We start from the raw sequence: 65,252 nt of genomic DNA, 5'->3' as shown, positions 1-65,252 counted from the left end.
TAAAGCCCTTCACGACTTGACCTCTCCAGTCTTTTACACATTGTATGATCCTGCAACAGCAACCTTGTTCCTATTACAGTATAACCCTTGTCTCTCAGCTTGATTTCTTTGCACTGATTCTTCTTGCTTCCTGGGCTGCTCTCCCTCAACAGCTGCCTCTTGGATTCCTAAGAGGTCCTTTCCTATCTATCCCTCCCTCCTCCCGTGTTAATGCCTTCTCTCTGACTGCTCCCGGCTTGTACATACCAAGTCATTTGCATATTGATCTGTTATGACCTCCCTATAGCAAGGGCCTTTTCCCCCACGGCCTTGCGCCTGGCACAAAGAAAGCACTTGAATGCACTGACTCACTGGCAATTCCAGAGCTTACTGGTTTGGCTTCTCGAGAGCATGGGTTTGAGGGCACAGGAACTGCAGAACAACATGGAAGATAGTTGGGGGTGAAGCATGATAGAAAGTCTGGGGGCACCTCTGGAGAATATCTGGGGATGGGACTGGCTCCAGAAACGGCTTGTCCCGTTGCGTCCCTGCCCCAATGGGAACCTTATTAATGTGCTTAGATAAGAGGTCTGGGAACTGGTTCTCTGCTGCTGCCACTAAAGAACTCCACCAGGTGGCACCCTTTCACTCCCCTATAGTTATATTTCCTGGTCACCGTTCCTACTTATTAACCAAAAAACAAAAACAAACAACAACAAAAAAAAAACCAGATAGCAGCAACATGTTTTCTAATTTGTTTTACCTCCTGTTCCAAACCCACTAGATCCACAGACAAGGACATCAGAAGGACTCTAGGCCAAACCTGGCCATGAATAATCCCTTAGTGCCACATAACATAAAACGGTTGATTACAAGTTCGTTCTTATAGAACTAAGACAGAAAATGAAGTAGGAAGATTTGTTCTTAGGCTAGTGAGAAACCAGGGTTACTAGGAAGATGGTAGAAATGTGTTGCTTTGCTATCATTCCCAGTTAGCCCTCTCCTTCTGTCCTAGGCTTCACAAGGTAAACCCCTTTCCCCTTCATCTCAAGTCACCATAGCTTCCCATCCTGTGTCCATTGACATCTGGGCAGCAAGGCCAAATCTGTCACCCACTTAACCAACTTGTGAGAACCAAAGGGGGGCATCCTATCCTGTTAAATTTATGTTGAGTTAAATCAGTTAGGTAATATCAGAAATAATAATGGCCTCTGATTACATGAGAAAAAACTTTCAGACTAGTTGGCTTATGCAGTATGCTGTGCTTATTTATGGAATATACCTTCTCTGCTTTGCACAAATTTTTGCTATCATTGCATTAGTAATATGGTGTCCCTCCCCTACAAGAAGCTTTGTTTGGTTTAAGTCCTGCTCTGGCATGATCATTGATTGGCATTGAAAAAAACCATTCAGAAATAATATAGAGCCACCTGCAATATTTGCTCATAGTTCAGATGAGGCAGACCTTTCTTTCAGTAAGCTGCATCTTTTGCTATTTCTCTCAGGGGTAAGGGAACCCTCTCAAATCACTGGAGGTGATGAGCTTTCATATTACTAAGACAACCAGCAACTGCTTTTGGAGCTAGAAGAGATATATACTTGTCCCATTACTATCCCAGGGTTTGGATCTAAAAGGATCTCTAAAGCAACCTAGTGACACAAGAAATATAGTTCATCTTAGAGCTGGAGGGTACCTTAGGAAGTCAGTAGAAACCCTTAATTTTATAAATAAGGAAACTAGGTTGGACTAGGTCCTTTCAGCTCTAGACTTATGAGTCTATTGTATTAAGAGAAATACGTCTATGATACTTCTTGAATCAGTGTCATTCATTTGAAAGAAGCTATGTGAAGCCTCAAGCACGAGTCAGTAGGCCTTCAAATGCTCATGCAACTTGGCTGAGGAGAGAGGTCACAGGTTTTGAAAAAGCTCAACTCTTCTTAAAGGTTTTGAGAGAATATATATTTGTGTTGGGTCATTTCCCAAGGAATGGAAGCAGGCCTATTGCAAATAAGTATATCATCTGTTGAAGCCAGAACAAAAATGCCAGTTTGCATGTAATTTGCATGTTCATGTTAAAATAGACCCATCCTCAGCCCTTTGCCTTTCCTGGCCAAATCTTTGCCCATTCCCTATCTTGGGCACCAGCGTAGAAGAAATGGGAGAGAAGAACAGCAAAGAAATGAGATTTTGAGTTGGAAAGGACCTTGGAGGGCCAGTCAGTTGCTAATCTTGCTCTTTCTACCTGACAGTATCTCTGTCAGCTCTCCATATGACATTTTAGGCACCTCGTTTCTAGTTTGGGCCACTGTAAAATGATCACCTTGCTTCAAATGATTTCTTCTCTATCCATCTTCCACATAACTGCCAAAGTGATTCTCCAAGACACAAACAGGGATTAAGCATATCATAATTTTTTTGTCTAGGGCTCTCTGTTACTTCCAGGATCAAACATTTGAAACTCTTTCCAATTTGGTTCCAATCTCCCATATATTCTTTTCCAACTCTGGTTAAAGCAGACTGGTCTTGTTTCTCACATACAACATCATTCTTTTTCTCACATCCAACTGTCCTTCGTGCCTAGAATATATTCCTTTCTCACCTGTCTCTGAGAATCCCAGGTTTACATCAATACTCAAATGGAACCTCCCACATCAAGCCATTTTTTGACTCTCCCAGCTGTTGATGAATGATTATAGCATTTTGAAGCATTTACTTTTTTTTTAACCAAAACACTATGATAAGTACTGGCGATACAAAAGTTATAAAAGCCCTTTTCGAATAGAACTTACAACCTATTAGGATATAAAACACACACAGGAAACTTAAGCCAAGTAGAATAATCCCGAGATTCTCAAAATGCATCAGCAAAGCCTGTTTCTTAAAAATGTCATTCTGATAATACCATATCATTTTCTAATGCTGAACCACTGGATGGGGCTATGGATTTTGGTGATAAGCACTTTTATTTTCAGTGTCTTCAGTAGCTCTGATTATAGCATCTGCAGAAATGGCTGTCAGGCTGCATCTCTCCAGGAGTTTCATACAGGTAAAAAGCATGATTCCCATGGCTTTTAGGTTCAGGCCCTTACATAGTGTTTTTAAAGCAAGCTGCATAGAATAGAGATCTGTGGTTTCATATATAATCTTTTGTGTTCAACTACATCGACGGACATGCTCTTTAGGGGTTAAGTTCAGAATTGTAAAAAACTGAATCTAGGCTTCCGAAGGACAGGAACTTTCAAGTTTTGGCTTTTACATTGTCAATATACCTAAGAAAATCATTTCACTTCCTTTTTGTTGCTGCATATTTGCTTGCATAGTTTTACCTTTCTGCTTCTTGTCTACCAGTGTAGGATGCTTACCTAGCTTTAATCACTGAATGGGGAATTGCATCAGTCAAACTGAAACCCTTTAAAGACTTGAGCTTCAAAAGGTCATGGTTTCCCACTACCTCTAGGGTCATCTGGGTCATCCTGGTATATTTTTTAATAATAGCTTTTTGTTTTTCAAAATATATGCAAAAATAGTTTTCAGCATTCATCTTTGCTAAATCTTGTGTTCGAAATTTTTCTCCATCCTTTCCCTCCTGTTCCCTCTCCTAGACAATGAGTAATCCAATATGGGTTAAACATGCAATTCTTCTACACATATTTCCACATTTATCATGCTGCACAAGAAAAACCAGCTAATCTCTATCTTTTCACTGGACCCAGATGACTCCAAAAGAGAAAGTGAGGCTGGTGACGGGGCTTAGGCGTCTCACTTAAATCCATAATTAACTTACAGGTCTTGACTTCCCTAATAGTGGTGGTCCTCTTCCAGAAAGAACAAACAATAATATCAACCACCTCCCCATTAGGATGGCAGGGCCAGACCTGGGCTTGCGTCGGAAAAGGGAACACCCCTTATTGATCCACAATGCCTCCAGATGGGCTTTTACCTTTTAGGGGATTGGGATACGGGCTGGGCGGGTCATTTCCTTAGTATGGAGCACTCTCTGGAGAGAAAACACTTATTTAAACCTTAAAGATAAGTAGAAGACGCTGGAGTCTAAAAGAGGGCTTCCCAAGGTCCTAGAGCTGGGGGGAGGCGGCATCTAATCCAGTCCTTCCCAGTCTGCAGAAGACAAAGGGGAAAGAACCACTTTTCTATGGAGGCGCCATGCTGCCTCTATGGCCGCACCGAGGTGACACTTTATAATAAACGCTCGTTGGCATCCTGGCTGGCATGGCGCCCTTACTTTATTAACCAAGAAGGAAGCCAAGGTGGGATGTAGAGAAGGAGGCCTCCGAACTCGGGTCCGAAATCCATTGGGATGCTCTTCCCACCGCCCTCATGCCGTGGGGCTCCAAGCTGCTCGGGAGCTCGGGAAAATGAGTCCATAATTGTACCCTGCCACTAGGTGCTGGAGTGCGTGGAGTGCTGGGCCCGGAGTCACCGAGTCTCCTCAGGCATTTACCAGCTGTGTGACTCCGGGAAAGGCACATCCTGTTTGCCTTAGTTTCCTCATCTGTAAAGTGAAGGAAAAGGCAAACCACGCCAGTTTCTTTGCCATAAGAATCTAAAATGGGATTATGCAAAGTCGAACATGACAGAAAAGCCGCTGACCAACTAGAGCCATCTGACCCTGCGACATGTTGCTGGCAGCCCAGGCTAGGCTGAGAAGCCCGAAAGGCTGCCTCTCTCAAAATGGCTGTTTCCGCTCTCCGCCACACTCATTATGGCAGAAGTGAGGGGGCGCGGATGAGGTCAAATCTCGCGAGAGAAGCTGGCCGACGGCCGTGCGAGAATTGGGCTGGGGCTGCAGGAGCCAAGATGGAGCCGGGAGGCGGTGGGCCAGGCCCTCTGATCGTGAACAACAAACAGCCGCAGCCGCCCCCGCCCCCGCCCCCCGCGTCCCCGCAGCCCCAGACCGTGGCCCCGCGGGCCGTCGGCAGCGGCGGGGGTAGCGGGGGCGTCCTGCCTGGGGGCAAAGGGCGGGAGTTCAACCGCAACCAACGCAAGGACTCGGAGGTCAGGGGGTCCGAGGGCGAGGCTGGGCCGGGGTGGGCGTGTGCGGGCCCTGGCGGGGCGGAGCTTGAGGGCGGCCGCTGACCTGGAGCTGTCACTGCGGCCGCAGCGGGAGCGGGAAGCGGTCAGAAGAGCCGGGCTAGCCTCTGCGGACGGACGGCGCGGGCCGGCCCCGGGCTCTGGGGGCTCGGAGTCGCGGGCTGGACCCTCTCGTCCGCCCGTCTGCCCCACTGCTGCGGGCACCGGCGACCCCAGCCTACTCCTGGCTCAGGAACGGGGTGGGGGTCGCCCTCCGAGAGTGACCAGAGGTCATTGTCAGCCGTGGTGCTCTTGTTCCCGAGCGAGTCACCCTAAGGGAGACACGCCTCCTATTCTTGATCTTCTTCCTCTTCCTCCTTCCCATCTTTGCCCTTCTCTCCCTCCTCCTTGTCCATTGCACCATTCATTGGCAGGGTCACCCCCTAACACCCCCTAACTTCTTGACATATATATGAAAAAGGCGGCATTGATCACGTACTAGCATTGCCTTTTGCCTTGCTCCCTTCCGTGTGTCATCCTAGTTCCTCCGGAGTCATTCACCTTCTGCTGGAGTAATTCCACCCACTAGCCTCCCATTGCCAGTTTCATGAATGAAAATACACATTTTGGTTTCTTTCTTTTCTCTTTTTAAAAATCAGGTTACATTAATCAGCATATTCTCCAACACTTTGATGTTCCTTTCTGAAAGAACTTTACCTACAGAAATAGTTACTGTAGAGATGAGAGGGAAGCTGAAGCAAAAGTGAATTTCTTATTCACCAGCAATTTTTTTACATCAGCTGAGGGAGGCCCCGGTCTTTTAATAACCCTGTGTTTAATCTTTGCACACAGTGGGCTTTTAGTAAATGCCACATTTTGAATGGTTTTGTCTTTAAGTTAGCCTCTATGGCAAGCCAAATAAAAAAATTGGCTGATAGTAAAAGTAGGCTTACAGTTGGTTAGAAGATGTTGATGTGGTCTACTAGAGAAAAGGCAGAAGGGCTGACTTCTCCCAAGAGCTAGGGGGGAAGAAGAGATCTTGCTGGTGAGTTCTTATAAATATGGCTGAGATGTTTATTTAGCAAAAATTTATTGACTGTTCACCTCATCAGTTCAGAGCACTGCAGTATGCTGTGAGGATTATAAAGATGAGTAAGACAATGGGGCCTGACTTCTTCTCTAGCTTAGAGAGCAAAAAAAGATGGTCTATCTCTGCCATGTAGTTACAGCTAAGAGTCATTTTAAAAGAAGTACAGGGCACCATGAGAATTCAGAAGAGAAAGAACACTTCTAGCCGGGTGTTCAGGGAAGACAACGTGAAGTGGATATTTGGTCTAAGCCTTGATTTTAGCAGGTGCAGTTCTGAGAAGGGCATTGCAGGCAAAAAGAATAGTGTGTAAGCAGAAGAAGGAGACGACGGGGAGTAGTAATTAAGTTGAGCAAAAACATCAATTATAGAAAATCAAAAAAGGTCAGAGCCAAATTATGGAGGCCTTTGAATGGTAGGTAGGTGAAAGGGTTTGGAGTTTATCTAGTGAGGAATCACTGAAAATGATCAGAATTGTTTGTGGGTTAGGACAATTAATTGCACAGTGGTATGTTGAATGGACTAAAAAGGGAGAAAAGTGAGAACTGTGGAAGGAGCACTGGCTTGAATTTGGACTCTGCTACTTGTCACCTGTGTGTCCTTGAGGAGTCATTGCAATTGACCAAACTGACTGCCTTGACCAAATGAGTGACTTGAAGATGGATGATTTCTCTGGTGGCTTTTAGTTTTAAATAGGAGATTCTGTGACAAATTGGGAGATAATTATAGTAGTCTAGAAAGGCCTGAACTAGTTGGTAATGATAGAATGGAGAAACCTTATGGAAGAAGAATCCACAGAAACTGGTGATTGCCTGGTTGTGGAAGGGAGAGATTTAAGCCAATTCCCTGATTTTTGAACTTTGAATAGCTAGGAGATTTATATGTCCATTAGAATAGAGAAGTAAGAGGAGGAACTTATATTCTTGAGAGGAGAGAAAAAAAAAGTGAGTCTTTTCAGATACATTGAGTTTGAAGTGCTAAGAGTACATTGATTTAGAGATGTCAAGAGGAGGAGAGAAAAAAAAAAAAACTGTATTTTCAGATACATTGTTTGAGGTGCTGATGTTATGGGCCAGAACTCTGAACTTGAAACAAAGGATTCTTACAAGGTTTTAAGTCAGTGTAATTGATAGAGACAATAATTGTCTAATTTAATATGGTTCAGTATGATTGATTTAATCCTACAAGGAATTGTTGTGGGCCAGAACTTGAAACAAGGTACTAAGTGGAATTGAGGAGACAGTGGTTAAATCCAGTTTAGCATTGATTTAATTCTACATCAAATAATGGTTTCCTAGTAATATATTAATTGGTTTGTACTCAGTGTGGAGCATATAAGCAAGAAGCTTCCAGGGCCAAAGAGAACAAGTGCACTAGAAGCTCTCGGAGGCTGAGACAGATTCATTCCATCTTTCACTTTTGTTTTGGCTGGAGACTGAAGCACAAACTCTTGAAAATCGGGAACATTCACAAGCCAGAGAAGGCAGGCAGGAGCTCAAGATCTCAAAACCAAAGCCAGACTGGGCTCTCCAGAAAGCTGCACAGCCCCAGGAAGGATATAATAAAGGATCTGGACAATAAGAAAGCTAACTGGGCCACAGGAAAGGAGACAAGACTTGGAAAGAGATAATAAAGGATTTGGACTTTAATTCCTGGCTACACTTATGATGATTACTGAACTGAAACAAAGGCTGCTCCCAGAGAACCTCAAGAAAACCCCAACAAGAGAATATTACATTTTAGAGAGAATATTATATGCTAAGAAGACATTGATTTAGAGATGTCAAGAAGAGAGCTGAAAACTGGTCCAAGATTTCTTTAACTAAAAAGAGATTTTGAATTATCCCATAAAGGTGATAGCTAAAGTCAAAGGAGTAGATAAGTATGTAGAAATGAAGATCCTTGGGGGAGACACCGAAGAGGCAATTTGGGAAAAATCCAAGTTCAAGGACCTAAGTTTGCAAGCCATTTCTACTACTCAAGCTAATATGAGCTTACTCAGATTAAGTCTTTTCATTTCTCTTGGCCCTGGTTTCCTCATTTTAAAAGGGGGGTTAAATTTAATCATCTCTAAAGGTACTCTCCAGCTCGGATTCCTGTGACCTCACGTTTACCCAAGTGGAGGAGAAAGCTGTGCCAATGCAGAAAGTAAAATCCTCTGAGAAGTAGTGTAGAAAGAGAATTTGAGGTCATAGAAAGTCTCCTTCAGGAAGGAGAAGACGAGTTCTGTCTCTACAAAATTCAGAAAGAACTCAGCCTGAGAAGAGGTTGTTGGAATGAGCTTTATAATAGTAGATTAGATGTCATCATAATTCAGAAGCAAGATCCTATCTCCCTAGTTAGACGGAAGTGTTTATCAAAGCTTGCTCTATGTGCCTCAGTTTTTTTTTTTTTTACTAAAATTCAGTAGAGAGAAGCTTGGACAATTGGGAGACAAATATTGTTGCTCTTATTTGTCCTTCATTTCAAAGAGGTGTCACCATGGGGTGATGTCTTGATTCATGGATGAATTGGATTTAAATGAGGCAGAATTACACAAATTTGTCAGCAAAGTCTGGACACATATATCTAAAAGTAGTAAAGATATCTAAACTAGATAGATACCTTTTCTCATTTACTAATAGTTTCCATCTTTTTCAGATTTGTTTGAAAGTTATTAGAGTTTGAACTCCAAAAGCTGCTCCTGAATACAGGGCCATTCTCCCATTCACTCTCATTCACAGTCCTGGCATTAACCTCAGATTCTCTCTCTTGTACCTCACAGATCTGTTAACTTGCTAAATCTTCGTTTCTGTGGCTACAACATAAATCTCATCTGATCTCCTTCCTCTACTCATGGAATCTTTCTAGTTCAGACCCTCATCCATTACCTCTGGCCTAGATTATTGCAGTGGGCCAGTTAGTCTTCCTATTCTCAAGTCTCCATACTTCAGACAGTTGCCAGTGATTTTCTTAAAGGAGAAGTCTTAGCATGTCACTCAGTAACCTCCAACACCTTTCTGTTGTCTTTAGGATCAACTACAAATTCCTCTATTTGGTATTTAAAGCCCTTCACAACCTGATCCCAACCTATTTGCCCATTCTTCTTTTTATAGCTCCTTTTCAACTCTTCAATCCAGCCAGACTTCACCTTTCTTTCCCATCTTCCTTCTCCCTACCTTTGTCCCCAAAAGCACTCCATGCATAGAATGCATCAACTTCTCTTTGCTTTTCTGAATTCCTCATTTCCATCAAAACTCAGAGTCCAAATTCAGTCTTCTGACAGAAAGTCTGATTTGCCCAGTTGCTAGTTAATTTATTTTGTATGTACTTATATATGTGCATAGTCTCCCTTTCCCCCAAACATAAACTCTTGAGATCAGGAACTATTTATTTTGTCTTTATATTCCTAATACCAAACATATTGCCTGGGACTGTAGTTAGTAGGCATTTAATTAAACACTTGGCAACATAGTAGAATCTCTGTAGCTCTGTTGGAGACATAAGTATTGATTATAACATGTTAATATAATTAATATAGTGCTTTACAGTTTCTTTTCTTACAAAAACTTGTGAGGAGTTAGTGAAAAATACTGATTTTTCTATCTCACAGATAAGGAAACTAAGTCTCATTAATATATCAGACTTAGCATGTATGGTTGTTCAAATGAGATAATATATGTAAAATATTTGCAAACTTTAAAGCACTGTATAAATGTTAACTATGTTTGGACTTACTATATAAATAGGTAATTAATAAGTAGGTAACTTCTGCTTGTTATTTATAATTTAACATTTGCCTTGTCATTTCTCCTATGTGTTTTATCTCCAACTAGACTAAAAGTGAGTGTGGGAAGCTTGTTTCTTTTCATCCCCCTCTAGCTTCCCACATAAGATGCTCAGTCCACATCTGTCAGCTAGCTTAACTCTCTGCAGTCTATTGACATTTTTTTCTTCTGTACTTTGAATATTGAGTTCTATCCAGCAGTCTTTCTGTGTGATTGCTGCTGTGTTTCTATCAATCAGATCTCAGGAGCACATGAGATTAAAATACTTCATTATATGTTTCCCTGCTGAATAAGGTAGAAAAAAGCTTTCTAAAATTTCAGGGCCTGTGGCAGAAATAATTCTGTACACATGTGAGTTTTGTTAGAGGTTTTGTGATAAGCATTAGGTGTATCTATAAACCACAAGAGATTGTGTAACTATATCACTTGAGTGACTTTTAGGAAGATTTATGTTTTTCCATTTTAAATGTACTTAGAATATAGAAATGCCCTTTAAGTTAAAATATCTATTTCTCTCCACAGGGCTATTCTGAGTCCCCAGACCTAGAATTTGAATATGCTGATACAGATAAGTGGGCTGCAGAGCTCTCAGGTAAAGGATAACTTTTCTTATTTGTTGGAAACTTTCTCCTGACTTTAAATACTTAGTGATGTGAGCATAGACTTGACATGAATAAATGCTTGAATAAATGTTTTTAATGTTTTGGGACAATATTTAGTTATTTGAGTCAGACACTAAGTATGTCATGGCTCCCAGTTAACATGAATATTAATTATTGCTTTACTCTTCTTAAGATCTGTGGGTATTTAAGCCAGCTAGACCTTGCCATTGAAACCAGCAGACTATATCCCTCAAGTCAGTCAACAGGTTATTAAATAGCACTTTCTCTGGATCAAGCATTGTGCTAAATGTTTACCAGGGATACAAAGAAAAACAAAAATAGCCTGTGACATGAAGGAGCTTACAATCTAATGGGGGAGATATCATACAAACAACAGTGTACATAGAACATTAATAAAGGATAAATTTGGAGGTCTCCCCAGAGGAAAGGAACTGTTAGGTGGGGAAGGGTGGGAGTGAGAGGAGCAGGGTGTACAGGGGAGATGGAAAGGGTTGGTATAGAAGATGATATTTTAACTGAGACTGAAGGAAGTGGGGATAGGATCAGCATGGGGAGAAGCCATTGAAAATGCAGAGATGGACTGAAGTGTTTGAGGAAAAGCAAAGCCAGTGCCATGAGATCAGAAAAGACATGGAGGGCAGAAGAATGTAAGCAGACTGAAAAGATAACAAGGAGCCAGATTATGAAGGATCTAAAAGCCAAACAGCATCTTTTCTTTGATTCTGGAGATAATAAGGAGCTACTTGGGTTATTGAGGGGGGTAGGCATGACATGGTTAGATATCTGCTCTTTACAAAAATAACTTTGGCAGCTGAGTAGGGGAGAGAATGGAGGTGGGGAGAGAAGGGACCAGTGTCAGAGGGAAGGAGAGGCCTCATACCAGAGATACGTGAAGATGGCATTGACAGGACAGCATGATTGGACCTGGGGATGGGAAGGAGATTAGGCTGGGAGCCTGGCTGACTGGGAAGATGGAGCTGCCATTAGCAGTAATAAGTTTGCATATCTGGGGAGCTAAATGAATAAAGAAGAAAATGACTACTTGAATTAAAATCTGGCCTCAGACGCTTAACCAGTTGTGTGATCCTGGGCAAGTCCTGTAACTACTGTTTGCCTCTGATTTCCTCCTCTGTAAATGAGGATAACAATAGCACCTACTTTGCAGAGGTGTTATGAAGATAAATTGAGACATTATTTGTAAAATGCTTTGTAAACCTTAAAGTGCTGTAAAAATGCTCAATAAAAGTGGAAGAGGGGTAGTCTTGAGGAAAAGATAATGAGTTCACTTTTGGAAATGTTGAGTTTAAGATGTTTATTGGATATTCAGTTCAGAAGGTTCAGTAAGCCTCTCTGGAGATGTGAGACTAGTGATCAGGACTGGATGAATAGATCTGAGAATCATCTGTGTTAAGATGACATTTGAATCCACAAGAGCTGATGATCACAATAATCAGCCTGCTTAGAGATGAGTGTGTCATATCTCAAGCTAGGAGTCTTGAATCAGTCAAAGGCATCTACACTGCTAGAAAAACAACTCTACTGTAATGAATCATATATGTGAAGGATGGCCTGTGACACTTAGCAATCACTAATAATGCATTGAACATAGAAGAAATTGCTTTTACCTTGAAGAGACTAATTCCAAACCTGCTATTAGCCTCTGACGAGGCTAGTTGGAAGTGAGGATGTGAAAAGCTTAATTTAGTATAGTATCAGCATCTGATGATACTTAAACTTTTCAAATCAAATTTGAGGCAAATCTATGCTGTCTCCCTCCATTTTTCAAATGAGGAAAACTAAAAGTACCCAATACTAAGTGGCCTAGTTCAATTTGCATTATTAAAAAAAAAAAAAAGGATCACAACATGAACCTGTGTTGTTTCTCTTTTCTCTTGAATTGTTGAAACAGAGCTGTAGCTAATAATTTTTGTTTCTGACAGAACTTTATAGTTATACTGAAGGACCTGAATTTCTCATGAACCGAAAATGCTTTGAAGAAGACTTCAGGATCCATGGTGAGATGATTTTTCTCCCTCCTTATCCTTGTTTTCCATTCAGCCTGTTTCCTAAGGGCTGTAGTAAATTATGTTTTCTATAATCATCTCTAGCTTCAGGCCTCAGAATACATAACCTCCCAAGTTACCTACCAGTCAGTGACTGAGCTGGGCCTTATTTAATTTACTGCTCTGATACACTTTGGGAGGGACTTTAAAAGATTAGCATAAGCAAGATAACTGCATAAATATGTATGCATATATTGGATTTAATATATATTTTAACATATTTAACATGTATAGGACTACCTGCCATCTAGGGGAGGAGTGGGGGGAAGAAGGGGAAAATTTGCAACAAAAGATTTTGTAAGGGTCAATGTTGAAAAATTACCCATGCCTATGTTTTGTAAATAAAAAGCTTTAATTAAAAAAAAAAGTTAGCATATTGTAAAAATACATTTTAAAATTTCTGTTTATATTCAATTGTTTCAATTGTGTCTGGCTCTTCATGGTCCCATTTGAGATTTTCTTGGCAAAGGTATGGAGTGATTTTGCCATTTCCTTTTGCAGTTCATTTCACATGAAGAAACTGAGACAAATAGGTTAAGTGAATTCCCCAGGTTACATAGGTAGTATGTGTCTGAGGCCATATTTGAACTTAAGTCTTCCTGACTCTGGGCCCCGTGTTATAGGCACTGTTCCACCTACCTGCTGTTTTGTATCCATTTTGCTCATGGTGAAAAAAATCAGCCTTTCTCCGCTTGGACGTTTATATAACTTTAGGCTAGCCATACTGAGCTTCTTCTCTACACAGGGAATAACTTCTCCTTATGTTCTTTGTCACTTCTGGTCTTGTCGGTCATCCTGACATACCATGTTGAAGATACACACTCCAAAGAACTTGGCTTTTCAGCCTTTAGGCTAACTAGGAATTTTTCTTGACAGTGGCAGATAAAAAGTGGACCGAACTTGATATTAACCAGCATCGTACCCATGCCATGAGGCTCCTGGATGGCTTAGAAGTCACTGCCCGGGAGAAGAGACTCAAAGTGGCCCGAGCAATCCTCTATGTCGCCCAAGGTCAGTGAGGTACCCTCAGCGGGCATGTGCCTTCTTTACATTATAGTAATCCAGTGGAGGCAGCTTGGAGTCAGAGATAACCTGTGTCCTGTATATGTGCACCTAGGTACCTTTGGCGAATGCACCTCTGAATCTGAAGTTCAGTCGTGGTCGAGGTACAATGTATTCCTGCTCCTAGAAGTGGGCACGTTCAATGCTTTGGTGGAGCTCCTGAACATGGAGATAGAGTAAGCACTTTTATCTGGGATTTAAATAAAGGAAGAGCATGTAAAAGAACCCTCATTGGCTCGTTGACTTGGAAAACCACATATTAACACAATCTGTGTTCTGTTGTGTTTTTGTTATAACTATTTCCCAATGACATTTTCCCCTGGTTCTGGAGCATTGAGAACCCCGATGAGCTGTGACTTGGGTTTAGACTATCAGTCTCAAAGAATGACTTCAATCTAGCCTTTACTCATTCCTGTGAAACACCAGAAGGAAAATCCTGATTCAGATCTTCAGAACTTGTAGAATGCCTGATGTTATATTTGCTCAATAATTTCCCCCATAAAAAAAAGAAAAGAGGCAAATACCTACCATATAACCTGAAATGGGCTTGCCTCTAGCCTCTGTGACTACATTTGCTTTGCCAGATTCAGGAATTTGAGTCTAACTTGGCTGATACATGACTAAAATAATAAAATTAATAATTAAAGCTAACTTGGCCCATATGGTAATCTAACTGATTAACACCCTAAAAGTTGCCATTATTTGAATTCTGTAACTTCAGCAACTAGGGGAGTACCACCCTTAGGAATCTGACTCTCTCTTGTTTTAGCAACAGTGCAGCTTGTAGCAATGCTGTGAGGAAGCCTGCCATCTCCCTCGCTGATAGCACTGACCTGAGGTGAGCTTTCCTGCCTGTTCTTTTTGATGAGGGTTTGGCAAGCCTGAGGCTAATGCAGTTTTAGCTTGGGTTGGGAAATTAACCACAATGGGAGTCAGAGGAAATGTTTTTTCTTTCCATTTCTTCCATTTATATTTCTCCCATGTACATGTATCTTCAGGGTATGATAGGACTCTGGGTAAGCAATTAAGGAATGGTGAGAGCTACATGTGAAGTTAATGTAAATGTACTTTGTCAGACTATCTTGTAAAGCAAATTCTTGTTCCCAGAGAGGGAACCTTTAGGAGTAGATGTGCTGAAAAAAAGTTTCCAAATGCCAGATAAAGGGAGATGTTAGGTGAACACTCTTGAATTTTTCAGTGTACAGTGTTCCAATAGGAAGAGCAGTGACATATGTTCTGAATTTGCTTGGGCCAGACATAATGTTCTGGACTTTTGAATGCTGTATAAGTAATTGTTGACGAAAGGTCCATGGATCGTTTTGAATTTGGGAGGGTTAAGAAGCGTAGGTCAGATCTTTTTCAGAATTAAAAAAAAAAATGCTCCAACATTAATTTTAAATAGTTCTTCTCACTGTTGTTTAAACTCCAGAAGCCACCCTATTCTTGTTATTCTTCCTGTTGTCAGTGTCTTTCTCTGCTCCACATTGTCATCTCCCACTCAATCCTGGCCTGTTTCTGCCCTCTCTCCATCCAGTCCTTAGTTCAGCTTCCACTGTTTCCCCTTCCTTTGACTCAGTCCCTTTGGGCATTACCCCCAACAGAAAAACTTGTTCTCCTAAAATGCTTTCATAATTGAGGTTGAAGAAGCTGAGACATCGAGCAGGAGAAATCTCTGGCAGTTTGTTTTTTATCTTGCGTGAATCTAATTTTGATCCTTCATGTATCAGTACATGTATTTCTGCAGATTTTAGAAGTACATTTTTTTTACAAGTGTGTGATAAAGTAACCCTTATTTCCCACATCCTGTTCTGTTTGTAAACTGGCTTTTGTCCTTAGGGTCCTGCTCAATATTATGTACCTGATTGTAGAGACCGTTCACCAAGAATGTGAGGGTGATAAAGCCGATTGGAAGACCATGAGACAGACTTTCCGAGCAGAGCTAGGTAAGAACGGCTGGAGGCCAAGGACCCTGGCAAAGCTTTTCGCTCAGAAGGACTGCTCTGACTTTATCTTTATCTTATCTGACTTTATCTTGCCTCTAGGCTCTCCCCTGTACAATAATGAGCCATTCTCCATCATGCTGTTTGGGATGGTGACCAAGTTTTGCAGTGGACATGCCCCTCACTTTCCCATGAAGAAAGTTCTTTTGCTTCTTTGGAAGACAGTATTGGTAAGAATCCTGCCTGGAACTAGTCAGAGAATTTGCCACATCTGGCTAATGTGACCCTGAAGATCTGGTCTCCAGATCAGAATGTAAATTAGGAAAAACTAGGAGAATAGGCAGGAGATTGTATGTTCTCATACACAGCTATTTTTTAGAGAAGTAGTTCTTGGACCTATAGCTTGTTTGGGGGCAAAAGTGATTGAGATTAAAGTTAATAGAAATATGTCCTCTGATTAAATATCACCTAAGGGGACTGAGAATTAATCATCCTACAGCCTCCTCAATCTGAAGAGTGAAACCTGACCTGTTTCTAGAGAGAGGAATGAATGGTGCCAGGGAAGAGGGCCAACCAGTCCTCAAAAGGTTGGAGCTCTCATTAGTAATCAAAGATAGGGCCAAGCTTGGAGCCTTTCCATCACCAGAGAAGTAGCTGGGTGAAAGGATGGGGCGAGGGTTTACTCTATTGCCTTAACACCCAAGATATTACCCTTTTCTAGTTAGATAGAACCAACTCTTCACAAAGTTGGTGAGCAGCTCAGTAAGTGTGGGAAGAGCTTTATCAAAAGCAGCAGCAAGCATTCCTAGGTGATCTTACACACTTCAGTTTACTTATCTCATCTTTTTCATTCATGCCATTGGTTTCCTTCTTGTGATTCACTCCAACCATACAGACAAATGGAATCACCCCCAAATAGTGAAACCACTCAGATCTTAAAGAGTTCTTGAGGATCAGCCCAAACCTGTCAGGCCTGTGGATTTGACTTCTCTGGGAAAGGGTTAGATTCAATTTCACATGTTGTTTCACTTAGGAAGAATTATGAAATATTGTGTTTGCGTCAGATTTTATTTAGCCTTTTCTTCAAAGATCTAAAGTTGGAATTAATTTATGATTCTGTAAAACTATGCTGATATATCACATACATTTTAAACATAAATTAAAAGGACTTTAAAATATCATAAGATAAAATTAGAATAATGTCTTAAATGGGTTTAAAATTGTTTATTAAGGATACAAGTCTTTTGCTTAGTAATTTGTTATTATTAATGAGAGCAAAAAGGTTTGTGTATCTTCGTTGTGTTCTTAATAATATTTTATATAACAGTAACAATAATTTAATAAGAGTAGTGTGATGGCATGTGTTTTATAGTTTTTTTAAATCTTGGTTTAATATATATATTTAGTTCTTGCTTTTAATGTTTGCTGTCACTGAAAAAAGTTCTTTACAGTGATCTCCAGAGTTAAATGAAAGAAACACATGGCTGAACTGAATTCACTACTTCATTATTCCTATTTTTCAACCTCACCTCTTAGTTAATGTGCTTTTGTTTGAAACTGGCCTTGTAAGCATACTTAAAGTCTCCTCCCTGCTATCTTAAGGACATACTTAAAGTCTCCTCCCTGCTATCCCCCTAACGGCATACTTAAGTTCCCTTCTTGTTATCCTCCCTATTTCAGCCAAATATGGGCACCTATGTCCTTATTGGTCAAGTTCAATTTCTTGAATAGTTCCCGAGTTTAGAATGTAAGATCCTCAGCCAATAAGGATCAGTGGTGGGAGGGGAATTTGCATTAGGGATTAAAAGCATCGACCCTACTCCCTGCGATGCCTCCTCCCTTCGATTGGGTGCTCAATAGGTGGGACAGGTGGGACGCCGGTTCTCGAGAATGTATAATAAACTTTGCTTCTTAAAAAAAAAAAAGAAAAGAAATTGGACTTGTAAGTTTTCCAAATCAATCAGCTTTCCTTCACATGATTGGAAAATGTGGTTTTATATTTTAACAAATGCATTTAAAAATCATTAAAACCATTTGAAAGATCTTTAAACATATTACAGAATTCTACTTCCAAGCTTTTGAAAGTGTGCATATATAAACATGTTTATGGTTGACATCATTTTTAGCAACAGAACTAAAATGTCTTCCTAATCATGAGATTTCACACCATCATAGATACTGTACTGTACAGGCTTCATTTATGATAATAATAGATGAATATCCACATTTCAAATGGTCTTTTTGATAATTTGACTCACTTCTTGTCAGTTCTGATTAGATTTTCATTGTCTATTTTGCAGTATGATTGAGGGAGCTTTGCTCTTTAGTAGAAATGTTAGCTCCACAATTTTCTTATTATTTATTCACTTGTGCCTATGTCACTTGATGAGCTTCAATCTGAGAAGCCTTTGTAGGAATCTTTTGAAGCTACTTGCTCATTTTGTGAAGATTATTTTAGTTAAAACTCATTAATGTGATTTGTAAATCCACTTAATTGGGCATATCCAAACTCCAGCATATTATATACTGAAAACAAATTAGAGGCAGTGCCACTGTTAACTTCCTCCATGCTTGTAACCCCATTCTTCTCTGAGTGTCCTCTGTAGGCCACATCTGACATACTATGTGACGATGCCAGTTTCAGCCCATCTCTTAACCATTTGCTAAAGTAAATTTCTCATTTTGTTAGACTAAAAGGGAGCTATCAGTAAAATTTTAAACTTTTCTACCTGTATCTCCATTAATTATCTTGTATCCTCACTTTGAGAGACCACTATTGTGGGATTGCTTGCTCTCCTATTTAAGCTCGGCAGGCTGACTTTGCGAAATTTCCCAGCCTCTTTTTTCTCCTTTAGCTGCTCATCATTTCACTTGTCCCAATGACGTGGTGTCTTCATTCACCATTGGTGCCACTGGGCTAGCTTTGAGTGGATTCATACTCTTCTTCAGAGACTGTGGGACTGCATACAGATGAAGGTTAAATAGGTGCTCTGAACCTTTTAATGGAAATCAGGCGAGCATGTGTTGCACTGGTGCCATTAGAATAGAAGAGCCTGACCCCACTCCCAGACCCTGATCCAGCTCTGCAGAGGCTCACGGCACCCACTCTTTGTTGTAGTGCACACTTGGAGGCTTTGAGGAGCTCCAGAGCATGAAGGCAGAAAAGCGTGAGATCTTAGGCCTCCCCCCTCTGCCTGAAGACAGCATCAAAGTGATTCGCAACATGAGGGCGGCCTCCCCTCCCGCTTCTGCCTCTGACCTCATCGAACAGCAGCAGAAACGGGGGCGTCGAGAACACAAGGTTAGCAGTGGGTGGGGGTGCTGGGAATGCCTCTGGCACCACAGAAAGTGGTCGCTCAGAGAAATCGGCAGACACAGGACAACCCCTGGCGGCTTCTCAGATTTTGTGTGCTCAGGGCAGCAATATTCTTAGCGTTTCACCCATTCTGATCTTTGCTTTTTGTCCAAGAATGTCACTCATTCTTGGATCTCTTCTCTCTTCCTCTTCTGTTTTGCTCCTGTTATCAGGCTCTCATAAAACAAGACAACCTCGATGCATTCAACGAGAGGGATCCATATAAGGCCGATGACTCCCGAGAGGAGGAGGAGGAGAACGATGACGACAACAGCCTAGAGGGAGAGACATTTCCCCTTGAGCGGGATGAGGTGATGCCTCCCCCTGTGCAGCATCCTCAAACAGACCGACTTACCTGCCCAAAGGGGCTGCCTTGGGCCCCCAAGGTTCGGTGAGTCTTGAATCCCTGACCCAAGAGGAGCTTCCTGTTGTGATTGCTCTCTTCGCGGGAAACGATGTTCCTATCGACTGTTTACAAGGCCACTATGTGTCAGAGTCCTTAGGGGGTTTATTGGGATAGAGAGGACCAAAGTACAAAGGCAGACTTAATCAGTAGAGTTTGAGATTAGGTTCTAGGCAGAACCTAGCTTCTAGGCAGCGAGGATCCTTGCAAGAAGCCCTTCTCACACCTGGAGAAAAAGATACTGTCCCGACTCTCTTCAGGGGCTCAGTGTGTAGTATGAATTAAAAATGAATTATGAGTTTCTTTAGAATGACGGATAAAATGTTTAAGATAAAGCCTTCACAGACATACACACACACAATAACAGAAGTTATTATATTTTTGAAAATACACAAAACAAAGGAAAAGAGGTTTCCCAATCAAGACAAACTTTTCAGTTTTCAGAAGTTTATAAAAATTTTAAAAAGAAAGCATCAGAAGATGCTTCTTCTCTGCTGCTTTTCCAAAACAGTATCTGAAGTGTAGGAAACACTGTTACCAGAAGAAAAAACTTTGTTGCTATAATGCATATGATTTCTTTTCTTGAGATTTTTCCATATATTTAAGTTGATGGAAGCAGAGCTGGATTCCTCAGAGTTCAGTAGTTTGTAGCTTTATTTGTACTTTAAGTCATAGTAAAGCCATCAATAATTTTGTAATTTGTTGTCCAGATGATTTTTTTTTATCATATCCAATATAATTTTAAGAACAAAACAAGTTTTAAGTAAAATATTTTGTGATCCTAAACAGTTTCTTTAGATCTGGTTCTAAAATAAATCTATAACAAAAATAATTATATTCCCCTCACCACTCCCATTTTTTTTTTTTCAGAAAGAGAAAAACAAGGAAGAAGTTAATCCCAACACCCACCTACTTTACCCACCACACACACACACACACACACACACACACACACACACACTCATCCAGAAAATATACATCTTAACCTCTCCAGTAATGTATTTCTTCTTTCTGTCTATGGCAGAGAAAAAGACATTGAGATGTTCCTAGAATCCAGCCGAAGCAAATTCATTGGCTACACCCTTGGCAGGTAAGTGTTGGCAACATTCGTTATTGCTTTAGCAGTGTATGGAAGGTGTTGGTGGGTCATTTCCCCCACCCCTTGCCCCACACACTAGAATCCTTTTGAGTCCTGCTCTTCAGACCTAAGTTCTTTTGAAAGTTAGATTAACTAGATCTCGTTTTCTTAAACTGTGGGTCCCAACCCCATATGGGTTTTTATAACTGAATGCAGAGGTTGTGAAATTATGATTGATTATCAGTAAATGTTTGATTTGTATATCTGTTTTATATACTTGTATACCTGGAGTCATTTAAGATTTCTTAGGCAAAAAGGGGTCTCAAATGGAAAAAGTTTAAGAAGCCCTGGACTAGATTATAGACTTAGGGATAGGTGATAGTTTGCTTTGTTTTTTCCTCCCCTCCAGTGACACAAACACAGTGGTGGGGCTGCCCAGGCCAATTCATGAGAGCATCAGGACTCTGAAGCTGGTGAGTATCTGTCTGATCTAGACAGGGAGACAAAGAATAGGAACCAAGGAAGACACACTTTTCAGACTATTTTACAACCATCCTTCAGGTTTTGGAGAATACAAGGAAATTCAGCCTCTCCAACCCAAGGCTCATGCATTCTCATATCCCAGACTTGACATTTTAGCTGCTTTGTGGGCAATTTTCTCCAGTAGTACTGTGTCCTTCTTGACCTTCTTAAACAGAATGCCTCGATGGGAACTCATCTTTGTACTTCAGGGTCATCATTTTGCCCACAGTTCAGGGGCTTGTTGAAGGGCCAAGGATCCCTTGCTGCTCCACTACTCTCCATGACTCTACCCTTTTGTAGTTTTCCCTTCTTGCCCTTCTGTGTCAGGCTCTCAGCTGTCCCTCCTTGCCTGCTTTCAGTAGGATTACTTTTCATGGTCCCCACAAATCAGGTCATGAAAGGGAGGTGAGAAATATCCTTTGGGACCAGGTTCTTACAGAGGCTTCATTCCTTCTTAAAGAATTGTATTTCAAAACAAAATTTTGAGAAAACCAGCTTCTTTGTGGTGTCCTTTTCCTGCTCAGAGCACAGTGCACAGTGGAGGGCTCTCCGGAGAATGACCCAACAACACATGAATACATTCATCTTTTCCTTTCTTCACAATAGCACAAGTACACTTCAATTGCAGAAGTCCAAGCCCAGATGGAGGAGGAGTACCTTCGCTCTCCTCTCTCAGGGGTAAGTGGAAAGCAGGCAGACAGACAGTCTTTATTAAGTACCTGCTGTGTGCCACACATTGGATAAGTGCTGGGAATGCAAGGAAAGGTAAAAAGCAGAATCTGCTTCCAAGATGCTCATAGTCTAATGTGGAAAATAATACACAGAGTTGTGTACCCATCGAAGTACATACAGGCCCAGTCAGAGCTGGTCAGCAGAGGGGAACAAGGCACTAGAATTAAGAGGGATCAAAAAAGGCTCATTTCTAGAGAGTGAGATTTTAGCTGAGACTTGAGGGAAGCCAGGAGTAGAGATGAGTAGGGAGAACATTGCAGGCATGGGACACAGCCAGAGACAATGCCAACACCTGGGAAATGGAGTCCCTTGTTTTGGGGACAGAAAGGAGGCCCAGTGTCGTCGAGTCACAGAGCACATAGAGGAGTGACAGATGAAGGTAAAGGGGGCCAGACTATGGAAGGCTTCGAAAACCACCTAGATTTTGTATTTGATCCTGAAGGTGACAAGGAGTCCCTGGAATCGATTGAGCAGCTAGAGGAAAATCACTTTTGTGGCTGAGTGGAAGTTAGATTGGAATGAGTAGAGATTGTGGCAGGCAGGCCCCCCAGCAGCTCTGGCAGTGGTCCAGGTGTGAGCTGATGAGGTTCTGCACCAGGGTAGGGCAGTGCCAGAGGAGAGGCATGGACATATCTGAGGGTTGTACAAGGTCTTCAGCTTGCGCATGGTGAGGTGTGAGAAGCAGGAGTCCAGGGTAACTCCAGATTGTGAGCCTGAGAGGGGGACAGTTTAGGGGGAAAAGGTATGAGCTGAGTTTGGGACATATTGAAGATATCTATGGGATATCCAATATGAAATATCCAGTTGGCAGAAGTAGCTTCCAAAACTGCTATAGAGCTCCTCTGCTATTATAGGAGGCAACTGGTTAATTAGAGGGAGTCTTTCCACCTTCCTACCAATCTTCATAAAATACCAGCTAGGCAAACAGCAAACTGAGCTTGCCCAGGATTGATCAGACCTTTTATCTTGAAAGGGAGAAGAGGAAGTGGAACAAGTTCCTGCTGAAACCTTGTACCAAGGTCTCCTCCCTAGTTTGCCTCAGTACATGGTGAGTGATTTTTTTTTTTTCACCAAGGATGTTCAATATGTGCCCCCTGAAGTGATAGTGAAGTGAAAAGTATCTGTTCTCTCTTGTTCAGTGAACTTACATAGCTTACTGAGTGGATATAGAAAGCATTAGACCTTAGAATTTTGTCTTTTGACCCCAGATCATTTCGTGCTTTCTTTTCTAAATATTTGGTTCCCATTCCAGATTGCCCTGCTGAAAATCTTGCTGGCTGCTGCTCCCACTTCCAAAGCCAAAACAGATTCCATTAACATCCTGGCTGATGTCCTACCTGAGGAAATGCCGTAGGTATCATTCCTGCGAATGTAATAGGGGAGGGAAGATGACTGGGAGATTTTCAGGATCAGCTTCTCAATGCTTGGGGGTCCCTGGATAGAATTTAAGACATTGACTGGTCAGAGGAGACAGACAACATGACAGCAGAGCTTTGGACTATGGTTCTGGAGAGCTGGATTTCAGTCCCACTTTAACCGTGGATTAGCTGGGGAAGCACATACAAGATGTTGGCTTTCTGGGTTTCCATTTTATGATCTGGAAAATGAAGTGAAGGCAGGGCATGGGAGCATATGATCTCTAAGATTCCTTCCAGCTTCATGATGCTGTGGCATCCTCAGGGCTCAAGCAGCCGGCAAACTCAGGTGGGGAAGCAATTTTTTTTTTTTTTTGCTGAGGCGATTGAGGTTAAATGACTTACCCAGGGTCACACAGCTAGGCTGTGTTAAGTGTCTGAGGCCAGATTTGAACTCAGGTCCTCCTGACTTCAGGGCTGGTGCTCTATCCACTGTGCCACCTAGCTGCCCCAGGTTGTCTCCTTTTAGTCAGTAGTCTTGTAAGTAAGGACTTATAAGTTTTGATTAAAGTTATAAAGGTCACTGGAGGGGAGTGATCTCTCACCTGACTGTGCTAAGAATGCTTCTTTTCAAATTAGAGATCTTGTGTGGGATTGAGGCAGGACAAGGAACAAGGTGGGGAGGGCCGTTAGAGGGTAAGGATAGGTGGTGAGCAGCAGGATGGAAGGAGAGAAAATCAATATTCTAAAAACAACTCAATCTTGTCAATACTAGTAGCTCAGGTTTGTAAAGCTCTTTACATATGAAAAAAGATACTTTGTTTTTTGTTTTGAATTTGTACCTTGGCACATAGTGCTTTCGTAATAAATGTTAATTGATTGATTATTTCATCCTCATAGTATCCCTATGAGGGAAATACTGATAGAGTTATCTTCATTTTACAAATGAGAATATCTATTATTAGTCCTCAGGAAGGTTAATTCTTTCAGTTTCAGTGAATAATAACTCACATTTATATAGTACTCTCAACAATTCCTTGTAGTGGGGACTTCGAGTATTTTCACCAACATTTTATAAATGGGGAAATTAAATCTCAGGGAAGTTAATTGACTGACCCATGATCAAAGAGCCAGGAAACATCTGAGGTAGAGTCCAGTGCTCTGTCCACTGTGTGTGGATGGAGTAAAATAGGGATAGCTGGCATTTATCAAGGGCTTTCATGTTCTCCTTTATTTTAAATCAGTTGCTTGAGTGTCAGGCACTTGCTCTGAGCTAGACAGTTGTGTTCATCACGGGATGACAAGTGAAAGGAGGGAAACAGGCCCTTCTTGAGAGGCCTTGTCATTAGGAGGGGAGTGAACACAAATACATTTGCAGAAATGTACAGCATGAATAGAAAATGAATCTATACTCTTTGTAAAGCAGATAAATACATGAGGTTATAGGGGAAGAAATACTAGCAGTTGGTGGATATAAGGAGAAGTTCTGTGTGAAAAGAAAAGAGCGTCTTAGTGAGACCAAGGGAAAGAGGGGCATTCATTCCAGATGTGGGACAGCCAGTGTGGAGGCCCACAGATGGGCCTGTATGGGGAACAGAAGGAAGGCCAATGTGGTTCACAGTGTGGGAAGTTGAGTGATAATTCAATGAAGCTTCAGAGATAATTTGGGCTTTGAGGCTGTGAGGGCTTTACAAGTTTAACAGAAAAGCTTATTTCTCATCCTAGAGGCAGGAAAAAGCCACTGGAGATGATTTGAGCTAGGAAATGACATGGTTAGTTCATTGCTTAAGGAACATTATTTTGGCAGCAGTGGGTAGAATGGACTGATGCAGTGAGTTTTGAGATAGGAAGACTGTTCATGATGCAGTTGGAGTAACATAGGCAAGAGGAGATACGGGCCTGAACTTAGGCACTTGTTGAATGGAGAGAGGGATTTGAATGCAAGAGGTATGAAAAATTCCTTGATTCTTCTAGTCCTGTGAGGGAGGGGTGCCATTGAGGTTATAATCCTCACTCACAGAGGCCCCAAAGGGTGAGTTGGCTTGCCCTTTGTCAAGGGGACTCAGCCCTAAGTCTGTCCTGAGAGAAGTCCTGAGAGAAAAAAACAGCATTTGGCAGGGAACAGTGGGGGAAAGGGGGGACTGCCACCAAACCTCCAGAGGAGTCTTCTGACCAAATGAGATTCCATCCAAGAGCCCAGGCATTATCCAGAGATAGTAAGGGGGATAGTGTGAGAGTGTCTAAAACCACTGCTCCTTCCACAGACTCCGGGCTAAGTAGTTTGCTTTGTGTTTTCAGAACCACTGTGCTACAGAGCATGAAGTTGGGGGTGGATGTGAACCGCCATAAAGAAATCATCGTCAAGGCCATTTCTGCAGTATTGCTGCTGCTGCTCAAGCACTTCAAGCTGAACCATGTCTACCAGGTACCTTGGATGCCCTCCAGCCTCACTCCCAAATTGTGGCCCTGCCATTCTTGTAAACCTGAGCCGAGGGCTCTGCCCAGTGAATGATCTCTTGGTGACATGAAAGTCTGGAGTGCAGAGGCTTCCCTCACTATCTTCCTCTGGTTTCAGTTTGAGTACATGGCCCAACATCTTGTGTTTGCCAACTGCATCCCTTTGATTCTGAAGTTCTTCAATCAAACCATCATGTCATACATCACTGCCAAAAACAGGTAACAAGGGCCAGGGAAGGGCATCCCACTTGGATAGCGATTTTGCTCAAGAACCAATTACTGGTCTTCTGGTGGATAAACCCCATGGCACTGGGTTCCAGCAGCCCAGAGAGCCCTTTAAATACTCGCCTTCCACAAACTACTTGTGAAATTGAATCCTTGAACCCTTAGGGCACCACTTACTAGGACTTAGAATGTGGTCTCCACTTAAATAAAGCAAAGTCTGCTAGACATGAGATGATTTAAATGTTGATGCCTCTGAAAGAACATAGGAATTGATGAGAATATTTTGTTTCAGACATTGTCTCTAACTGGGAAATTGAGGGATGGAGAAGGTAAAAAAAAAAAAAAAAAAACTTTTCTTTCCTACAGCATATTAAAAAACAGAGCCAGATGGGCTAAGTGCTAAAGATACAAAGAAAGTCAAAAACAGATCTCTGTCCTCAAGGAAAGCCTATTTTAATAAGGGAGACAACACTGCAAATAATTATGTACATAATGTACACTATGTACACAAAGAAATATATAATGTAAGTAAAGATAATCATGGAAGAAAAGGAGGTCAGAGCCAAAAGCCTTTCTTTAGCAGAAAGTGGGGTTTGAGCTGAGCTTTGCATTAGTCCAGGGGAGCTCTGTGGAAAGGGTGAAAAGGGAGAGCCTTCCAGGCGTGCTCTTCAGTCAGCACAAAATCATAGAATGGGGAGATGGCATATTGTGGGAGGAGCTACAGTAGCCAGTGTAACTAACAGTAGATAGGGCAGCTGAGTGATGGGAGAGACCATTCAGGTTTAGGTTGCTGTGGTAGCTAGGGGATGCTGCAATGGAAGGGAAAAAAGGGACGTGTGCACAGATGTAGAGAGAGAACAAGATCTGACAACCCATGGAACGTGTGGGATGAGCAAAAGTGGGGAGCTGGAGTGACACTCAATATGGAGCCCGGATGATTGGGAGGCTGTCAGTACTCCTGACAATAAGGGGAAAGTCGGGGCAGGAATAGGGGACAGTGTTGGAGAGGATGAGTTCCTCTTTTAGGTAGGTAGAGTCTGAGATTCCTACAGGATGCCCAGGCCTGTTAGTGACGTGATGCTCAAACTCGAGAGGGATTCGTAGATCTATGCGTAGAGGTGATAATTGAACCCATAAGAACTGATGATATCCCCAAAGGAGGTAGCTGGGATTTGTGGAGTATTTTTTGGTTGCTAAGAAGTAGCTACTGTTATCCCCATTTTATTTAAGAGAAAACTGAGGCCAACAGTGAAGTGCTTTGCCCAGAGTTACACAGCTAGAGGATATCTGAAGCTGGATTTGAACTCGAGTCTTCAGGACTCCAGGCCCAGCACGCTATAAAGGGGAAAATGAAGAGAAGCCAAGACAGCCTGGCAGGACAAACAGTACTCTCCCAAAAGGCCCCTGGCTTCCCTTATGCAGGGGGCTCTTTTCTGCTCTTGACTCCCACAGCATTTCTGTTCTGGATTACCCTTACTGTGTGGTTCATGAACTGCCAGAGCTGACAGCAGAGAGTTTGGTGAGTGAATTTGTTTATTTCTCTGAGGAACAAAGAGGAGGGCAGTGCACTGAATTGGCCCCTGGCAACTTGGAGCCAACTAGTAGAGATCACTCTCCTTATCCTAAGGATGGAGCCGTCATCCAACAAGACAAGGCCCTTCTGTGGAGCTAGAAGAATGAGAAATGAGGGCCTTGGGTTCATAGTAGCACTTGGCCATCTTTCTCACTTTGACCAATACAACCCTGTGAGATTCTCCCCATTTTACATACAAGGAATCTGAGAGTCAAAGAAGGCAGAGTGGTGTACCCGCTGATGCTCAACTCATAAATCTAGTGAGATTCCCTGGGTGTTTGAGAATACCAAGCTAGAAATCTCAAGTCAGCCCACTAAGGTGGCTTGTGTTCCCGCTATTGTGTAACTCTAGGGCCTCGGTGACCAGGAGAGCTCCTCCCTAGTGTGAACTCACCTCCAGAAAGCCCCACCACCTGTGCTCCTCTAATGGGGAGGAGATGCTCCATGCAGCCTTCTGGTCTCATCACTAATGGCCTTGTCTTGGGTTTGTCCCATAGGAAGCTGGAGATAATAACCAGTTTTGTTGGCGGAACCTCTTCTCCTGCATTAATTTGCTTCGGATCTTGAACAAGCTAACAAAATGGAAGCATTCCAGGACCATGGTGAGTGGGGAGTGAACCTGAGAGCTAGAAGTTGTCTCATGTACCCCCACATGAGCAGCAAATCCCTCAGGCCAGGTTAGGTCACTAGAGCCTGGCCAGCGAGCTAAACTCTGGAGATTTCCTATATCTACCTTATTTGTATTTAAGGGATCTCCAGATTCTGAAGGATGGACCTCTCCATCAGCTAGGGGTAGGGACAGAAGCTAAGCTTGTCATTCCATTAGTGTCAGGAACTTGCGGGTAAGAGAACTCCTGCTAAAGCAGGTCCACATGTATGTGGTTTATGGTCTTGGAACCCACAGAGGCCGGCTCATTGCCCTACTCAAGTCAGAAGTAGAATTTGAATGCAGGTGTCCCTGGCCACAAGGCTGGCTCTCTACCAGCTGCCACTTAGATTGGACTGGATAAGTTAAGATCATTAACCTCCATGTTTATTGGTGCCCTTGGACTGGACTAGATGCTGGTGGTCTTCAAGTCGGCTCCCATCCTGAAACGGGCCTTGAAGGTGAAGCAAGCCATGATGCAGCTTTATGTGCTCAAGCTGCTCAAGGTGCAGACCAAGTATCTGGGGCGCCAGTGGCGGAAGAGCAACATGAAGACCATGTCGGCCATCTACCAGAAAGTTCGGCACCGGCTGAATGACGACTGGGCCTATGGAAATGGTGAGACTGTTGGGGAAGGGGAGGGCAGAGGCTGCCTCCCGGTGGGCTCCATTCTTGGGGGACCCTGCAGGTCTGTCTCGCTCTAGCTCCTCCCATTTACAGGCTTGGGATCTTAGCACAAAACAGAGACTAGAGAGATCATCGTCTCCACTTTTTGTTGTTTCTGTGCAAAGATGGCAACAAAACCCTCTTGGATGGATAAGCAAATTAAAAATCTTCAGGGACATGGGGGATTATAGTTTTCAGTTAGAAGCTACCATGGAGAGCACGTAGCTGGCCCCAGAGTTTCCTTTGTTTTGTTGTTTTTTGTTTAGACCTTTGGGGTTAAGTGACTTGTGTGGTGTCACACAGCTAGGAAGTGCTAAGTGTCAGGCCGGATTTGAACGCAGGCCCTCCAGACTCCAGGGCCCGAGCTCTGTCCACTGTACCACCTAGCTGCCCCTGCCCTTGAGACTTAGGTTAGTTGCCCGAGTCACCCAGCAGCAGGGAGCAGAATTGGGTTTGGCTGCCACCTCCAGTGCCTGGCAGCCGCCAGGCTGGTGGCCTCCCCTGGCCCCAGGCTCCTCTTCGGCCAGGCGGTGGCACAGCACTGTGGGCGGGGCTGAGGACCGAAGGCGCCTCCTAATTCTGCCTTCCCCTCCCCCCCAGATCTGGACGCCCGGCCCTGGGACTTCCAGGCGGAGGAGTGCGCGCTGCGCGCCAACATTGAGCGCTTCAACTCTCGGCGGTACGACCGCACCCATAACAACCCCGACTTCCTCCCCGTGGATAACTGCCTGCAGAGCGTCCTGGGCCAGCGGGTGGACCTCCCGGAGGACTTCCAGATGAACTATGATCTCTGGCTGGAAAGGGAGGTTTTCTCCAAGCCCATCTCCTGGGAAGAGCTGCTGCAGTGAGGCTCCGCCCCGCCGCCTTCTGCCTGCGCCTTCCTGCCTGGCTTGGGCCACGTTTGCTGCAGAGCGGCTCCTCTCCTCCAGGTGGCGCTGCGGCGTTGGGCGCCGTCTTCTCAAAGTCCTTATTGCAGAACTCCCCGACGGAAGGGAGGGCCTGGCGTCTTCTCTGGTGGTGGTTTCCCAGTGTCCTGCCCAGGAGCAGCGCTCTGCAGGTCGGGAGGCTGCGCAGCCCCGGCTGGCCGTGACTCTGCCCGAGCGGCCCCAGGCTCCTCCGAGCCCTCCCCCCGGCATCCTCCGTTTCAGGGGTGGCCCCCAGTTCTGCCAAAACACTACGTGGGGCCGCCTGCCTCGGAGAGGGCCGGAGGTCAGCCGGGAAAGCACTGTCGGGGCTCGCAGCCCAGGGAGCGGCTGCAGGGGCCTGCGCTGCTGCCTTAGCACGTCTGCCTGGGGCTGGGCGAGAGCGGAGAACCACGCGCCCTCAGCCAGGGGCACCGGCTTCCCCTTCCATTTGCAATGTCCTGTACATATCTATATACCTATCTATATATATATAAAATACATGTGCGGTCTGTTGTGTATCTCTGGGGTTTTCAGTGTATTTGTGTGTGTTATTTACATTAAAAAGCAAAAAAACCCAAATGACCGTTTCTTTAACTTTGGGGAAATTATGAGACCCGGGCCAAGTCCGGGCACCCACAGCCAGAACTCTGATCTCAGATCTCAAATGGATGCTTGCTTCCCGAGCTTCCCCACCTCCGACGCAGAACTGACTTTCTGCGAGCCTTTGAGGCCGGCCGGTGCCAATTTTGTGGCCTCTGCAGTATGGCCTGTATAAAACATAACCCGTTGTGATTGGGTGGCCATTTGCCCGAAAATGAAATTTGCTTAGGAAAAGGGAAATTGATGTTGCTAGTTCGCATGATGGAATTTCTGCTGCTCCCTGCCAGGGTGAGCAAGGAGGGCCTTGGGTTTCACTTGTGGGTAGCTGGGAGCCTCTGGTTTCTGCTCTGCCTGTGTCCTTGAGCCCATCTGGCCCCCTCGTTTCCTGCTTCCTTGTGCCCGTCCACCTCAGTTTTCCCCTTGCCTGCCCTGACAGACAATAAGAGTCCTAAAATATTAAAATGGAAGAACCAAACGTCGTAGATGAGGTGACAGGTCCTGTGATAAGGCTAGTTCATGGCAGTGCTAGGGTCCACATCCAAGTTTCCAGATTTCCAGTCCTGGGCTCTGCAGTGTACGCTGTCGCCATGTCCACAGCCAGAGATCTGGGGTGTCCCCTGCCACTAATGAGCTACCCGCCTGGCAAACAGCAGCCCGAGCTTTCTGGGGCTCCAGGGTAACTCGACCCACTTGCACTGGGGCATAGAAGCCCGCGGGGGTTTCCAGGGTTGGGTCCCTTACTCCTTTCTGAAAATGAGCCCTCTGGGGGCGCTAGCCTGTTCTGGAACGACTCACCATTGGGGAACTCGTTGAGTCCTCCCTAGAGCACATCAAGGAGACCTCGGAAGCCCAGTCTCCCAACCAGTCCTTTAGGGACTTTAGGGACCAGGAGTCCACCCAAAGCCTTTGTTCCTTATCAGTGTCAGGCCTTTGCCCGTGGCCCCCGGGGTGGGCTGGGGGCTGCAGAAAGTCTAGTCTTTAGGACTCTAATTCAGGTTGATGTGTAAATGGGTAGGGATGAGGAGAGGGGATTAAATGTCTCTAACAAGAAGCAGTTCCTACTGTAGGTCTAAGTCAGGAAGGACTTGACCTGTAACTTCTAATGGTTCCTGAGATTTCATTCCCCTGAGACTGAGATTCAGACGCCTAAGAAATAAAGAGAGGGAGGACTTGAGAACCGAAGCCGTGGGACTGTGAGCTGGGCAATGGGACTCATGCCCACCTCTTGTTTCCAAAGGGGGGGTTAGGGGGATGAGGCACTTTTTTCTTTTCCCACTTTCTCTCCCTTTCCCTAAGTCCCCTTCCTGGCTCCAGTACTTCCCTCAAGGGAGATCCAGGGGACTGTGTATTCCTGAGGGCACGTCTGGAGGAGGGGGGAGATGGGTGGGGTCCTTGGTGGGAGCGTATTATTACGCTGGACATGTCATATATTGTGCTGAGATCCAAATTCTTACACATGCTGAACTCAGACCTTTTACCTCAGTTCAGGACATCCTCTACCACCTAATCCAGAGGCAAGACAGACAGAGGTGTTATTCAATCCTTTCTCATCATCATTATAGAAAAACATCAGAAAAGAGGGAAGAGAGGGAAAGAAAAAGGGAGGGAGGAAAGAAAAGAGGGAGGGAAGAAGAAGGAAAGAAGAGAGGGAGGAATGAAGGAAAAAAGGAAGGAAGGAAGGAGAGGAAGAAAGGAGGGGAGAGAGGAAGGAAGGAAAAAAGGAAAGGAAGAAGGGAGAAGGGAAGGAGGAAGAAAGAAGGAAAAGAAAGGAGGGAGGAAGAAAGGAAAAGGGAAAGAAAAAAAGGAGAGAGGAAGGAAGGGAGGAAGAAAGGAAAATAGGAAAGAAGGAAAAGGGGAAAAGAAGGAAGAAGGGAGAGAGGAAGGGAGGGAGGAAGAAAAGAAAATAGGGAGGAAAGAAGGAAAAAAGGAAAGGAAGGAAGAAGGGAGAGAGGAAGGAAGGAAAGGAAGGAGAAAGGAAGAAAGGAAAGAAAGGAGGGAGGAAGAAAGGAAAAGAGAAAGAAAAAAGGAAAGAAAGAAGGGGGAGAGGAAGGGAGGGAAGAAGAAAGGAAAATAGGGAGGAAAGAAGAAAGGAGGAAAAAAAGGAAGGAAGAAAGGAAGAGAAGGAAAACTGGCATTTACCAAGCACTTACCATGTGCCAGCCACCATGCTAAGTGCTTTACATACTTAATTTCATCCTGGAATTAGGTATTATTATCCTCATTTTACCATTTTGAGGAAACTGAGGCAGAAGCCAAGTGATTTGCAAGCCACATATCTCAATTTTAAGTGTCTGAGGCTGGCTTTGAATTCAAGTCTTCCTGATTCCAGGTTAAAAGAGTGACGTGTGAGGTCAAGACGCTCCTTGCTTTGCTCCTCTGAGAGCCATCGGCTACATGCTCACCATCATCTCCTTCCTCTCTCTCCTGGGGTCTGGTTGGAAAGTGGGTTCTTCTGGCAGACACTGGGGCCGGCAGCTTGGCGAGTGGGACTCCAGCAGCCGTTGAGCTCTCCTGGGTCCAGACAGATAAGTCTGGGGGAGCAGAGGGGAGAGCAGTCTGGGAAATCAAGCCAAGGGCTAATGGAAAGCAGGTGGAAGGCCCTTCAGCCCCACCCCTGGCCTGTGAGGATGGTCGGGCTCCTGGCTTGGAGATGACCTGAGGAGGGGGAGACCTGTCAATTCAGAGATAAGCCTGAGAAACTAGCTCTGGGGATGCCCATTCATATTCATTATGTGTGAAGTGGGTGATTGTAAAGTTAGCTTTCCCTTCATTGAGCTGTCACCCGACAAAGAAATATGAGCTGTGGGCAGATCTCCCCTGGATTGGAGCCAGTAGCTAGTTCCTGGCCTCCCTGCCCTCCCCAGATTTCCATCTTTCTCTCTCTAGACCTGTCACTCTTTCTGTCTCCCTGACACTTGGGACCCTCTCCCATCCTCTCCCCTTCTGCTTCTTTTCTAGCTCTTTGTTCCCGCCCCCCTCCCCTCTCTCAGATATTGTCTTTTGAAAGCCATATACTCTGCTGTGTCTGTGTTTGTCTGTCCCCTTCTCTACCTTTCTCTCACCTGTTAGGGAGCGCCAGGCCCCCGGGCCCACCACTATTGGCCCTTTCCTGAATGGGGAGATTCTAACAAGTCCCTGGGGATTCCCATCATTCACACTTTGTTCCCACTAAAAATGGCTCTTTCCATTAAAGCACAGATACTTGCGATTTAGGTGGAAATGAAATAAATGTTGTATTGAATCCGGTTGATCGGGCCTACAAGTCTCCTGGACTCATTGAAATCCTTGGCAGGGGGGAGGGGGGTCCCAGGAACGAAGCCCCTAAGGGTAGATGGGATTGACACATTGAGAGACTGCAGGACTGGAGAGGAGCTCTGTCTCATCCTGGCCAGGGCTTGCTGCTCTAGCAGCTTTCTATCTCAATTCATTTCTAATTACAGAGACCTCGAGAGAAGGGAAAATCTCCCCAACAGATTCCAAGACCTCTTAACCCTCCCCCACAGGCAGATTGTTGTGGAAGGTCTTTGTCCCCGGCTTCCACTGTCACCTCTCTCCACATTAAAGCCTGGAGGGGAATGGGAGCTGAGGGGAGCAGCCCGGCCAGAAGCAGCTGATTTCAATCCACCGAATCAAGTCGCTGGGACTTTGCCCAAGGGCCCTGAAGCCCATTCTGGTGTTTTGTGTTCTGTCCACAATTCCTCAGAATGAAGTTCCCAAGCAAGATGTGGAAGGTTTTTTTAATTAACTCTGAAAACTCATGTTCTGTAGGTCATACAATGCATTTCCCAAGTGGGTCCGGAGACCCTAACTCGAACCTAAGCCATCAGCCCCTCACCCACATCCCCGGTCCAGCTCCCATTCATCGGGATCCAGGAGGCATTCATTCCCGTCTTGAATCCTGGCACTCTGATTTCTGGAATCAGAAGAAGAAAGGGGGGAAATGCCTGTTTCTTGCAGAGATCAAGGCTGGGGATGCCTGAGTCCTGTTATTGTCTCCCTGGCGGGAAGGTCTTGGGCGGGAAATCTGATCTGGCTCCCAAAATGCCCCCATTTCTCTCCAGGACCTGACAGGGGATAAAAATCGGACCGTGTGGCTTTGTGCCATTGGGTTTCTCCGGGCTTGAAAGATGAGGAGCTAGGGAGGGAGTGTCGAGCTGAGCTTTTCTGGGCAATGTGCTTGTGTTTACCGCAGGGGTGCAGGGCCCGGGAGCTGCTTTTCCCTTGCCTGGGGAGATAAGGCAGAGGACTGAATGGTTAATACCCTGAAACCACAAGAAAGAGCCCTGGCTTTTGTCGATGCCCCGGAGCTCTCGAGGCTTGGAGGAGGCTCAGACAGGCTGAGACTTAGGGTGTCTGGGAGCAGGAAACAACCAACTATTCTCCCATCCCACGCATGGCAGGAAACCCTAAATACCACTTACCCCCCAACACACACACACACAGACACGTACACACCTTCCTTCCCAATACGGTTCTCAAAGTCTGGTCCAGAGCAGCCTGGGAATCTCTGAAGTCCTTTCAGAGTCTACAAATTCGTAATTAGTTCTTATTTTCAATGCGATCAATATCTATAACTATAACCCACATAAACAAAAACTCTTTGGACAGATCCTCAATCGTTTTTAATAGGATAAAGATATTGAGAACAAAGGTTTGCCTTGGATCAGAGACCTGGGCTTTGTCTGAATTCTGGCTCTCCTTATGATGTTGTTCATTCTCTCTAACCCTCAGTTTCCTTATCTGTAAAGAGAGAGAGTTAGACTGAATGACATTCCCTTCCATCCTCCAAAGGAGGAGGAAACACTCCCTAGGGGGGAGCCTCATTCTACTTGGGGACGGCCCGGCTTGCTAGGAAGTGTTTCCTAAGTCTGTCTGGGATTTCTATTCAGCGCTTGCAGTTCTGAGGGCTAGGGCCAAACAGAACAAATTATTACTTCTTCCCTAGGAAAGTCCTTTTAATACTTGAGGCCATACTATTAGCTCTGCTCCGCCATCGATAGCTAAAGGCACAGATGGACACTCCCCCTAGTGACAATTCTGTGCTTAGACAGCTCTGGTTCATCAACAAGAATTCTTATTGTCTATTGTCAATAGACAATTCTTATTGATCAAGCAGTTTAGGGCCTCCACTTCCAACCTTCCCCTTCTGGTTTTTTTAGGCCAGAATTCCTTAAATTTTTTCCACTTGCAATTCCCTTTCACCCCCAAAATGATTATGGGACCTTGGGTATGTAGGTATGTAAAATAGGTATATAAATCAAATATTTACTGATAATAAATCATAAGTCAGTTATACAACCCCCTATCAGGCATTCACCCACAGTTTGAGAAGATTTGACCATGGAAAATAGACCAGCAAGGTCAGGAACCAGAGGATCATAGATTTAGAACTGAAAAGGACCTTAGGTGCCAGTGAGTCCAGCATCCTCAGTTTATAGATGAAAAAAACCAAGGCACTTATCTTAGATCATCCTGCTAATACATGTCCGAGGCAGAATTTGAACCCAGATGTGAGGCAGCTAGGTGGTGCACTGGATAGAGCACCAGGTCTGAAGTCAGGAAAACCTGAATTCAAATCTGGCCTCAGATACTTCCTACCTGGGTGACCCTAGACAGGTCACTTCACCCTTTTTGCCTCAGTTTCCTCATCTGTAAAATGGAGAAGAAAATGGCAAATACTACAGTATCTTTGCCAAGAAAACTCCCAATGGGGTCACAAATGGGGAATAAGATCATGACTAAAGTGAATGAATGACAATTTCCCAATTCCAAGTCTGGCACTTGATCCAAAACTTCCCAGTCCTTCCATTAGCTCTTCCTTCTCTTAGGATTAGGAGTGGAATTTGGGTCTCTCTTTAGAGCAAGACATTGGGGCCTGGTCCAGGAGTCCCTGAAGGAAGAATTGAGAAATATGTATGTGTCTGGGGAAAAGACTATCAGAAAATGATTAGGGACTTGTCAGGAAGCCTTGACTCTATTTCCAGGTCCAATATCTATTAGCTATGGGACTTGGAGGAAGAGGCCCAGATTTTATCATCTCTTTAAGTTTCAATAGCCTACAACTCTGGCTTCATGGTCTCACTGTGGGAGGGGATACAGATGGCATTCTGCATGGGAAAGAGGGACAAGCAATGGCTACTTCCCACATGAATGTGTCTTGACATCCCATACTAGATTGCAAACAACCAAGGACTTAGCCTAAGGCATCAGAAATCAGTCCTCTCTTTAAAAAAAAAAAAGGATAAAAAGAAAGCCCTTTATTGTTTATGACAATGACAAAAACTTTGCGGATGTAGTTTTTACAAAATAGGGTGGTTAGAATATCACGGGGTCAACATTTATTTGGTGTCCCCTGATGGGGAGACTACGGAGGAATTGGGTCATAGCTCTTCTTTACTGAGGAGCCAACCAATGGTTCCAGGGTTTGGGAGGAGGGGGTTTGGGAACCATTGGTGTTTCCATGACAATAGCCTGGCACAGCTCTGTGATGGCTCTGGACCTACACCATGGGAAGGCTCACCAAAATTGCCATATTTGGTGATTTGCTTTGGAATTTCAGTTCCTTAGGGAACCAGGGGATGACTCCATAGACTAATGGGAAAAGGGGGTTCAAGAATGAGGGAGGTGTAGGGTCCAGAGGAAAAGCCTCCCCAAATAACACATCTATTCCTCTGGGAGGGAGCAGGGTTCAAGGGCTTTGAGAGTGGGGATAAGGAAAACCCAACACCATGAAATTCTCTTCATCCTTGAAGATTTTCATGCTGTGGTGGACTGGGACATCATGCCATTGAGCCCTGTCAGTCATCTCAGCTGCCTTCCCACTCCCATCCCATCCCATCCCATTTAACAGGTTCCTCCTTACTCCCTCTTCTCCTGCTGTTGGCTGGGAATAAGGATAAGAAACATTTTGAAGTGGAAAATGGTTAAAATCTCCTTCAACAGAATAGTAGAATTAAAAGCCCCAAAGAAGGCCTGGATTCAAATCCCAGCTCTGTCTCTTATTAACTCTTCATCTGTAGAACCAAGGATTGTCCAAAGGACTTCCACTATGGTCCCTGCCACCAAGAGAAAACATGGAACAGATCGACCTGACCTCCTCTCGTTGGCACCCTTCTTACTGGGTAATGAGAGTATGAGAATCACTCAGGAGGAGATATGGGAAAGCACTTAGAAAAGGGCATCAGTTCTCAGTATCATTGCCATTGTCACTGGCACAGTTGGGGCCACTTTGGCTGGCTGCCTATTGTTGTCTCCTTAATGCTGTCCCCCAATGGAAGCTTCATGGTGTTCTGTAGCATTCACCAATCCAGCTCTTACCTCATCTACCTGAGGCCCCATCACTACCACGAACGGGGACTCCCTGAATCTGGGAGTCTGCAGATTGAATGAGAAAGAGCCTCAAGGGAGGAAGAGCAGCTGTTTCCCAAATCTCCCCAACCCCAAGGATGGGGAGCAGATTAGAAAAAGGGCTAAGATGTCCAGGTGGCTATTGAAGTGCCCAGGCAGGTGGAAAATTCCTATCATCTCTGCAGAGCTACTGGGAAGGAAAGAAAAAAAAGAAGAAAGGAAGGGAGGAAAAAAAGAAGGGTGGGAGGGAGAGAGGAAGGAAGGAAGAAGAAGAAGGGAAGAGGGAAGAAAAAGGAAGGAAGGGAGAGGAATGGAAGGAAAAAAGGAAAGATAAGAGGAAAAAGGAAAGGAAGAAAAGAAGGAAGGAAAGGAGGGAGGAGGGGAAAAAGGAATGAAGGAAGATGAATGGAAGGAGAAAAAAGAAGGGAGGATAAGAGGAAAAGGAAAGGAAGGAAGGAAGACAATTCCAGTCCATTGTTGGACTTGGGGTAGACACAGCTGCTTTGGACCTCTCTGTGTGAGGGGTAGGGTGGGTGAGAGTGGCAGATGAGGGGTAGAGGATGTGCCCTCTCTGGTGTCTAAAAATTAATAGAGGCAGAAATGATCCCTCTCCTGTATATGGGACTTGGGGGGGGGTAGATTAAGAATAAGGACTGGAAAAAAAAAGAATAAGGACTGGCTGCATCTGATGAGGAAGATCTGTAGGGCAGTCCAGGAGGAGGCAGTCCAGAATTGGGGTGACCCAATCACGTGGTCCAGTTGAGGAGGGTTGGTGGCTCTTTGGGCTTCATCCTCAGAGAGACCAGGCTGGGAGACTTGTAGTCACCATCAGGGGCTGTCTCAAAGCTGTGGCCCCCCAGAGCCGGGGAGAATCCATGGATGGAATAGATGCCCGGAGGAGGTCCCGGGGAAGCTGGCACGCCCATAAAACCAGCCACATTGCTGTGGGAATGGGAGTACGGTGACGTGCACGGGGATGGAATCCCCTCTGGGGGCATCAGACAGGGGCCTCCGGGGCTCCCGGAGCCTGGACTGGGCCACAGGTTGCTCTGCAGCTGCAATGAGAGGTGGGCAGTACGTTAGCAAGTCAAAGCCCGAGTATTTAGCACATAGTAAGGCATTGGTTGATTCTTTTAAGTACCCGACATTATAGGCTAGGCTCTGGAGGGGGACAAAACCGCAGCTAGCCCCTCCTCTCCCCCCAAATCCAAGGTCTTCCCAAACAGAGCTCAGTCCTTTCCACCACTCACTACCCACCACCTGTGAGGTTACGTGCTAATTAATGTAGCAGAGTCCCTGGGCAGCTGAGTCACAAAGTGGACAGAGTTCAGGCCTGGAGTCTGGAAGGACTGAATTCAAATCTGGATTCAGATAGTTACTAGCTGGGTGACCGTGGGTAAACCACTTAACCACTGCTTGCCTCAGTTTCCCCATCTGTAAAATGGGGATGCTAATAGCAAAGTTATTGTAAGGATCAAATGAGACAACAATTATAAAGTGCTTAGCACAGAGTAGACACTATATGAATGTTAGCTATTATTAGTGACAGCTGCAGAGCAAAAACAAGCCATTCATCAGTTTCAAAAGTTAATGTCTGGGTTTAACCTTTATCAGATTGCTGTATTGGCAGTGGGTTGGGGGGGAGGCAGTGAGGAACAGACAGAATAAAATTTGAAATATAAAGGCTTACAAAAAAGAATGTTGGAAACTATCTCTATGTGTATTTGGAAAAATAAAATACTATTGAAGAAATTTTTTCAAAAGAAGAAAAAAAATTGGTAATAGATTTTGCAGGATTAAACATGTATAACCTAGATCAAATTGCTTACCATCTCTGGAAGTGGGAAGGAAAAGAAGTGAGAGAAAATTTGAAATGCAAAAAAAAATGTTTAAATTAATGTTTGGGGGTTCAGATCCAGCCTCTGACACTTTACTAGCTGTGTGAACCTGCCTAAGTCACTTTACTTTGTTTGTCTCAGTTTCCTCATTTGTAAAATGAGCTGGAGAAGAAAATGGCAAACCACCCCAATGGGGTCATAAATGGAGTTGGACCAGACTGAAAATAACTGAACAACCACCACATTGTACAACTGAGGCAGAGAGTGGTTCAGTGCCCAGTCACACAGAGTATAGCCATCTGAGTCAGGATTCGAACTCAGAGAAGTAAGGATCTCATCCACTTGGCTACTCCCTCCATATCTAGTGTCCTCTCCTCCACCCCCCAAAAACAATCCGGCTCTTTAGGGAGAAATAAAACTGGGCTCCAGGACAAGGATGGTCAAAGAATAAAGTGGGTTAGCCCCCAAACTGTGGGGAAGCAGCTTGACAAGAGCCTTGGGAAGAAGAGGAGGGTTCCAGGTGAGCATCTGAATGGACTCTTCGATATCACTCCCACATCCTGACCTCCTAAGAGATGGGGGTGGAGTAGAGTGGGGAGGCAGGAAGGGGAAAAGTGAAGTCATAATGTCCTCACCCCACCTCCACCTTGGTCCCTAGGCCACTCGAGAGCCTAGGAAAAGGGACAAGAGGACCAAGGCTATCTCTTGCCTTCCCTGAATTTCCGTTTCCTCATTTGTAAGTAGGGTTAACAAGGTATACTTTACCAACCTCTCAGGGCTGTTGGGTAGAAAACACTTAAAACAAAATGTGAGTCCTATTATAATTGTTGTCAGCACCCAGCTCCTGGCCAAAAGTGTGGTGAATTTATTATTCAATTTAACAAACGTTTATTTTTGGGGGGGAGGGGAGTACTAACAATTAGGGAAATCAAGGAAGACTTGACATCGAAGGAGACCCTTGGCTCTGATTGTCAATAGGCTAAGAGGACTGAGTATTCCTCTGAAAGGATTTATTCTTATTTTTCCATGAAAGGTGATTTTAAAAAAATGCCTTGGCCCCTGCGAGAATTAGGAAGAGGAATTGGTGGAAAGTGAGAGGGGGAAAGTTTTTATATAATCTTCTGGGTTGTTGTACTGAATTGTCATAATGATCTTTATTTAAGGATTTAATTTTAAAGCTTCTATGTCCTCTGTCTGATTCTTTCAGGTGATTCTATAGGAAGTAAAATATGAAAATAGCAAGTTATTGGCTAGGAGTCAGGAAGGAATAATAGAATTGATGAATGGGTTTTTCTATGGCCTCCATATCAGCTGGGGGAAAAAAGGGGAAAGAGGGGATGATGGAAGGTGTTCTAAGGCACTCTCTCTATCTTTACTCTGCCATCTTGGCTCTGCTTCCCCACTCTCTCTTTCAGGAACTACAAAAGAAATATTCTCTTCTTTCCCTTCCTCACACTCCCCACGTTATAGGACCCTGGAGAATGCCAGGATTCCCTAGAACTTACTTAAGAAACCTTGACTGTTCCTTAATCTAGGAATGAAAATTGAATTTAAAATTATATGTATGCGCATCTCATGACCTTACCCTGATGTGATATTTATGAATTCACATATTATTTTCTATTTCACTGTAAATCTAGTCTAGGAAATACAATGTTCTGTAGAATATGCAAACAGAGAAAGGCGGATGGGAGCTGGAACTGCACTAGAGGGAAGTAGATGCAATAAAAATAAATGCTCAAAAATCATGAAATCTTAGAGTAAGAAAGGACCATGGACAAATTTCTTAATCACTTTGAACCTTAATCACTTTTCTGTAAAAAGGTGGTTGTATGTATCCAACAAGGAAAAAAAAATCCCTTTTACCACATATTTGACAAGTAGTCACTTAGCTTCTTCCCGCAAAAGTCCATAAAGCAGAGCTGGTTGGGGGTGGAGAGTAGGAAGGAGGACCCATCTGGAATCTCCTAAACTGCCCATTCCACTTTCAGAAAGGAAGTTCTACCCCATATCTATCTCTCCATCTTCCACAAGTTGCTGGTGGTTCTCCCTCTGGAGCCAAGCAGAGTGTACAAGATAGTTCTAATACTTGAAGGCAGCTATCACGACCAGTTTCTCCCTCCCCACCCCCCCATCCCTGATCTTCTCTTTTCTGGCTTTAAGCATCTTTACTTCCTTCAACCAAAAAAGCTACAAAGCCTGTAGAATGCTGTCCAGCATTTCCCCCAGCAGATAGTGGAGGAAAAAGGACCCCGACATTTCTTCTCTTCCAGAGCTGAGACTAACACTGTGAGCTGACAGCCACCTAGGGCCCAACCCAAAGGGAAGGGACACTTTCTAACATCACCCTTTATAAATACACTTATTTCAACGTTGGGAAATTCTACCCTTTCTGGAGTGTGCCTATTTATTTTGTGTCCATTCAGTTCTACATGTTATGATGAAGGCTCCGAATCTCTAGTGTACAGTGGTGAACAAGGGATGAGTCAATTTTAATATCTTGCCTAGGTTCTTTGCCCCTGCTCTGCTATTATGTTTTTCTGGTTGACAGAGGAACTTTCACAAATTGACTTTCCCTTTTTGCTTCCCTTGTTCTTCTTCCTTTCCTTTCCTTTTCTTCATATTTAATTACAGGTACCCATCTCCCCCAAACCCCCATGGAAGTACTAAACCTTAGATAGAGCCAAAATGAAGGGAGATAGATAGGCTTGGGTAGGAGGAGAAGGTTGTAGAATATCCTAGGGTTCCCAGAGGCTCTCTCTGTCCTCCACCTTACCTGGGGATAGCTGTCTGTCCGGGGTAGCACTGAAATGTCATAGGTGGCTGTGAAGGGGTTCCTCACCTCCTGGATCTTCCCATATCTCTCCCGTTTCCTCCATTTAGCTCTTCGGTTCTGGAACCAGACCTTTGGGGGGAGGGAAGAGGAGGAGGAGAGAGGAAAGATGGGAAGGTCCCCTAGTGAAGCAGCCAATTGGGAAGGGGGTAGAGGCTCCATGGGATCCCAGAGCCAGCTTTGAAGGGAGGAGAGCCCAGAAGCAAACAGCCAGAATGAAGACCCAGAGAGAACAGAGTGGGAGGTGGGTGTGTCCTTCTGTGGTCTGGGACTACAGGGGATAATAAATCTATAAACCACTCACAAGCCTGTAAGTCAGGGACCTGGAGACGTCCACGATAGAGGAGGGGTTTTATTAGTCTCCTCCAGACCTGACTCATTCTTCTAGATGTTTCTCCAGACCCTGGTGTGAAGATTTCTAATTCTTCTCTCCCTCCTTTCTTTCTTCCCTCCCTCTCTCCCTTTCTCCCTCCCTCTTTTTCTCTCTCTGGCTCTGTCAATGTCTCTCTCTCTCTCTCTCTCTCTCTCTCTCTCTCTCTCTCTCTCTCTCTCTCTCTCTCTCTTCTCTCTCTCTCTCTCTCTCTCTCTCTCTCTCTCTCTCTCTCCTTTTTCTCTTCTCTCTTCTCTCTTTCTCTTCCTTCTCTCTTCTCTCTCTTCTTTCTCTCTTCTCTCTCTCTCTCTTCTTTTTCTTTTCTCTCTCTCTCTCTCTTCTCTCTCTCTCTCTCTCTCTCTCTTCTTTTTCTTTTCTCTCTCTCTCTCTCTCTCTCCTCTCTCTCTCTCTCTCTCTCTCTCTCACACACACACACACACACACACACACACACACACACACACACACTCTTCTCTCTCTGTCTCCCTTTTTCTGTGTTTGCCTCTGTTTCTCTCCTCTTACCCCTCCTGAGTCTGGCAGTAGCTTCGTGGCACTAAGAGCTTTGCCCTGCCTAGTTGTCTCTGTGGCACTGGAACTTCTTAATACAGAAGTGATTCCCTGATCATTCTTACTCCAGCCCTATTTTGGGGTTGCTTAGGGAAGCCCGGGTGACATTTTCCTCTTGTGAACAAGATGTAGCTTTGGAATATCATTTCTTATTCGTTGCCATAGTTTCAGGCTCAGTCTTCCCCCACTCTCTACCTCTTCCCTTTTCCTAGATCTTGGCCATAGGATTTCTAGTTCCTCCCAGAAGCCTATCCAAGAAATTAGACCAAATACTCTTGGATTTGAATATTGGAAATGGGAAATCAGGTCAACCAAACTTGTTATGCTTGGGTCCTTGCAAAAGTCAAGAAACCAGTGAGAGTGACAGTGTAAGAGCCTCGCTATTCCATGCAACTGCTTTTCAGGTGGAACATGAACCCCTCTTCTACTCACTTCTTCTCCCCGCCAAAACAGCCAGACTTCTCAGGTTAGGTATTTGAGTATCTTACCACAACCCAGTCACATCCCCTAGAAGAGTTTCCTCTGACGTCCATGTCCCAGAGATGTCACCCATATCTGTGTGATGGCCCTTTGACCCATCCTTGATCTCCACCCTCTGTGTCTCCCATCTCCTGCTTTTTAAAGATAAGGGATTCCAAGCAGGCAGTGACAGGAAGAGAGGTGACTTGAGTCTCCTCACCTGTACCCGGGCCTCAGTCAGGTCGGTCCTGAGGGCTAGCTGTTCTCTTGCATACACATCAGGGTAATGGGTCTTCTGGAAAACCTTCTCCAGCTCTTCCAGCTGGAAGGTGCTGAACGTGGTTCGGTTCCTCCGTTTTTTGTTTTTGTTCTTGGGTAGTTCCATTGAGTCAGTGAGCTGGGGGCTGAGAGGTCCCCGAAGCCTGGCCAGGCAGGGTGCTGGGGAACCTCTTAGCTCTGGAGGTCCCTCCAAGGGGCCCCCTGGACAGTCTAGAGGCAGTGGGGGGAAGCTGGTGACTTTGGAGACCTTCTCTTCCACTGTAATGGAAAACACAAAGGGAGGGATGGAAAGGGGACTCTGGGGTTTTGTGGGTGGAATGGGGGGGGGGAATATTGACGTCTCCTGGCTCCACCTCCCCCTCCCTCCTCAGTAGGCGCCTGGCATTCTGAGGGCTGCCTGTGGAGGGGGCCCTGGGGAGCCATGTGCTCTGTGGTCTAGGCAAGAGTAAAACAGAACAGGGAGCAGGTCCTAGACGGTCTGGGAGTCCAGGGAGAGGCACTGAGATGTGCCTCAGGGAAATGTTCCATGTGGATGTCTCTTACAGGGTGCCAGGTCTGATGCTTATGTCTGGGAATGGCCACCCTGGGCAGGAGGTTGGTGAGCGAAAGGAGTGGCCGATGAATTGTTCTCCCCCACCCCCCACCTTTGCCTAGAAACAAATGCCTGATTTCAAGCAATCTTATTTCTCGTCTCCTGGCAATCCATTCTTCATTATGACCAGGTACCCCCCAAAATCCGAAGGACAAACTCTGAGCTTCAACTCTTAGGATTAACTCAACATCTCAAGCTAAAACAGAAAATTCTGCCTCAAGGAATGAAGTTTCCAATAGTGTTTCTCCATGTCCAATCCCCATCCTAATCCCTGGATCTTATTGACTAAATTAAAAACCAGGGTTCTCTCTTCACTGCAATACAGTTCAACAGAAATGGAGCCTCTAAGGAGAAGAGTCAGTGAAGAGGATTCCATTCCAAATGACTCCAGAAGTCCTGATGTACCCATCATTGAAAGGAAGTTACAAACATTCGGGAAGTGTTAGAGATCATGAGAAGACCTACAATAAGGGGGTAAATGGAACATAAAAGGGACACACTTGGGGACAAATGGAGGAATGATGGTAAAATCTCTTTGCTTTCCAGTCCCATTCCCTTTTCCCTCCTGTCTCCTTCCTTAGTTGGTCTAGCCTCTCCCCCACAACCTAAAAAGTAAAGAGCAAGGGGTAATCCATTTGCAGGCTGGGAACTGTTCCCAGCAGTCCCAATCTCAAATGTTAACTCCCTCTCTCTCAGGAAGTACTTGTGGAGATCTACCATTTCTGAGAATGGTGAAAAATAGGTCACGGCCATCTCCTTCACCCACTCCCATAGACAACAGACCACCCCTCCAGCAGTACCCCCATAAAGTTCCCCTCTCAGCTATCCCAAGAGAGCTATAGGAATAATGTACCACTTTCTTACTCTCACATCCCCCTTCCCTGTCACTGGCCTCATTCCCAGCAGGGACTCATTCCCACCCCCCTCTGAGGTCCAGCAAAAGAGAGGCAGTTTCCTGGGAATTTTGGTGACAAGATCACATAACTAGCCTCAGACTAGGAAATTAGGGAAAGCTCTAGGCAGAATTACCAGATTTTCCATTTGCTAGTTTCTTGTGTCTCCTTCCCCGATGGAACCATCATCTAGGCAAACTGGGGCACATTTTTCTTAACATTGGCAGGCAAAACCTTTCTTAAGGACAAGCAGGAATCTGCCTGGGTGAATCAAAATGACTTGTAGAATATGTTTTTTGGGAGCTAAGGGCAATGGAGAAGGTAGAAGGAGCAGCACTGGCTTAAAGGCACCAAATCTCAGTCTAGAGGTCTGATAACCAGGAGCAAGTGTTGAGACCTACTTTGGGGAGGTCTTGATCAGCAAGACAACAAAATTTCCTAGGCATAAGAATTTCATTAACAATCAGGGAATATGTGCAGAAGAATAATGGCTTGGAAATCTATCTCCATTTCCTGGCAAAAACATGCAGACATCATGGTTTTGGAGGGCCACTTAAAAATCGAGCTTAGTGGGGGGATAGGGGACCCTCGTTCAAGGAGAATGTCTATTTTGGAGATCCATCAGGGCCCCCAGCTCCAGATGTATACTGAAGGAGACCAAGGATTCGTGTGAACTGTATTTCCCAATATGGGGGGGGGGGAGTTGAGGAAAGATTTGATCTTGAAATAGAGATTGAAAAAGATTCTTTGGGCAAAGAACCTCAAGCTGTAGCTGCCTGAGATGCTTATCCTTTCTATAAGTCCTTCTCAAAGAATCAAACCTCCTTTTCCTTATCACCTTTGGACTTTTTGGAATTCCACTCAAACACAACACAGCTCACATTAGCTGTCTTAGATAGGATCAGACAGCAAAGTTGTGGATGTATTGTACTCCCTCCAACTTTGACAAAGGAGAAGATGGAACCAACTCTGGGACCCCTTATCAGCTCCTCTGTCAAGAGTTTCAGGAGAAAGGGGGCTCAAGATAGCTTTTCTCAAGAGTTTTCCTCTACTAATGCAGGGCAACCCAGGAAATTGTCTGGGAGCGGCCAGTGGGAGAATGGAGGAAAGGAAAAAGGAAAAAAAAATGATATAAAAGACTAGGGAGAAAAAGTTAGAAAAGAAATGAAAGAAGATGTAAAAGACAATAAGCTGACAACTTTATCGCAAATAGTGGACACAGAAAGAGTGTGAACATAAAAAGGTTGGGGTGGAGAGGGAACGGTAGGGACATGAAAAAACCCTTGGGGGCCGAATTCTATACTATACCCACCCTACAACTCTGCAAAGTCCCAGCCGAAGGTTAAGCGCCCTTATTCTGTGCCCGTTTCCCCCTAACGTCAGCTCCAGACCCCTCTCTCTTCGGAAGGCACTTTAATGCATTTCTTTTCGTATACAGCAATTGGTGAGGGCAGTTTGATGGGTGAATGTTGCAAAGACGCAAATATAGCCTTTGGTGGTAAGGGGGCAAAAGTCTTAACGAGGAGCACTTTTCGAAAATGGAGTGAACTTCTAGGAGATCATGATAAGATCTACAATAAGGGGGTAAATGAAACATAAAAGGGACGCTTTTCGAAAATGGAATAAAGTAGGAGATCGTGACAAGATATAATAAGGGGGTAAAGGGAACATAAAAGGGACGCTTTTCGAAAATGGAATAAACTAGGAGATCGTGATAAGACCTATAATAAGGGGGCAAATGGAACATAAAAGGGCACACTTGGGGACAAATGGAGGAAGAGGGCAAAATCTCTTTCCTTTCCAGTCCCATTCCCTTCTTCCTCATGTCTCCTTCCTTAGTCGGTCCAGTCTCTCCCCCACAACCCAAAAAGGAATGAGCAACGGGAGCTTTTACAGCAAAAGTTGAATGGCTCCTCGCAGGGAGGCTGCAGAGGAGATTGTTGTGTATCAGGTCCCGGTTAATTAGATTTTGGGGGTCTCATGCTTTGCTTTGACTCTGGTGAGTTTTTTCCTACCTTCTGGACTAAGCCGCCCGCTTGCAAATCCGCACTAACCGAGGAGAGCACGCGGAAAGCAGCTCCAAGAAATCGGGAAAGCGGAAAAGCCGCGGGAGTAGAAGGATGAGCACGTACTGAGCGGTGTGGAGGGGAATGCAGGGTTCAGGGACTGGAGGGCCAGGAGCTCAGACAGGGACTGAAAAGCGGAGCACAGAGTCAGCGTCGGTGCGTTTTAGGGCAGTGGAAAAACATAATCTGAAGCCAGAGGAGACATGTTTCTGGGCTGGAGGGAAACCCGGACAGGGAGCCCGCTCGGGATGGGGTGCCCAAAAAGGACAGCGAAGATCGCACACAGGATGCGAGCCGTGGGAAGAAGGTGCGGGTGGAAGGTGGTGCTTGTGGAGCAGCTCTGGGAAAGAGAGGACGCAGTTCTGGGACTGTGAGGTCTGGTTGTTTTTAATCGCTCAAAGAGGCCCTGCTAACTTTCTCGCGCCTCCCCGCCCCTCTCCCCACCGCCTTGTGCTGCCCCGAGCCGAGAGGGCTCGCTTTTCTCGGTGGCTTTCCTCGCTTACTCCTCTGCCCTGCAAACTCCAACTGGGCAGTACGATCTTGTAGGTTTCTGAGGAGGAAGGCGCAGGGGCGCTTGGAGGAGGCTGCTTGAGCCTGGGCTCCGGGCTGGAAAGAGAGACCTGGAAGAGGGACGAGGCGGAGAAAAGCCGAAGCAAGATGTTCATAGATCTGGACACTTTCAGGGGGTCCATCAACTTGGATTGAGAAAAAAAAAATTGCATCTTTATTTTCACTAATCTTAGCATTTACTTAAATTATTTTGAAATGATATTCTGGGGGAGGAGGGGAGATTAGGTGGCGTTCTATGACAAAGAAAAAGTTAGAACTCCTGCTTTTTAGAGGGAGGCCGGTGTTCCTTGCGCTGAGAGATAACTAATCCCCAGAGTTGGGCCAGCTTTTTACCCACCCGCCGGGGCCCGAGGCCCAGGCTGGGAAGAAGAACCAACGGAACGTTTACAGATTAATCTGGTTCGGCCCGGAATGCATCTTCCAGCTCTCGATTCGATTCCAGTCCCGAGTCCTGAAAGTCCAGAGCTCCGAGCTCGGAATTGGAAGCCGGGCCGCAGAAGAGGATTAAAGGTCCCTGGCCTGACTTCACTCACCTTTTAGTTCTCGAACGAGTCCCATAAAGTAGGCAAAGTTCTCTTACCCTCCTCGGGCAGAGCCTCAGACAGAGAGGATCCGAGACCCGGTGGAGAAAATCAGAGCCAGAAGTAGGATCTGAGGCTAGACCAGAGAGGGGAGTAGCAAGAAGGAGAAAATATACCCGGGAACAGGAGAAGCAGGAAGAAGCGGCCGCAGGCGCGGGCGGAGGCGGAGTGGAGCCGAGGCATTTTTTTCTGGAAAAATTAACCCGATTTGTAAAGACACCGATCGGGCCAGATGGGGAGCAGCTGCACAATTACTGGTCTGGACTGGAAATGTTTCGAACCCGTTATTAAAAGCTCGGGAAATGAGCTAGCTTTCCCCATTTCTCTCCACCACTGGGCAACTGGACTGGGGCTCCAAAACAGTGCCGCCGCCGCAGTGCCGCGCTAGCCCCCGAGAATTCGAACCAGCGACTGGTCCTTTACCTCCCTAGCTTCGGACTCCGGGCTCCGGACTCCTGCGCGTCGGCGTCCAAATCGTCCCCTCGGCCTCGGAAAGAGCGTTCTTCTCGGCAGAGTCTCGGAATTGTCCGAGGCCATCCCCGGCTTCCCAATATTTCGATCTTTTTCTCTTCCATCTTTCTTTGAAATATTCCTTTCTTGCTCTCTTCCTTAAGCGCTAAGGACAGCCCCGGTGGTTTCTTTCCTTTCTGATTCTTTTTTATTTTGTCCTTTTGTTCTTCTTTTCTTTCCATCTTTCACGCATCTTCTCTATTCATCTTTCTTTCGTTCTCTATTCATCTCCTCCTCTCCTTCCCGTTTCTTTCGTTCTTTCGTTAGCTTCTTTTTTTTCCTCTCCCGCTTTGTTTCTTTTCCTTCCGTTACAGCTGTTTTCCCTTAATTTTCTTATCTCTTTTGTTTTCCTTTCATTTCCTCTTTCTTCCTCTGAAAAAAAAAAAAATTTTTTTCTGCCAACAGTCTCGGCACTCGCTGCGTTTCCGATATCTTTCTTTTGCTTGTTTTAATTTTCGTTTTTGCGTAAACGCTTCCAATCTCTTCTCATCCTCGCTGTTCGACACTGATTTTCTAACCAATCCTCTCTCCCCCCTTTCCTGCTTGTTCCAGGGGCTCAGGTCTTTGAGACGCTCAGGTGTTGCAGTGCCCACAGCATTGTTCCCTCTTTTTCCTGGCCCTTCCTTGACCCTGTATCAACCACATAAAGGGTAAGTGCTCCCCAGACCGGAGCGCTGCGGGAACGCCGACCCCGGAGGCCAAGCAGGCAGCTCTATTGAGGGTAGTGAGGGATGGAAAACGGGGGAGAGAAATTCCTGGGTTCTCCGGGCCCCCCACCTCTCTTGGCTGTGCCAAGCCAGGTTTTACCACCTCAGGGCGGGCCGCTGTACCTGTTCCACCTCTACTGTTTACAAAGCAGGCGGCCCCTCTGTCTGCGCGGGGATCTGAGGAGCCAGACCAACTGCTTCTCATTAAGTCCCAACTGTGGTTTTTATCAGGAGAGCCACTTTTCAAAGAACGCAGACATGAAGGACCGACGAGTCAATCATTTCCTACAGCTGACCCCCAGCCCCCTTCTCCTCTCTTGCGCCCAGCCCAACATGGGGAAAGGAAGCAAAGACCAAAGCCAGGGGATGGATGGATGGCGGACTGGGGACCTGAGTAGGCCTGGGAGTTTAGCTCGAGGCTGGCAGCTCACACTGGTTGGGCCACAAGTTCTAGGGGAGGAGGACGCTCTTCGAGGGCCTTCTCCTCTTTTATGGCTGGCAGCAGGCAGTTTTGAGATCCAGGCCTCGTTGACTCCTTCGGCAAAGAGCAAACCATAGATAGGAGTTATCCAAGAGGGTGTGCTGAGATCCAACGTGCAGATGGGGACCGAAGGGAATACAGAGAAGACCAGGCTCAGCCGAGGGTTGTATGGGTCAGATTTCCCTGGGCCCGGAGCTCATAGAGCTGAAAACTCTGGTTCTAGAGGCACCAGTGGGGTTTTTTGTTGCTACGTGGTGCTTTCTACTCAACTGAGATATGATCCCTCAAGCTGTGTCCGTAGCATTCTCGGCCGCAAGAAAAGGTCAACTTCCTGGGAAAGAGCAAGCGGTTAACCTAGAAGGAACTCGAGAACCCAAATATCCCGAAAAGGAACCTTCTATCCAATTCGGGAAGCCCGGGCCCTGGACCTAGACAGAATTGAAAATAGAAACAGCAAAACTCTTAGTGACTCTAACTTCGGCGAATCAGTGTTCGAACAGTTAAGGGGAAAAAACAAAAACAACCGTATTATAGATGAGGATAGTCGAATGACTGGCTGGACAATTGCTCTAGAAGCCAAGTCGCTATTTGTTTAGGGAGCCAGGCCCTTCTGATACTGGCCAGGGGAAAAGAAATCAAAACAGTGGAGAAGGAACCTGAGGACTAGTCGGGTCCCCGGCTGAAAGAAAAAGGCTTATGGAGGAAAGCAGGAGCTGAGAACCAGAGAAGAGGGCGAGACACAAAAGACTGGCTTCCTTAGGCCGGGTCATCTCGCGCCGGGCTGGGCTGGGCTGCAATGATCAGGACCAGTCAAGTCCAGAGATCTCGGGCAGCTTGCACTCTGCTCCCCACCCCAGCCCAGCAGTCTCGCTCAGTCTGCCCGCCACGATCATCCCCTCGGGCGGCTTTCACCAGCAGCCCCAAATCTCCCCCTCTTCGCCCTCAAAGCTCCCCACCAGCCCCAGGGCAGCAGATTTCGGTTCCCTGGCCAGGCTTTCCCGGAGCCAGTTCAGACAATTGCAGAGGGAATGCAAACAAAACTTTCGGGGTGGCTCTGAATCGAAATCTGAACGGGGAGAAAATGAGAGAGATTTCCAGAGTTGAGGAAAAAGATAAATGGAAGGGAGGGCCCTGTGTGCAGAGAGAGGGACCCCGAGTCCCCAGCCTCCTCGCTGCTCCGAGAGTCCGCAGAACTTAGCCCGGCATCCCCGAGTCTGTCTCCGTAGCCTCCCTGCCCGACCGTAGCCTCCCACCAGCGTTACCTTCCGCAGGGGCCTCGTAAAAGCGCCTGCCGTTGAGGGTCGGCCCAGGCCCGGATTCCTGCAGGTACTTGGCGGGGGGCTTGGCCGCCTCCGGGGAATAAGGCTCCAGTGTTCCGCAGGTCGTCGCGTAGCGAGCAATCCGGGGTCCGGGGAGTGGAGCTGGGTGCAGGTGAGGCGGGGGTCCTGGGGGCTTGTCGGCCCCCGCTGGGTAAGCTCCGGGACCCGCTCCATAAGGCAGGCAGCGCTCGGGCTCCATGAAGGCCTCCTGGGGGCCCGGGCCTGGGGCCGGGGAGCTTGTGCACTTACGCGGAGACGGGCTGCCAGGCCGGCCGGCTCTGGGGCTCGCGCTGCCCTAGCGAGTTGTGCGCGCCAAGGGGGGAGGGACCTGGGAACTGGGCCCCGGAGACCCCGAGAGCAGCGCGCGCCGCGGGGGGGGGGAAGGGGGGCGGGGGACGAAGGGGAGGGGGTAGTGTTTCTCCTGACTTAATCCACTAACTATCCACGTCACGTGTGGCTGTGCCCCGCGCGGGGATTAACCCCTCTGAGGCCGGACACATCCTGCCCTGGCTACCCTGCGCTCGATTTTCCGAGGTAAGCGCAGTTTATGGGCGGAGAGTGAGAAGGACCGCAAGACCTTTACCCAGGTCCTAAGTGGACCCTGGAGCTGTGTACAGAAGGTGGGGCGGGAGGTATAGAGTGTGAGCTTGGTCCGGGAGGGTCCTTTTTCCTGCCCCATCCCCGCCCCCATCCTCTGACTAGTTGTCCAGCGCCGGTGGCAGGACAGCCTTCCAGCCAAGCCCAGGGCACCACGGGAGAACTTTGCTGACTGCTTGTTACAAGCCGCATCTTCCCGAAGAGTTGACCTCGGGATCTAAGAAGCTCTAGGAGACCAGACGCAGGAAAACTGGAGTCCAATCGGTTCCTCACCGACACAATCACACAGAGCTCTAGGCAAGTGAGCGACTGTGCGAGGGCAAGACGTGTCTCTCATCATTTGCTTTCTCCTGCATCCCTGATGGGGTTAGTTAAGGGAGGCAAGCCTCGGTATCCCAGCCCTTTCGCAAAGGTCTCCTATACTATGAGATCCTTTGCTTCCCTGTGGAAGGAGAGCTGAGGATATTCTGGGAATACCTCCTCTTCCAGACTGCGTATGGATTATAATGATGGTAGTTGAGGCTGTGGAAAGAGCCCTGGATCGGGGTTCAGAGAATGCCAGTTTTTCCCATTTGCCTTGGAACAGGTGGAGAGAGCAAGCTTAGCGATTTCTTCGTTAAAGGAGTAAAACCACTCACTCCGGGGCCCACAAAGTCTGGAATTCTTGCCTATCCCTAAAGAAGAGGCCCTTGGCCAACGCTGAGATCGGTCTGCATCTCCCTCTGCTTTTGGAAGAGTGTTTAGGGTAAATGTGATCTAATTGTAACAAAGCAAGATCCTGCCCGGAGTGCTGTCTTCACTGCAAGAATTAAGTGGGAGAAGCAGGTAGTAGTTTTGGTTCTTCAGAAATTAAAAAAAAAAAAAGTTATGGATAACCAGCGCAGCTGGGCAGAAATCTCCTGGGGAAGCAATGACTTTATTGCTTCAACCCCCTTCCTGAAAGCTGGTTTAGAATGAAATATTCTAGTTTCAAGGCCACCAGAAACTAAAGAAAAGGGATGGAGAAAAGGCAGGAATTGTTTCCATTTGATTCTCATTTCTCAAAGAAAGTCAAATTTTGTCCTAGTGTGAACACCCCCCTCTTCCTCCATAGGTTAAAAGAGGGCTTCTTAGCTGTCCTCAGCAAGGGCTGTGGTGTACATCAAGGCCAAATAGGAACCAGAAGTTTCTAGCCTCAATCTCAGTCATTAAGCCATTATTAAACATACCATGGCTTCTTTGAAGCCTTATTGGTTTAAACAGTAGATTAGAGGAATTACCACTTTTAGAGCCCCTAATCACAGGATAGCAAATCCACACTAACACTTGGAGCTGAGGCTTACTTGACAGAGTCAGTCAGTCAATTAGCATTTATTAAGCACATACTATTTATTAAGCACAATACTATATATAAAGCTAAGTTCAGGGCGACAATGAAAAGCAAAAGATAGTCCTTGTCCTTGCTTACAAGAAGCTCACAGAACGGGAAGACAATCTGAAACATACAATGATGTACAAAAATACAATAGAATAAATTGGAGATAATAAACACGAGGAGAGCTTTAGTATCAGATTGGGGGTGGGGGTCATGATCATGGAGGAGGATGAAGAGTATTCCAGGCATAAAAGACAAATCAATGAAAATGCCCAGAGTCCTTAAATAAAGTATCTTATGCAAGAATAACTAGGAAGCCAATGTTACTGGGAGGAGGAGAATAAAGTTTAAGAAGAATGGAAGGTAAGAGAGGATCAGATTTTGAAGGGCTTTGGATGCCAAAATATTTTGTGTCTAGCATATTTGTCAAAGGATGAGAATGCCCATAAGCATGAAGGAGCCAGTCAGAGTTAATTGAATGGGAGTGACATCATTGGATTGCACTTTAGGAAGAATAATTTGACAGCTGACTGGATGATGAATTGGAGTGGAGAGAGATTTGAATTGAGGAGACTAGGTAATACAATAGTCTAAGTTTAAGTATCTGCACTAGGGTGATGGTATTGGCAGAAGAGAGTAGAACATACAGAAATGTTAAGAAGGTAAAATAGAGAGGAAACACTTGATCACAGATTAGATTTGATGGGATGAGAGAGAGTGAGGAGTGTAGGACAACATTTAGACTGTAAACCTGCATAACCAGCAGGATGGTGATCAGTTATTACTTGACAGTTAATAACAAATTTCAGGAGGGGATTCAGAATTGGAATGGGAATTAAATTCTTTATCTGAATTTCTACTTATCCCTTACTAGAAGAAATTCCATTTCTGGGTTCTAGGTGATCTTAGTTCCTGGAATCCCACTGGACAACAAGCTTAAATGAACTATCTTATCCTTACAACAGGGCTTTGATCAAGGATGTACAATAGAGCAGGCACTAGACACCTCTTTACTAGAAGTATTTTTGAATTTACTAGGTCCCCATGAAAGGGCCAAATGGTGTGGTGAATAGAGGGACTGACCTTGGAAACTTGAGTTTGAGCTTTGTCTCTGACACATATTAACTGTGTGCCCCAAGAGTGACCTACCCTCTTAGGGTACCCAGGCAAGTCTATAAGTTTTTGAACTCTACTCCAATGGAATCAGAGGGCTGAAGAGGACAAAACATCCCTAGGGATGAAGGAGTGGAGACAGAAGAGAATGAATCATGAGGAATATAAAACATAGCTCATGCACTATAATGAGATTAAAGTTGACGAGAAGAGGTTAATTTGCAAATGAAAAATAGTAGAAGACATGTACCCAAAGCTATGGCACAGGTAATAAGTGTTATAAAACATAAAGAGATGAGAGCTGGGTTCCATTTGTGAATTAGCTTACTAAAGCCAATTGGATGCTGATTTGTTTCCCTATCTGGATCTAACATATTTGTCAAGGGATGGGAAGCTTGGAAATCTTAGACATTAGCAATCTTCCTTTCTCTCACCCCTTCTTTCCCCCCATCTCCCCACTCCCCTATGCTAAGCTGTCATTTATCCTTTTTTTTTAAAATTTAAATCTTTTAACACTAACTTGGGTGATGGACCCGGGATTTGCTATTTAAATGCAGACTTGGATGATCTATGTCTCACTGTCAACTCCCAACTTTCACTTTGCCTGTGTAGACATAGCTTTCAGTAACCAGATTAATAAAAGATTTCAATCCAGATGGTTATGAAACAAAATGAGTGGAGAATTTGCAAACTCTCTTAAAACTTTTCCTCACATCTGGCAGTCTCGATTATAAAATATCTCAGGTGTTAGCCATTCCATTTAATTTGGTCTCTCGGCTTAGCAGACATGATGCTCCAGCAGCTACTGACCCAGCCTCCATCGCTGCACCGTGGAAAGCCCAGATAGTGTGCAGTAAGAAGATATGTGAAGGGAGCTCAGATTCTGCCTTTAGGAGTCACTGGAGAAGTAAAGTCATCTGGTAATTAGGAGCAAGGACTTCTGGATTCTCTTTTTAACTCTGTCATTGATTTGTAGAATGATTCATTATTGTATAAAGGAAGGGGCACAGGAGTGAAGGACAGTTATTCATAGATGATGGGATTTAGAGCAAAGAGAGGCTTTTTGAGGTTTAGATCCTCTCCTTCAAAGCTTCTTAAGCTGTGGGTCGTGACCCTCTTTGGGGTCTCGTAACTGAATATAGGGGCCATGCAATTATGATTTATTATCAGTAAATGTTTGATTTGAACACATTTTATATACCTATATATCCTGGAGTCACAAAAAATTCTCCGGTGAAAAGGGGACACGAGTGGAAAAAGTTTAAGAAGACGCCTTCTCATCAAGCACTCTGGCATCAGTTTTCCCCTCTGAAAAAGAATTCCATCCTTGGAATCCATCTCCTTGGAAAAAAGGAACTCTTTTTCTACTGAGTGCTTTGAGGTCTGTGGAAAGAGTCCTTCCAAAGAAGGTGATAATGATAACTGACATTTATGAAGCACTTTGAAGTTTGCAAAGCACTTTACAGAATACCTAACATTTATATAACACTTTCAGGTTTCTAAGATCTGTACATATATTATCTCATTTGATCCTGATAAAAACTCTGGGAGGAAGATACTCTGTTGCACATATAGGGAAACTGAGGCTGAGAGAAATTGAAAGACTTACAAAGAGTCATACAGCAAGAAACTTGAAGTCCACAGTTTTCCATCTCAAGAAGTACATGGTATTGTTTGATGCCCAGTACCTCTGAACACTGACATCAAGCTGAAAAACCATTCCCGTTCAAAGATTATTTCTTATTGCTGGCTTAGGGAGAATCGCAGGGAGCTGTTAGAAGTGACTTCTTGTGCAGTCAGGTGGAAAAAGCTTCTTGGAGAAGAAAGACCATCAATTTAGCTCCCACATCATAACCATATATGGGTTTTCTTGTTTTCCTCTTCTCTCAATTCAGTTCTTCTTAATAAAAGACATACTATGTATTATTATTGAAATAATGATAATTATAGCTAGCTCTTATTAAGCACTTTAAGATACCATCTTCTTTTATTCTTACAACAATCCCAAGGAGGCTAGTGCTGTTATTATTCCTATTTTATAGATGAAGAAGGGAGACAGTGGTTATGTAATTTGTTCAAGGACACATAACTAGGAAGTGTCTGGAACTGGATTTGGATTCAGGTTTTCCCGACTCCAGATCTGCTACTCTGTCGAAGTCCCCTGAAAAGTAGGGGTTGGATATCCAGATCATTCAGACCTCTCAGTAAAACATATAGCAAAGATCCTTGGAGGAAAATGGGATTTCTTCCCATTGGAATTATCCAGATTGATCAACAAACTGGTCAAAACTTAATTCCTCAAAAGTAGAGAATTGTCTTTTGCTTTTTTTTTTTTTTTTTGTATCCCTAGTGCTTACTTAGCACAATGTCTAGCACAAGGTAGGCATTTAATAAATGCTCATTGATTGACTGACTCTGCTTATCTCTCTCTCTCTTTTTTTAATGCTGAAAAAAAAAACCAACTAGGAGTAGGAAGAAAATCTTCCAATACCAATGTATGGGGAATGCAACAGAATTTGGCTTCTGGGTCCCAGATTCACTTGCAATGTTGAAAACATAACCCTAAGTTTCTGGGTTTTCTCCTTAACCTCCAGTTTCCTTAATTTGCAACAGATGAAAATACATTCCTAAGTTTTTCTTTCCTTCAGATGAAGTGGGGGTGAGGGGTGAGTGGATTGATTAGAACAAGTAATCCAGGGTTTGCAATTCTCTGAGTTCTTAGTAAATTTCTAAAATAGTATCTGGAAAGGATGCACGCAGCCCCATCAGATCATTTAGGGGCTTTGGTATTTTTTTTTGGGAAATGATCCTGGAAAACCCTATTTTGGGTTCCAGGTTTTCCTGGAACCAAATTTCCATTGATCTAGAAACACTGACTTGATCCCTGAGATCTCTCATCTTAGAGCACTGGTTCTTGCTTATTACTTCTGCTCTTTCCCCCATCTTCTGCCACCTTTTCTGTCAAAGCATGTCTGGTGTGTCCAATTGGCCTGGGGAAGCCAGTTCCATAAATCAAACCCCAGCTCCCGTCCTTGTGTGTGCTACTGGGACACGAATTCTGGTGGTATTTCATCCTAATAGCCCTCTTGTTGCCATGAATTACAGACTACAAATATGTCTATCTTTAGGGTTTGTTCACAAGGAAATATGCAAAAAAGAATGCATTTGTAGGTACAAATGAGTAATTAATTAATTTTTTTTTACCTAGCAAATATGGAATGGTGTGCCCAACCTGCTAAGCTGATTTCCAGTAAAATTTACTTGGGTTTAATTTCACCAGAGCATGATTCCCTCTGCATTGACTTTTGGATTCCCTGGGTTGGCAGCTGTTCCTTATTTTACAATCCAAAGACCCATCTCAACCAGTCATTAAGTGTCCAGTGGCTTGGTTGCTCATATCCTTAAAGTAATCATTATCCTAAATAATTGCTTTCTTTTTTCTCATTTGTACAAAAAATACTATACACCATACCACAGTAATTGAATGGATTGAGCACTAGACCTAGAGCCAGCAAGATCGGAATTCAAATACTTCCTCAGATTATTACTATATGTGATTTTGGACAAATCGCTTTACTTCTGCCTGCATTCATTCTGCCTGACTGTTCTTCATTTGTAAAACTGAGGTAATAATAGCATCTACTTGCAAGGGATACTGTGGGGGTAAATGAGATAACATTTGAAAAGTGCTTGGCAAACCCTAAAATGCCATATACATGTGAGCCATGATTATTTGTTAATCACACCTGAATGTCTATAAAACACCTACATTATCTCTTTTTAAGATAACAACAACCCTCTATTTTGATAGGTCACATTAATTTAATTTTACAGATGAGGAAACTATGTCATATTCTGATCATACAGAAGAGGTCAAGGAAGATTTTTGAAGCCACAATTTCTTGATTCCAAGTTTGGTCTACTATCCATTACTTTTTCAAGTGGTTCTTCCTCCTTCCTTGTCCAAAAGAGAGAAGAATCTCATAAAAGAGATATTATTAAGTTGCATCTATCAGCTAGGTAAAAGAATAATTTCAACCACTTAACCTCCAAAATTCATTGAAAAAAATTTTTTATCAACCTCTTTTAGCAAAATCATAACAACTCACCATATTAATTCACACTTACATAGAATTTCAATGAAATTGTATCACCCAGTGGCTCCAGAGAGGAAGACATGGATTGAGTCCTTTTTCTACCTTTTTCTACCTGTGTGACCCTGGGAAACTCTCCCTGCCTGGCTAAGCCAAGAAAATTATAAAATACAGATCAGTTATCAGATTGTACCAGTTGACAGAATATCAAAAAGATAATTATGGGCTCCTCCAAAGGCACAGCAGTTGGTATTACACATGCTCCATTCAGTTCAGAAGCTGAATCTTAAATAGATTCTCCTGGGAAATCTGGTCTTGAAAACTAAAGTAGCTTATTTCCCATTAGGAACATTCCTCCTTGAAGGTCAGGCACAGAAAGGGTAAATAAACCTTCAGATTTGGCTCTTCTACCTCACTCTTATAAAACAAACTTTGCTCCTTGGTAAGAGTTAGAACTGACCACAGCTCAGGCTGCTGCTCAGCCTCTGGGGCTATGTTCTTGTTGGAGGAAGTAGTTTAACGGAACAGAAAATTAGCCCAGGATCCTGGCTCCTGAAATTCCTTTGGATAGTTACTCTGGACTAACTGCCTTTGCCACCCCCTTAAAATGGCCCAAGAGGAAGAGGTTTGCTTGTTTAGCAGTACCCAGAGCGTATTTACTTTTTGGGGAGAGTCTAATGAGCATTTGACTCATGCGATTGGCTCATGGACTCCTATGAAGTTTTTTGCACCTTCGGGAGTTCCTTCTCTAGCTTATTTTACAGATGAACAAACTGAAGTTAACAGAGTTAAGTGACCAGCACAGGGTCACATAATTGGTATTGGTCTGAGCTTGGATTTGAATCTAGAGGAAATGGCCTGCATGCAATGGGAGACCTTGGCCTTTTAAGCTAAGGTTTTCAACAGGTCTCAGTTTGACTGAGGTTATACTCATATATTGATTAAGATTAGGTAGGTAGGCTCAATACAAAGGGGCAAAAGTTCTTTCCCTCAAGAAACTTAAAATTTATTGAGATCAATGCATTTTTAAAAATAATAATAGCTTTTTATTTTTTTAAAACACATGCAAAGATAGTTTTCAACATTCACCCTTGCAAAATCTTCTAATCCAAACTTTTCTTCCTCCCTCTCTCCCTCTTCCCCTCCTCTAGACAGCAAGTAATTCAATTAAGGTTAAACATGTTCAGTTCTTCTAAACATATTTCTACATTTATCATGCTGTTCAAGAAAATTCAGATCAAAAAGAGAAAAAATGAAAAAGAAAAAACAACAAGCAAAACACAACAACAAAAGGTGAAAATACTATATTGTGTTCCACATTCAGTCCCCATAGTCCTCTCTCTGGATGCAGATGGCTCTCTCCATCATAGGTCTATTGGAATGTGAGCAATGTATTGATATAGAGAAAGAAACAAAATATATATAAGTCCTAATGCGCTAACAACTAAGGGGTATGTTGACATTATCTCATTCAGGCTCATGACTACTAACTTTTCAGTGCTAATGTTCACACCTTGGAATCCAGCAAATAATGCAAATAATAGTTTGATTTATTGTTTTGTAGATTGTCTAGATTGGAACAGAGAGTACCCAAAGGAGAATATTGTGAAATATGCCTGGAAGCGTAGGCTGAAGCCAGGCAAGCTGAGGAGTTTGTATTTTATCCTAGAAAGTCATCTTTAGTCATCTTGAGCTATATCTTGCTACTGGACACAGATGGCTGCAAAGGAGAAAGTGAGACTGGTGACTTTTGCACAGCCCTCCCTCACTTAAATCTGATTCACTTGCATGTCATGGAATCATCTCTGTGATTGTCATGGTCCTCTTTAAAAAATGAGGACAACCAACAATAAGAAGGCAATAGATCATTGAGAGACATGGTGAGATACGTGCTTTAGGAAGATTATTTTCCAGTTTTGTGATGATGGTTTTGGAATGGGTAAATAATATAGGTCTGAAATCCAATTAAAAAGCTATTGTGGTAGTCCAGATAGGAGATGGTGAGGGTTTGAATTAGGGTGGTAACTATGTGAGCAGAAATTGATGTAAGATATATTGTAGAGAATAATTGACGAAATTAGAAAGTGACTGGATACACTGGTGTGAGGAAGAGTGAAGACTTTCAAGGATGACTTTCCAAGATTATATACCTGGGTGACCAAGAAGATGATAATACCCACTACAGAAAGAACAGAGTTTAGAGAAGAAGTTTAGGGGGAAGTTAATCATTCTGTTTTGGACATTTTAAGTTTGGGATACACACCTGTGAGACTTTTAGGTGGAAAGATCCTTAGAAAATTGATGATGTAAGCCTGAAGCTCAGAAAACAAAAATTAAGGCTTTATAAAGATTAGAGGTTAGGGTTTTTTGGGTAAAGATTTTAAAATAAGTAATAATAAAAAGAGATGATATATGACACTTCACTATTTATGAAACACTTTATATTTACAATCTCATTTACAACATTATTGTTGTAACAACATATGTAACAACAACACATTACAACATTACAACAATCTCATGGGGGCAGGTACTATTATTATACCCATTGTACAGATGAGGAAAGGTTGAATGACCTTCTCTTCCAGAAATTATCAGAAACAAAATCTAAGCAGGCATTTCTGATTCTAAGTCCAGAGTCACAGGCACAATAATTGAAAATGAGATTTGATGTGATTTCCAGGAAAGAAGGTGTAGAGAGAGAAAAAATCCCTAGGGCAGTCTTTGAAATACTGATATTTAGGGACCAGGTCACTCTCTGGTAAAAAAGATAGAAAAGAAAAAATCAAATAATAGGAGAACCCAATTACTAAATTTTCTGCCCTTTTTTTAGACTTTATCTTTTTTAACCCACTTTCTTGTTCTCTTTGGACACGGTGTACTATCCCTTCCTCCTCAATACTCTCTTTTCCCTTTCATGATGGAAATTTTGCCATTGAGAAATCATTGGGAACCTTGGAGAAAGCAAATTCTGTCCCCTATGGGGGGGAAATTGGGAAGTAAGTTGGAAGCCATATCTGCAAGAAAGTAAGAAGTGAAAGATAAAGGAGTAGAAGCAATGAAAATAGAAGGCTTTTTCTATAGGTTTGCCTATGAAATGGAGGAGAGATCTCAGACAATAGCTTAAGAAAATAGCATTAAATTCAAGCGAAAGATTTCAAGGAGAGGGAAGATTAGGGCGTTTGTAGGCAGTAGGGAATGAGCCAGCAGATAAGGAAAGATAAATTATAAAAAATAGAAGAGTAGACAGATTGAAGGGACAATTTTCCTTAAGCTGAGGACCTCTGAAGGTTTTTGGTTCCAATCAGTGAAGGGACCCCTTGAATTGATTTCAGCAGGAAATCCATTGGTTCCAGAATATAGGCTTCAGATTTGTATTTTACAGTGTTAACAGGTATGTAATTATCACATTTCAGGGGCCCCTCAGAGAAAGCCTAAACAATACAGCCTGAAAACCCTTAGCAGCAGGGGTAGGACTGAATCCATTCATTCATTAGGGGAGTCTGAGCATGGAGATCCAATTCATAGGAACAGCCATTTGGGTTCAGTTCTCCCTTCAAAACTGTAGGTCATTTTGCCTGGAGTGGACACATGAAGGGGGTTTATCTGGAAATGTATTTGGAAACATAGATCAAGGATATACTGGGGCTAGCAAGCAGAATTGTTTATATTTTATTTTAAAATAAAGAAGGGAGCTATTGAAGATTCTCAAGCTAGTGAGTAACATAGTTATGCTAGTGCTTCACTTTAAGAAAATTATTTTCACAGCTATGTGGAGCATGAGGGAAGGCACTAGACGCCTGAAACCAATTAAGAGGCTGTTGTAATAGTGACAAGAGGTGATAAGGTTCTGAACTAGGGTGTGGATCATGGATTACAATCTGCAGAAGCCCTGGAGCAGTGACTGGGCCTGGCTCCCTGTTCTACCTCAGAATCATCTATTTTTTTGTGCTACCTTAGCTAGCAAACAAAATTCTCTGAATAAAGTACACATCAAGAGGACATGAAGTGCCTTTTCACTTTTCAGGGAGAAGAGCCAAGGGATCAAAAGGAGGTCTTCTGTCATGCTTTCCATTCTCACTCAGTTTGGGAAGATGCTCATAAACATCATGAAAACACATGGCAAAGAAACTACTCGGAGCTAAGGAATCTGATGAATTAGCAAATTCTTTTAGTTTACTTTTACATAGTCCTTTCCTCAAAATAACTCAGTTTGGATGAGAGTTATTGTCTTCATTTCACTTATGCAACATCTTTCAAATTTTCCCCCTTCTCTCCTCTGTTGCTGCAGTCATTTTAGTGTAGGATCTCCTCACTTCACACCTAGATTGTCTGAAGTGTCTCCTCAGTCCAATCCATTTGCCACCCAACCACAAAACTGATTTTTCTAAGTTGCAGGTCTAACCATATCACCTCCCTACTCAATAAATTCCAGTGGCTCCCTATTACCTCTAAGCTGAAATATAAAATGTTCTGTTTGGCTTTTAAAGTCCATCATAATCTAGCCCCTCCTCCTCCTTCCCACCTTTCCATTATTACCTTTTATTCCCCAACATATCCTCTTCAATCTAATGACACTGTCTTTCTTACTATTCCTCAAACAAAACACTCCATCTCTCCACTTGAGGCATTTTCTCTGACTTTTCCCCATGTCAGTCTGGTTCTCTTGCACCCTTCTAAAATGCCACCTTCTTCAAGAAAACTTTCCCAGATCACCTTAATGCTGGTGCCTTCCCTTTTATCTCCAGCACTTGATACAGTGCCATAATAAATGTTTGTTGATTTTTCTGACTGAGATGGAGAAGCTGAGGCTCAAGCAAGTTGATTGCTATTTCCAAACTCATTGGATCCCACAGATTCTCAGAGTCGGCAGGAACATCAGATACCAAAAAATCTGAGACCCCAGTATAGATAGAGAAAAAAACAAAGATCTTTGTAGAACATTCATGTTTACTAGTTAAGATATGAATGAAAATCCAACAAAAGAAACTGATAAAGTAGTCACATAACTAAAAAATACCCATGAAAGATCAAAAATGAAGAAAAAATATCCAGGAGGAAGGGAAATCCAACAATATCAAAAGCTGAAGAGAGATCAAGAAAAATGAGGAGTGAGAAAAGGTCAGGAAATTTAGCAATTTAGAGATCATTAGAAACTTTCACCTTTCCTCCACTGGGAATTCCATTGGATCCCAAATCAAGCACTGTTCTCATTCCAACACGCTCCCTTACAAATAGTGTTACTTCTTTGAGTTCCAAGGGTCATGGTATCTGAGTGCTTCAAACACTTCATCCATCAAGGAAGCTTCTCTTCTTTGATTAGGGCCAGAAATTTTACAAGGAGTAGGGAAGAATCTTTGCCAAGTCGTTGTATCTGATGGTTTCTTGTCTAAAATTACTCACAGGGAGAAGTCAGGGAATGGTCAGCTAGACTAGATTACATACATAGACAATGTTCTCAGGCTTCATTCTTTTTGAGCCAGGATAGCTAGCTACATCACTCTTTAGAGTTTTAGGGGGTCCCCTGAAGGATTGCTGGATTTCTCCTTTTTCTTCTATCAGCACAAGTTGGATTCCCCACACTTTTTGGGAGGTAATCTACTATTGCCTTATTTCCATTTAACCATACCAGTTAGCCTTTACCAAGTGATAATTATTTCACAGATACATACAAATATTTTCCCTTAACACCCAAGGAGCGTAATTCCCCTTATAAGATCTTGGTGTCAAGGGGGAGATTAGGGAGTTCCTGCAAAGTATAGGCCCTACCAGTTCATGTTTAGATGTAGGATGATCAATGGTTGAGCTTGTGCCTCAATACAGTGAGGCTGGGGTCCTGAAGATCACCTAGAAGTATTTCTCTGGCATGTGTGTGAAACCCAGACTCTGATCTTTGGAACTTACAAGGCTATAGCCTCCACTCCCTTCACCAGTTTCCAAACTCCTTCTGGATCGCTGAGGTGAAGAGAGAATAGTTTCAAACACAGATTGTATTAAAAGCCTCCTCTTCACCACGTGGTTAGTCAAACAGAATCAGTTATAGAACATCAAAGCAGACTTCCATCTCTCCAAAGCACTCCCCTCACACATCATCTGTATTCTCCCAGAAGCAGTTTTCTAGTGTCCTCCATATGGAGAAACCATCTTACTCAGCTGATGGGGTCTGCTGGTTCTCCAGACCCCTATTATGTATACAATATGGTTTGGAAGGTTCTAGCATGAAAAATGACAGAAAATGTAGGGGAGCTATGAGGGATGGGATAAAGAATAAGGCAAAATGAGGAAGTATGTCTCAAGCACAGAAATTCTATTTCCGATTGGACCTCAAAGAACTCTTCTTCCCCTAAACTCTCCAGCAGAGACATAGACAGAGAAGAAAAGAGACACACAGATACAGAGAGAGAGAGAGAGAGAGAGAGAGAGGAGAGAGAGAGAGAGAGAGAGAGAGAGAGAGGAATAGAGGACAGAGAGAGAGACAAGAAGAGAGAGAGGAATAGAGGACAGAGAGAGAGAAAGAAGAGAACAAAAGGAAGGCCAGAAGGAATCACAGACAAATAAGCAGGACTAGTTACATTTGAACGTGTTTATTTACTTTAAAAGAAAGTATGTAGTAGA

The 65,252-nt window shown here is 44.2% G+C and overlaps 2 protein-coding genes across 2 annotated transcripts; one reads left to right on the top strand and one right to left on the bottom strand.

The window, feature by feature from the left end:
- Positions 1 to 4,780: 4,780 nt before the first annotated feature.
- STRIP1 (striatin interacting protein 1) lies at positions 4,781 to 30,046 on the top strand. Its single transcript, XM_051993088.1, has 21 exons — positions 4,781 to 4,993; positions 10,385 to 10,454; positions 12,426 to 12,500; positions 13,425 to 13,559; positions 13,666 to 13,786; positions 14,380 to 14,448; positions 15,447 to 15,553; positions 15,653 to 15,780; positions 18,669 to 18,851; positions 19,079 to 19,296; positions 20,333 to 20,398; positions 20,796 to 20,859; positions 21,515 to 21,586; positions 22,614 to 22,688; positions 22,893 to 22,990; positions 25,294 to 25,420; positions 25,571 to 25,671; positions 27,130 to 27,196; positions 27,748 to 27,852; positions 28,310 to 28,514; positions 29,163 to 30,046. The coding sequence occupies exons 1-21, from the start codon at positions 4,796 to 4,798 to the stop codon at positions 29,408 to 29,410; spliced, it is 2,532 nt and encodes an 843-aa protein (XP_051849048.1). The 5' UTR covers positions 4,781 to 4,795; the 3' UTR covers positions 29,411 to 30,046.
- Positions 30,047 to 36,309: 6,263 nt separating this feature from the next.
- Positions 36,310 to 51,740, bottom strand: ALX3 (ALX homeobox 3). Its single transcript, XM_051993087.1, has 4 exons — positions 51,423 to 51,740; positions 43,702 to 44,018; positions 42,029 to 42,157; positions 36,310 to 38,469 (listed from the first exon to the last, which is right to left on the bottom strand). Exons 1-4 carry the CDS (start codon positions 51,676 to 51,678, stop codon positions 38,161 to 38,163), a joined length of 1,011 nt encoding a protein of 336 aa, XP_051849047.1. The 5' UTR covers positions 51,679 to 51,740; the 3' UTR covers positions 36,310 to 38,160.
- Between the last annotated feature and the right edge of the window lie 13,512 nt (positions 51,741 to 65,252).

Source organism: Antechinus flavipes, chromosome 4 (genome assembly GCF_016432865.1).
Source record: "Antechinus flavipes isolate AdamAnt ecotype Samford, QLD, Australia chromosome 4, AdamAnt_v2, whole genome shotgun sequence".
Taxonomy (NCBI): Eukaryota; Metazoa; Chordata; class Mammalia; order Dasyuromorphia; family Dasyuridae; genus Antechinus; species Antechinus flavipes.
This window is presented reverse-complemented; position numbering and strand designations above follow the sequence as displayed.

What these genes read in the sequence shown, in the direction of transcription:
- STRIP1 (XM_051993088.1), top strand. Translation starts at nt 4,796, where the DNA reads ATGGAGCCGGGAGGCGGTGGGCCAGGCCCTCTGATCGTGAACAACAAA. An exon ending in TTCGCTCTCCTCTCTCAGGG is followed by an intron (nt 21,587 to 22,613) that starts GTAAGTGGAAAG and finishes TTATCTTGAAAG; the next exon opens with GGAGAAGAGGAAGTGGAACA. An exon ending in GGAAGCATTCCAGGACCATG is followed by an intron (nt 27,853 to 28,309) that starts GTGAGTGGGGAG and finishes GGACTGGACTAG; the next exon opens with ATGCTGGTGGTCTTCAAGTC.
- ALX3 (XM_051993087.1), bottom strand. Translation starts at nt 51,678, where the DNA reads ATGGAGCCCGAGCGCTGCCTGCCTTATGGAGCGGGTCCCGGAGCTTAC. An exon ending in TTACGAGGCCCCTGCGGAAG is followed by an intron (nt 44,019 to 51,422) that starts GTAACGCTGGTG and finishes TTTCCATTACAG; the next exon opens with TGGAAGAGAAGGTCTCCAAA. An exon ending in TGACTGAGGCCCGGGTACAG is followed by an intron (nt 42,158 to 43,701) that starts GTGAGGAGACTC and finishes CTCCCCCCAAAG; the next exon opens with GTCTGGTTCCAGAACCGAAG.